This window comes from Takifugu flavidus, chromosome 20 (assembly GCF_003711565.1).
Source record: "Takifugu flavidus isolate HTHZ2018 chromosome 20, ASM371156v2, whole genome shotgun sequence".
In the NCBI taxonomy this organism is placed as follows: domain Eukaryota; kingdom Metazoa; phylum Chordata; class Actinopteri; order Tetraodontiformes; family Tetraodontidae; genus Takifugu; species Takifugu flavidus.
Window position 1 is genome coordinate 10987886 of NC_079539.1, and position 65705 is coordinate 11053590.

The 65705-nt window shown below is 45.8% G+C and overlaps 10 protein-coding genes across 24 annotated transcripts in view; 5 read left to right on the top strand and 5 right to left on the bottom strand.

Annotated features, from left to right (window-relative positions):
* Positions 1-836, bottom strand: part of LOC130516847 (stromelysin-3-like) — a 98394-nt gene extending 97558 nt beyond the window's left edge. For both annotated transcript variants that reach the window (XR_008947598.1, XM_057018166.1), the window contains exon 1: positions 669-836. Coding sequence is in view for 1 of the 2 variants with exons in the window: in XM_057018166.1 (XP_056874146.1) it covers positions 669-785 (117 nt within the window). In the remaining variant the exon portion in view is untranslated. The remainder of the gene's footprint in view (positions 1-668) is intronic.
* A 1478-nt stretch (positions 837-2314) lies between these two features.
* On the bottom strand, positions 2315-6618 carry prrc1 (proline-rich coiled-coil 1). Its single transcript, XM_057018167.1, has 9 exons — positions 6483-6618; positions 5807-5928; positions 5187-5558; positions 4691-4836; positions 4508-4610; positions 4265-4428; positions 4063-4166; positions 3777-3879; positions 2315-3572 (listed from the first exon to the last, which is right to left on the bottom strand). Exons 2-9 carry the CDS (start codon positions 5889-5891, stop codon positions 3363-3365), a joined length of 1287 nt encoding a protein of 428 aa, XP_056874147.1. The 5' UTR covers positions 5892-5928; positions 6483-6618; the 3' UTR covers positions 2315-3362.
* A 121-nt stretch (positions 6619-6739) lies between these two features.
* On the bottom strand, positions 6740-11750 carry LOC130516845 (long-chain fatty acid transport protein 6). The gene is made up of 10 exons (XM_057018164.1): positions 11055-11750; positions 10636-10836; positions 9975-10133; positions 9372-9496; positions 8969-9163; positions 8365-8455; positions 7883-8081; positions 7566-7663; positions 7179-7309; positions 6740-7105 (listed from the first exon to the last, which is right to left on the bottom strand). Exons 1-10 carry the CDS (start codon positions 11536-11538, stop codon positions 6929-6931), a joined length of 1860 nt encoding a protein of 619 aa, XP_056874144.1. The 5' UTR covers positions 11539-11750; the 3' UTR covers positions 6740-6928.
* A 664-nt stretch (positions 11751-12414) lies between these two features.
* psmb10 (proteasome 20S subunit beta 10) lies at positions 12415-15322 on the top strand. Its single transcript, XM_057018174.1, has 8 exons — positions 12415-12573; positions 13148-13241; positions 13509-13606; positions 13762-13902; positions 13973-14088; positions 14458-14516; positions 14821-14972; positions 15106-15322. The coding sequence occupies exons 1-8, from the start codon at positions 12509-12511 to the stop codon at positions 15215-15217; spliced, it is 837 nt and encodes a 278-aa protein (XP_056874154.1). The 5' UTR covers positions 12415-12508; the 3' UTR covers positions 15218-15322.
* A 2965-nt stretch (positions 15323-18287) lies between these two features.
* Positions 18288-20700, top strand: LOC130516856 (uncharacterized). Of its 3 annotated transcripts, XM_057018177.1 has the most exons (6): positions 18319-18448; positions 18753-18839; positions 19022-19154; positions 19427-19545; positions 19871-19945; positions 20398-20700. In XM_057018177.1, the coding sequence occupies exons 2-6, from the start codon at positions 18759-18761 to the stop codon at positions 20524-20526; spliced, it is 537 nt and encodes a 178-aa protein (XP_056874157.1). In that variant the 5' UTR covers positions 18319-18448; positions 18753-18758; the 3' UTR covers positions 20527-20700. The 3 variants fall into 3 exon arrangements, with proteins under 3 accessions (XP_056874158.1, XP_056874157.1, XP_056874159.1); XM_057018178.1 differs by lacking the exon at positions 18753-18839 and having other exon boundaries at positions 18288-18448; XM_057018179.1 differs by lacking the exon at positions 18753-18839 and having other exon boundaries at positions 18447-18639.
* A 267-nt stretch (positions 20701-20967) lies between these two features.
* ythdc2 (YTH domain containing 2) lies at positions 20968-36125 on the top strand. 3 transcript variants are annotated; one of them, XM_057018147.1, is made up of 31 exons: positions 20968-21108; positions 22117-22279; positions 22375-22465; positions 23177-23373; positions 23445-23647; positions 23978-24144; positions 24875-24977; positions 25086-25242; positions 25678-25785; positions 25872-26017; positions 27164-27299; positions 27621-27747; positions 27821-27886; positions 28133-28302; positions 28382-28478; positions 28693-28780; positions 28905-28985; positions 29100-29182; positions 29257-29362; positions 29885-30004; positions 30584-30856; positions 31131-31257; positions 31437-31642; positions 32020-32209; positions 32409-32506; positions 32644-32763; positions 32847-33010; positions 34095-34176; positions 34261-34467; positions 34565-34747; positions 35627-36125. In XM_057018147.1, the coding sequence occupies exons 2-31, from the start codon at positions 22123-22125 to the stop codon at positions 35696-35698; spliced, it is 4125 nt and encodes a 1374-aa protein (XP_056874127.1). In that variant the 5' UTR covers positions 20968-21108; positions 22117-22122; the 3' UTR covers positions 35699-36125. The 3 variants fall into 3 exon arrangements, with proteins under 3 accessions (XP_056874127.1, XP_056874129.1, XP_056874128.1); XM_057018149.1 differs by lacking the exon at positions 35627-36125 and adding an exon at positions 34828-35539; XM_057018148.1 differs by lacking the exon at positions 20968-21108 and adding an exon at positions 21151-22038.
* A 173-nt stretch (positions 36126-36298) lies between these two features.
* Positions 36299-39940, top strand: macir (macrophage immunometabolism regulator). Its single transcript, XM_057018175.1, has 4 exons — positions 36299-36449; positions 37036-37096; positions 37309-37379; positions 38117-39940. The coding sequence occupies exon 4, from the start codon at positions 38127-38129 to the stop codon at positions 38733-38735; it is 609 nt and encodes a 202-aa protein (XP_056874155.1). The 5' UTR covers positions 36299-36449; positions 37036-37096; positions 37309-37379; positions 38117-38126; the 3' UTR covers positions 38736-39940.
* Positions 39941-40619: 679 nt separating this feature from the next.
* Positions 40620-45808, bottom strand: pdzph1 (PDZ and pleckstrin homology domains 1). 2 transcript variants are annotated; one of them, XM_057018150.1, is made up of 12 exons: positions 45354-45808; positions 43335-45041; positions 43117-43263; positions 42829-42984; positions 42609-42710; positions 42400-42510; positions 42140-42318; positions 41915-42072; positions 41794-41836; positions 41372-41561; positions 41152-41287; positions 40620-41008 (listed from the first exon to the last, which is right to left on the bottom strand). In XM_057018150.1, exons 1-12 carry the CDS (start codon positions 45406-45408, stop codon positions 40909-40911), a joined length of 3084 nt encoding a protein of 1027 aa, XP_056874130.1. In that variant the 5' UTR covers positions 45409-45808; the 3' UTR covers positions 40620-40908. The 2 variants fall into 2 exon arrangements, with proteins under 2 accessions (XP_056874130.1, XP_056874131.1); XM_057018151.1 differs by having other exon boundaries at positions 41372-41558; positions 45354-45807.
* A 1339-nt stretch (positions 45809-47147) lies between these two features.
* Positions 47148-52645, bottom strand: c20h18orf54 (chromosome 20 C18orf54 homolog). 8 transcript variants are annotated; one of them, XM_057018823.1, is made up of 16 exons: positions 52507-52645; positions 51136-51273; positions 50917-51064; positions 50565-50721; positions 50241-50408; positions 50010-50145; positions 49837-49852; positions 49554-49752; positions 49158-49237; positions 48901-49009; positions 48694-48816; positions 48404-48473; positions 48262-48313; positions 47991-48158; positions 47873-47916; positions 47148-47709 (listed from the first exon to the last, which is right to left on the bottom strand). In XM_057018823.1, exons 3-16 carry the CDS (start codon positions 51049-51051, stop codon positions 47565-47567), a joined length of 1602 nt encoding a protein of 533 aa, XP_056874803.1. In that variant the 5' UTR covers positions 51052-51064; positions 51136-51273; positions 52507-52645; the 3' UTR covers positions 47148-47564. The 8 variants fall into 8 exon arrangements, with proteins under 8 accessions (XP_056874803.1, XP_056874801.1, XP_056874804.1 ...); XM_057018821.1 differs by having other exon boundaries at positions 51136-51277; XM_057018824.1 differs by lacking the exon at positions 52507-52645 and adding an exon at positions 52085-52417 and having other exon boundaries at positions 48404-48470; positions 51136-51277.
* A 60-nt stretch (positions 52646-52705) lies between these two features.
* mbd2 (methyl-CpG binding domain protein 2) lies at positions 52706-59448 on the top strand. 2 transcript variants are annotated; one of them, XR_008947646.1, is made up of 8 exons: positions 52706-52948; positions 54147-54306; positions 54554-54694; positions 55094-55184; positions 55269-55446; positions 55673-55806; positions 57657-58869; positions 58970-59448. XR_008947646.1 is itself a non-coding variant. In XM_057018827.1 (7 exons), the coding sequence occupies exons 1-6, from the start codon at positions 52839-52841 to the stop codon at positions 55788-55790; spliced, it is 798 nt and encodes a 265-aa protein (XP_056874807.1). In that variant the 5' UTR covers positions 52706-52838; the 3' UTR covers positions 55791-55806; positions 58970-59448. The 2 variants fall into 2 exon arrangements, 1 of the variants encoding a protein (XP_056874807.1); XM_057018827.1 differs by lacking the exon at positions 57657-58869.
* Positions 59449-65705: the final 6257 nt, after the last annotated feature.

Below are 65705 nucleotides of genomic sequence, written 5' to 3' on the forward strand. Positions count from 1 at the left end.
TGCAGTCCCACATTCTCAGCGTTGACAGACACTGCAGACCTGCTACTGGACCTGAAGACCTGCAGCTGGACCTGTAGACCTGCTACTGGACCTGAAGACCTGCAGCTGGACCTGTAGACCTGCTACTGGACCTGAAGACCTGCAACTGGACCTGTAGACCTGCAGCTGGACCTGAAGACCTGCAACTGGACCTGTAGACCTGCTGCTGAACCTGAAGACCTGCAACTGGACCTGTAGACCTGCAGCTGGACCTGAAGAACTGCTGCTGGACCTACAACACCACCACACATGTGGCTCCTGACCAACTGGCCTAATCTGACTTTGACATGTTGCATTTTTATTGGTAAACTGATGCCATAATAATAATAATAATAATAATAATAATTAGAATCATGGTCATTATGGGCCATAATGATCAGAATAGTTATAATTATTATAAGAGCTATAAATATTCATATAAATGAATTCTTGGTTGGTCCCACTTTAGATAATGGAACGGACATTCACCTTTAAGGACCATGTTAAATAAGGGCATAAAGAATAATAAGGTAGGTAGGTGACGTGTTCCCTAATGCACAGCCAGGTGAATGTTTATGGGACCATCCTAACAACCGTAACAGCAATAACGAGGACACAACAGCCGTACTGGCAGGAGTAACATGACTGACCTGTAAATAGTTGTTGGCAGAGCTTCTGTGGCTCAGCAGTGAAGCTGCATTAAAGCCATGGAAAAAGTGCAGGATGCTGCAGATAAAGAGCAGCGTCGGCATAATCCTGTCATCCATCGACAGAGCCGAGCTGCCGAGCTGCTGCGAGGATGAGCGGCGTGAATAAATGAGCGCGCACGGTTCTTTGTGCTGCTTAAATGATCAACTCACTGACATGTGACTTAACCCCTCTGACACCAGGGCTTCTCTCCTGCCGGCACTGAAAGCTGTTTTCTGTCCCAAAGAAGGAAACATACAATGTATAATAGTTTCAGGTGAGGAAACTGAGCATGTAGCCAAAAGAGGAGTAGCGTAAGTTTAAAACTGGAAGTTTAAGACTTGAAAAGATCCGGATACAGAAGAGAAAGAAGGTGAAATAAAGGAGTTTCCAGCAGAGCTCAGTGGCTGTCTGGCTCACGTGGATTCAACATGTTCAGAGGTCCTGGACAGATTATTGTGGCTATGATGTGTCTGAAGTAAAGATTTTATACAAGTATGAACACATGAGCTCATAAACAGAGGCTAAACAAATGAACCACAGGATTTCAAGTTTTGTAACATCCACTGGTTTTATAAGCACCAACTGGGGACCTGCTCCTTTAAGAAGAGAGAGTATGTGTGTGTGTGTGTGTGTGTGTGTGTGTGTGTGTGTGTGACTGCAGTGTTCTACACACACACTAACTAATCCACCTTTTGGAAAAAGGATGTTGGCAGCAGTTACAGTCGTGGGATCAGCTCTGAGGGGCTTCACCTCTGCTGCTGATGTGTTTGTCCTCAGACCTGAGGTCAGAGCAGTTGAGGAACCCATAGTGGCTGTCCTCCCTGGAGCAGGGCTGGTTCCGCTTGTGGCGAGGAGGAAAAACCATCTTGTTTGGTGTACACATGACGCGTGAGGTGTGGGGGTCCTTGACCTGAGTGCCCACATAAACTGTCCACTTAAGACCAAATTGGCTGGTGTCCAGTTGTGTGTGGGTGATGCATTTATTTGTGTGTGTGTGTGTGTGAGAGAGAGAGAGAGATGCAGGGTGATGGTGCTGTGTGAGGATGCACGTGTGAGTGTCTTGTGAATGGGTGTGATTATGAGTGTGGCCCAGGCTCTGAGTTGCCTGGTGCTCTCCTAGGGGTCGTGGTCTATGGGTGCTTGGGTCGCTCTGATATATGGCAGTTCCCTGGGTCGGTGGGGTGCGGGCACTTGAGCTTGTGAGGATGGCGGACACCTGGTTTGTCCTGTGTCCGGGGGTGGGGGGTGTTGCCCGTCATCGCCTGGTATTGGTGCCTTTAGCGGCGTGGGCCCTCCCTTCGGCGGCCCCCCTTTGCTGTTCCGCCCTGGGTATGGGATAGTGGTGGTCCACGGACTGGTTGGCCCTCATGTCTGTTGTGCCCGGCAGGGGTTATTGGGGTCTCTGTCTTTGTGTGCTGCTTGAGACCTGTTGCCTGGTTCAGTGTGGGTCAACTTATGGATCTGTGACTTTATATTGCCAGTCTGTTTCTTATTCTATTCTCTGCATCAAGGTAAAACTGAGCTGTGAGTGAGTCTGAACTATCATCTCATTATCTGGTGTGTTTACTGGTCAGGTTGGAGGACCACAATAGAACATTGAGACACATCAAGGTCCAAAAGTTATTCTTATTATTATTCCCTTTACAAAGATGGAAAGTCTGAAGATTCAAATCAACAGGGGCCGAATAAAGAAAAAACATATCAGCTCAGTAAAAGATGACAGACAGAAGCAGACATCTGATACACAGAAAGAACGTCCCCTGGAGCAGGTTTCAGTTCCAATTCCACTGTAATAACTGTGTAATAACTGACAGAGGGACATTAATTTAGAATGAAAGAAACATGGCTGAATTCAGACTAGTGTTAAATTAATAGATTTACAAATGAGCTGGACATCAGTGACCCATCTGTCAATGATTCAGCCAACACACATTTATCTCAGAGACAAACACAGTTGTCATGGCAACTTCTGATAATAAAGACTTTAAAAACACCTGAACAATTTCAGCTCTTTGGCTTCATACAGATCAGGATTCTGCAAGAATCTAGACAGGGAATGTTAGCCCACGTGAGCACAGGCCATACTGGGGGGATGTTGGGTTTACTGGGACACACCCACGCATGTTCCCAGGCCCCTTAGTGTCTCTGAGCAGACGAGTTAGCTGCTGTTCCCTGAAGCCTCCCATAGCTTCATTCATAAGAAGGTTAGAGAAGATCGGGGAAGACACTTTTAATAACGCTGTCCCTCCAGCAGGTTCTGGTCCTGAGCTGAAAGAGGCGAACGGCTGCCTGAGCCCAGCGTTAGACAGCTGCTGCTTTTCATTTTCAAATGTTCCATTCAGAATAGAAATGAAACAATCGGAAATGGAGGGAAGAACTCCAAACATTCACCGAGCAAAAGAAAAGGAAAATATTGACAAAGTTTGTTTTAAGGCTGTAGATATTCAAACACCACCGCGTGTTAAATGGTTCCAACAGCTCAAACGCAAAGTTAATGGCCTTTCTTTAACATCTGGATAATGAATAAATATTGATTTGATAGTTGATGGTCATTCAATAAAAGCAGTAAAACAAAGATTCAGTTGACTTTAGAAAAGAGCTGTGTGGACCCAGGCTGAGCCACCAGTAGGGGACAGAAGAAGAGGCCTTCAGCCTCACAAAGTCCTGGAAGGCATCTTGAGTTTATAGATCCCAGCCAGAGCTTTGGCTGCACTCTGGATCATGTGACGCTGGCTGGTGCCAGTCAGAGCCTGATGCCAGTCCGACCTGCTGATGTTGGGAAGGCTGCGCTCCAGGACTTCCCCCACTGGGACCATCAGACCTGACCAGCGGAGGCTGTAGTTTGGAGGCGTCAGGGCCTGAGCCTGCACAAAAGAGTCTGATGAGCAGCTGCCACTAAATCAGTGATGTTACAGAATTTTAAAAAAAACGTCTGTTGTCATCTGGGCTGGTTTAGTTCAGGCATCACCGACTTCTGCAGCACAACAAACTCATCTCTCTTAGTTACTGAACCCTCGGAGCAACAAGGTATTCAGGGTGCTGAGGAACACCGAAGGCTTTTAAAGTACCTGCTGGATCACATCGAGAGTCAGTGGTGTCGCCTGGGTGAACACCTCGATGTGGATGCTGTGAACCGGGTCCTCCAAGATCAAACAGCCAATGTCAAACCACCTACGAAAACAGAAAAACATTTCCCTGAAGCTTTTCCCTACCCCTCTAACAGCTGAAAAAGAGCTGAATAAGAGCTTAATAACAGCTGAATAGCTACAGACCTTTTTTATTTTATTCAGATGACTAGAACACTCTAAACACTCAAACCAGTGAGAACTATAACATCTCAATAATGAAGCGTACTTATCAGGAAAGAGCTCAGCGATGAAATTCTCCATAGAAACCACTGGCTGGTTCTCGTGGATCGTGCCAACACGGCGTAAACCATCAATGCGCTCCTGAGCCCCCTACACGGACGAGCGTGCACACAAACAGGACGTGTCATCATTACTTGCATCCTAAACATCCTGAAGGAGGAGGAGCGGTTTATATAAACCAGACTGACCTTGAGCCCAGCTGCGTACCCCACGGGCTGGGGAGCTATGTTGGACTGACCCGGCTCTCCGCTCACCATGGCCAGTCCAAAGACCTCCTGAAAGGCATCCCGAACGGCCCCCACAGCCATCTCCTTATCAGAGGTCACCACAATGTCCACATCCCCCCCAGATTCTGGACAAACACAGACGTGGTAAAGGCTTGCAGATGGCTTCTCTTGCCAGAAGGAGGTGAGGAAGCAGCTCAGACTTACTGATGTATGGAGCCATGCCAGGATCCAGAGTGGTGATCATGGACTCCACAGAGTACTTGGTTTTGTCAAGGACCGTCTTCACGACATGGTTACCTGCTACTCCCTGGGAACCCACAAGAGCTTTGACTGTAAGTATCAGCCACTGTTCACAGCCTGACGTGCACGTGACACGTTCTCACTGACCTTGAAAAAGCCCCAGATACCCCCCCCACTGTTGACATCTGCAGACACTCTGGGATCTTCCTGCTCCTCTGGGAAGGTGATGGGAGATCCAGAAACCAGTCCTGCTGACATGACTGGCTGCTGGTTGAGGGGGTTTGATACTACGCCTGAGAGACATAGCAGAGGAGGGGCTGAGGGGTGGGTGGACGCTCAGGCTATGACTTTCTACTGTCGTTACAGATGAATTACATAAAGATGAATGAATAAATTACTCTCAATCTTAATCATCGTTGCAATTTCATCAGAATATTATATTTGAAAATGTCTCCTTCTAGATTTAAAAACATAGGCAGCAAAAATGTGGTCTGACTGTAAGAAACTAACCCTGGAGGGGTGTGGACTTTGGACTCTTGTGAGCTTTATAAAAAATGAAGCCGGTTTAGTAGAACTACTGAAACATCTGGAGCCACATGCAGCAGATCCAGTGACCCAGCAGCAGGAGGGGGTTCAGGCTCACCTGGACCAGGAACAGGGCTGGAAAATGTGGGGATGAGTGGTGTCTGGGGAGTCCGACCAGCATGGCCCTTGGTGATGTCGTGTCCTGCACTCACAGGGAAGGTGGACATGGGGGGGCCGGCAGGAGGGGTGGACATCATAGGAGCTGATGGGGGAGGTGAGACAAAAGTGGGCACAGCAGAGGAGCTGGATGGAGGGAAGGGAGGAAGGCTGGTGAAAGGGGCGAGTGTGGCGGGGGGAGGAAACTGGGAGGGAGTGCCCATCTGGTTGAGGAAACCAGAGGTGGGAGGGAGAGGAGGGAGGCTGGGGGACATGGAGGAGTTATGGACTGGGATGGAATTGGACCCCTGGAGGGACATAGGGCTGGACACACCTGAAAGACACATGTTCTGTTTAGGAGACAGGAATACTGGACCCAGGGAGCACAGCCCATCATCTCAAGCAGGACTACGGGCCAAATGATCCAACCATGAGGCGCATTAAGACAAATATCTGGCTCTAGGTTCCTCCAAACATTCTTTTCATTATCAATTTATGATCACCACAATTAGTAAATTAGGTGCTTGTTATTGTATAATATGTAAACAGTGGTTGACAGTACTGTGAAAGCGTGTGTTTCACCTGTGCTGAGTGCTGGGGAGCAGGCTGTGGAGGCTGGTGTGGGGCTGACTGGGGGGGTGGTCTCAATACCACTTTCTTCCATCATTTTTTCAGATTTAAGGACACTTTAGCCCAGATGAAAGCTGAAGAACATGAAAACATGTTTTACACCTGTACACAGCTGGGCTGTTACGCGTCTCTTCTTCTATGATGCTATAAAGGATCCCCTGCTGAGGTAAGTCAGGCAGGTCCGGAGGACTGGAGGCTAAACTGGCCCACCGAGAATAACAACTAAAAACGGCTTGTTCTTCTCTTTGTTACACTGTTAAAACATTTCAGCGGCATTATTTGATGTTTGTGTTGTCCGAAACTGCAGAAGAACGCAGGAACTGTGAGCTAACCAAGTGTTGCGCTTTAGCAGGGTAAAACACACAGAATTTAAGTAGGCGATATGATATAAAGCTAAATGTGCTAAAGCTAAGAGAGAAAACTGTAAGTTTGTGTGTGGACACATCCTCAGTAACATCGTTAGCTTCCGCTGCTCTAACTTAGCTGACACGTGTACACAAGGAACTGTACAAACACACAAGGAAAGGGTGGTAAAACACACTTATCCTCTTCTCATTGCTCACTAAATTAACACACCAGGCCGTGGACGTCCTCCAGTAATATTACAGAAAAATAATACTTTACCGACCTGCTAGCTGCAAACACTCTGAAGCCACCGGCTCACGTTGATGACGTCACGGAGCGCCACGTCACTCGTCCAGCGGGTTAGCGGGTTTGATATAATATATAATAAATAAATATTAAACAAAGAGACATCTTAGTTGTTCGTATTTAATGATATATTTTTAACTGATTACATTTCAATTTCAATTTCCCCACGGGGATGAATAAAGTACATCTTAATCTTATTAACTAAAGCATCGCGTTATATTGGGATCAGGTGTGAGTGATGTACAATATATAAATGTCTCCTTGAAACAGCAAAAAATTCCTTATTTTACACTTACAGATTATCATAGTTATAACAGTAAATACGTGCACCATTACATTACGTTGTTTTTTTAAATAGAAAAATCAAAGTATTAGTCTTTCTTGCAAAATATTGTGGTTGGTTAATTTATCCTTAATTTGAGATTATAAGAGAATCTCCCCAGACACGATGCTGTGATACAGGGATGCAGTCAGGGGAATAAAATCCTCCTGAGGAGCCTGGAGGAAATAGAGAGGATCCTGGATGACACAAGGGTTAAAAGCCTCCTGCACCAGCTTGGTTTTCTGTTGCTTGAAGGTTTCAGTGACGTCCAGAGAATTCTGGAGACAAAGGAAGAGTTCAGATGCACAGCGAGGCTGTAGGGACACATGTGCCCGTGCATATATGACTGACCTGTATCCTCAGAAACCGCGGCCACGCATACGCAGGAAGAGTTTTAACTAAATGTTTGTGGAGCCGTTTTCCATCAAGATGATGATCCTGTTTTAGAACAACAGCAGCCATTCCTGCACGACCTTCACACCCTGCACAGAGCCAAGAGTCACAGTGAATCCAGCCTTACAAACGTTATATATAGGAGCACATCCTTTATCACAGACTAGCTGCTGCTGGGGGCAGCAAAATCAGAATAGAGCATTATCTACAGCTCGCTCCTGGAATCTATAACCTTCTATTCCACAACTGTATCCTTCAGGGAGATGCCTGCATTTACATAAATGTGACTTGAGATCTTGTTTTGAATATTAATAACAATAATCTGAAATGTCTGAGTGGACAGACCTGGGATGGTGACTCCATAGACGTTAGCCTCCTGGATGAACTCCAGAAGCCCTAAAACCTCTGACACCTCTGTGGTGGAAACATTTTCTCCTTTCCACCTGTTTAACACAAACTTAGAGTTTACTTACTTTATCATTAGATATACTCAAATTAGAGGAAAAAATGATCACATGCTCTAAATATAACATTTCACCTAATTCAGCAAGACCACTGACAAATAGCAAAATGATGTTTGCTTAAATCAGCCTGTTTACTGGTCACATAGGTCACCAGTCTGGCTGGTGCAGCTCAGCAGCCTCGTTTATAACAGAAGGTACCTGAAGGTGTCGCCGACGCGGTCATGGAAGTACAGAAAGCCTCTTTTGTCCAGAAACAACAGGTCTCCTGTGTTGAAATAGATGTCCCCAGCTTTCAGCACGTCCCGCAGCAGCTTCTTCTCAGACTGGGCCTTGTCCCCAGCATAGCCCAGAAACTGGCTGACAGCCACCAGTGGAGCCACCAGTATCCCTGCTTCTCCTATGGACACAACAGACATGATAACTTTGGATTCACGCTGCTGAGGTTCTTGGTTCTTGCACTGATCTGATCGTATCTTAGCGGTGATCTAACTCTGATCCACATCTGGGCTCTCGAAACGCAGAAGGCTGAACCTGACAGGCTGCATCACAACTCCAAATGAAGCTCCTGCTACCAGCCACAACACAAAACTCTCAGGAAAGTCTTCTGACCCGAGCAGACTCTGGCGTGTGGAGCTGACCTATATCACTCCTTCACACTTCAGGGAAGAGGATGGGTTTACCTCTCTGAGCTCGGAGGCATCGTCCAGCGACGGTTCGGACTGGCTCATATGTTTGAGGATCAAACCTGAGGAGCTCAAAGGGCATAAAGAGCTGAAATAAAGAAAAGAAGTGATTGTTAGAGAGACTATTAAACATTTAGGATTTTGCTATCTGATCGTTCCAAACGGGGCAAATCTTCCTAACACCCAGAAACAGCAGCCTTGATTCCTCACAGCTCTTTTCACTTTCAGTTCATCTTATTTTGAAAATCGGCTGCTGTTAACACAGTTTCTTTATCTGACGGTCACAGATGAAGGTGGTCCAACTCCTCTGGACACGTCCTCTATCCACCTTGATTCTAGTTTGCTTTAGATCAGGACTGCGATCACAAAGGTCCCGAGGGGAGATCAGTGCTCCCTGTGAACCTTGATCAACCTGCAGGTCAGTTAGAAATATGGAGCAGCACTCTTCATGGACTCTTCTTGCATTTAGAACATAGAACATTTAACGCCGCTCACTTCAAGGGTTGCTGTATGAGCTGTAAAAGTGTGAGGACGCTTGTCAGAGACTGGACCCAGAGGAGTTCAAATGAACCTCAGTGATATCTGTGTGTGTGTTTCCTGCCTTGTTCAAACAGCTGGCTCTCCCAATGGGTCCCACTTCATCGGTGTAGTTGAGGAAGCCGATGCTGGCCTCGGTCAGTCCGTACCCTTCTCTGATTGTGATCTTTCCAAACCGATGGCGGAACTCCTTCCAAACATCTGACCTCAAACCACTTCCTGCAGCAAGATGAACTTTGTGAGCTTTCTCTTCTGGGACCTAAAGTAAGATAGAAGCTGGTTATAGGAACTCAGAATGGAGAGTTAACCATGTGACCTGAAGCACACAATGAATGAGGAGAAGGTTCCAGACGGACGTGTGTTTCAGTCAGGGATGACCCCCCCCCCCCCAGAGCTTCCTCACCAGGAGTGTTGTCAGTGTCAGCGCACCTGTAGGGGAGAGTACGAGGGCGTGTATCTGTGCTTACTGAGGGATGGTTGACCAGGTATCGACAGAGCTCTCCGATGTACAGAATGACCGTCACGTTATATTTCACGCAGTCTTTCCAGAACTGACTGGCAGAGAACTTCCTCTTCAGCACACACGTGGCACCTGAGACCATCGCACAAAGAAAACAAACACATGTGTTCATGCGCATGTGTGGAAAACCAATCAGTTTAGTGAGAAAGTTGTTGTTTTAATGCTTGTAAAGGAGGTCGGATCCGATAAAAGGGCCGTCTGAGCTGGGATGGACAGGAAAGGCTGGGAAACCGTCCGGGCTCGACCCCCTTCTGATTTTGATGCCGCTTAACATGTTTTGAGTGTTACTTATTGGGTTGGACTGAGTCTCCAGCTAGCCTTGTGAGGTCCTGCTACAACCATTGGACAGTGACATCAAAAAGCTTCTTTATTGTTACAGTCAAGACCAAACGCAGCATCTGACCCCTGTCGTGTGAACACAACTGAGCCAACAGCTGTTTACCTCATTCAGTCAGGACAACAACAGGAGAAACCAGAAGAAGACAGGACATGCAACCTCTGCTGACTTTTGGTGAGGCCTGAGGTCAGGCAGAGGTCAAGCTGATCTTACCCAGCTGGATGCATCCTCCAATCCCCAGCAGAGAAGCAGACATGTGGTAAAGTGGAAGGGTGATGTAGATGATGTCCTGAGATGTGGCTCCACACATCTGGAAGAAGATCATACTGCTGATGGCTTTTAAGTGTGCCACACGAACCGCCTTGGACAAACCTGCAACACAGGACAGATGTCTCAATGTGGGACCAGTCCACGATTCCAGCACTGCTGTTGGCGGAAGCAAACGTGCCTCAAACACGACCTGCTCAGAGCAGGCTCTACTTGGACTGGTTCTACAGGTTCCTTCATTAAATGAGAGGCTGAAGATAAACCCCAGATGAATTCATTCACTCATTTATCATCTCTTTTATCACCCTCTTCTTCCAGCCATGATGCAGCTACACTTGTTACTGGTTACCAACATGTCAGAGCTCAGAGGATTCAGCTTTATTGGAAATCGTCTTCAGATATCTGTCTTGATGCGAGCGTCAGTGTACGAGTGCTCCCTGTATAACTGGCTTTAACTGTGACTGCTCTGCCTGTTCATGGACCAGAACTTCCTCCACCAGCGTTTCTACCTGAAATAGAACAATAATGTCTGGAAGGGGTTGTGTTCTTGGTCCACATTGGCTGATGTTAGCAGAAGATGTGCGAAGCAGCCGTGCTGCTGCCGTACCTGTGGTGCCTGAAGTGAAAATAATGAGGAAGTCTGTGTGGAGGTCAACTCTGGGGGGTGGTTCCAAGGCTGCTTCGGAAACTTGCTCCAGTTTATCTGACAAAGTGACGAATCCACCCGCGGCCGACGTGTGATCCACCACACAGACCGACACGCCGTCCCCCAGGTCAGGCAGGGCTTCCTCCACCAAGTGGAGCAACTCTGAAACACACACAATCAGGGTCAAAGGTCAAAGGAAGGGAGGTGACTAGGACAGCAGTAGGCTAATGAGGGAAGAGGAGACTAGGACAGAAGGAAGCTAGTGAGGGAGGAAGTGACTAGGTAAATAGGAGACTTGGGAAATAGCAGGCTGGTGGGAGGCTAAGAATGCAGAAGACTAGGAAAGTTGGAGACTAGCGAGGGAGGAAACTAGAAGTTACCTGCGCAGACCAGCAGCAGCTGGGCTCCGCAGCTGTGCATGCAGTGAGCCAAAGTCTTGGGTTTGATGTTGGTGTTGAGGAAAGCAGCCTGGCAGCCCAGCTTGCAGAGTCCCAGCCACACACATATGAAATCCGGATGGTTGAACATCCAAAGAGCCACCAAGGCGCCTGGTGTGACTTGGGTCTCCCTCCTGAGCACGTTAGCGAACCTGTTGCTTCTCCTGTCCACGTCCTGGTAAGTCAGGACCTGGTCCTCGAAGATGATGAACGGCTTGCTGGGCGTCTTCCTCGTCTGCTGGAGGAAACAGTCGAGGTACGTGACAATGCCGAGCTGCAGACGAGCCTGGAGGCGCTTTTTGTGCTGCCGAAGTTTGAAGTAGTAAAGCAGATCCTTCCACCACAGAGTAAAGTAGGCCCTCTGGTAGAGGAGGAGCGCCAGCAGCCCCCCGAACACGCTCGTTAGCACCGTAGCGATCATCTCCATGGACCCCGGGAGAAGAAGTTCTCCTGAAGATCTTTAAGAAACTCAAGCGCGATCGTGCGTGTCCGCACGAAGCTGAAGCCAATCAGCTTCGAGCAGGGACACCAGCCTGCCCAGTCACAAACTGGGAGCACAACAACGACTTCCGTGCCTTCCAATCACAAACAGCACCGGTGTTCGGCTCAGTACTGCTGGTGGTCGCTAGGTGGCGCCGTCTGTTTGAATATATACAGGTTAAAGCGTAAAGCTGCGTCTGTGTGGTTTATAGTTTTATGAAGTATATAAACGCTTCTACACACCTCTGACACATGGAAACATTGAAGCCCCCCTGAAAACTACAGGATAGATTCCTGGTTGCTTGGGTTACCTGCCTGATCATGCGCACTTTGGGTATCCAAGTCATGTCAGGTAACTTTCAAGCTGCACATAGAAGCTTTAAAACATAACATAAGTAGTAACATAAGTAACATAAGTTCAAACAGAATTTCAAAAACACTTTGTGACCAATAAAATGTTGACCTGACCAAATTTTATTCGCAAAAATAAGTCAGTAAAGAACAGAATTATGATTCCGTTGAAGGTTTTAAAGGAATCTCTGGAGTCTTGCATTTGTTGTGGGAGCTTTACTGTAGAAGCGCTTGAGTTTAAGGAAGAAGGAACATGATGAGGCGGCTTCTTCTGACACTGTTAAAACTGCACCTTCATAAATGCTGCCAACTCACTGGTTCAAGTCCCTCATGAGGCAAACTGAGAAAGCTGTTCATGCAACATCAACAGGCAGATTTATTCATTCTGTGACACAAATGCAAGATTTCAGCTTTAGAAAAGAGAAAAGAGGAAGAATTCTGCAATAAAAACCAAGCCACTGCTGTTTTACAGTGCAGAGCTGTGAGGCTTGGCTTCAGTTAAAGTGAAAGTAAAAGGAAAAGGAAAGAAGCTGTTGAGTTTAGAGCTTTTTCTCTTCAACCTGAAGATGTTTCACAGTTTGAAGGCCTGTGAGCTGCAGAACGGCGGCTTTTGCTTTGAGAACAGTCACAGGTAAAGATCATCTTCAACGTGTCCTTGTCTCAAAGTGACAGGTCCTCGACCGTGTCCAGTGTTGCTACAGGGACGCGCGCTTTCGTGACAAATGAAGGGAAACCACGAGGCTACATGTTTGTTACATATCTGATGTGGACCAAGTCAGCCATTACTGGAGGAGCTGGTTGTGTCAGAGGGAACAACGTGGCTAAATTCATGATTAAGCTAGATAAATATGAATGTGGTGATGTGAAAGCAGCTGCTGCAGCAGAACTATTCAGAAGACAAACTACTGAAGGTACTATTAGGTCAAACTCCGCACATCTGGACAAACTCATTTTAAAACTGCACATGTGCGCGTTCCTTCATGTGCGGCTCCAGGGCTTCTTCACTGTATTTCTCTGATTTACACCTTTTCTTTGAGGTGCTGCCGGCTGTTAATGATATCGTTCTTCGGGTTCTGGTTCAACCTTCTAGACACTTGGAAATGTTCATCATGAGTCCAGTTTTGAAATGAAAAAAAGATTTAAGAACTGGGTGATATATAAACATAGAAGACCATTTATCAAGCAATAACACAGTCATTTTTTAGGAATGCCGTGTTGGAGTCCAATTTCTCAGAATATGGCTACAAAGCCCCCAATGCCAGGAAGACAGGAACCACCATCGCCGGGATGGTTTACAAGGTTAGTACCACAACGCTGTCTGGTCAAAACAGCAAGCAGTGGCAGAAACTATGTCCTGCTGGTGTTCCTTTAACTACCCAGCCAACTCCAGCCCTACGCTTCTGGTTCAGATGTGCAGTTGGTAAGCTCCAGGCCCCGGTCTGGCCTGAGAATGTTGAAAAGGTTGAGTCCAGGAGGGCTGCAGAGGCCTTGTGAGAGCCGTCACATTAGAGGTTGTAACCGGAGTGTCGACTCTTGATCCCCACTCTGGCTGTGCTTGTTGCTCAGGATGGGGTGATCCTTGGTTCAGACACACGGGCCACAGACGACATGGTGGTGGCTGACAAGAACTGCATTAAGATTCACTACATCGCTCCAAAGATCTAGTGAGTAAACCGGTGCAGGACTAGCCTCGGCTCATCTCTGCTAGTGTTTCAGTCTGTTTGAATAGACCAGGTTAAATCCTATCAATGATTAGACTAAAAAAATTTAGGGTTCCTGCTTGGAAGGAAGGAAGCTCTGACCTTTGGGTGTTTTGTAGCTGCTGTGGCGCTGGCGTGGCTGCAGATGCAGAGGTAACCACCCAAATCATGGCCTCTAACGTAGAACTGCACATGCTCAACACTGGCCGGCCCCCACTTGTTGCCACGGTAACCAGGCAGCTGAAACAGATGCTGTTCAGGTAAGCTGGAGACACAAAAGATGCCAAATCCGAACCATCTGAGCTTGAATTGACAGGGGCTGTGTTTTAGGTACCAGGGTCACGTGGGCTCGTCTCTGATCATTGGGGGGACCGATGTGACAGGGGCTCACCTCTACAGCGTTTACCCACATGGCTCCTACGACAAGCTGCCCTACCTCACAATGGGTACCTGTTCCTGTTTGAAAATAGCCTTAATGTAATGCTGGAGAGTCGGGCATGAGCACACGGACAACCTGGCAAGGCTAGGTCATGTGATCAGAGATGGTCGGGCCCTTTAGAAGTGGATTTCTTAATGTTGGAACGTTTGACCCACTGACTGTAAACATCAGTTAAATGCAACAGAGAGCGTTAGCATGCAGGGAAGCAGCTGTTTGAGTCAAAGTCAGGTCTCTAGAGCACAGCTGCCTTTATCAATGGCACCCAGGCGGTAGATACAGGACATTACTGAACTGGAAGACAGAGAAAGTGTCCTCATGCTCAAACAGATGTTGTCCTGGGATGGTCCAGCGGCAGTAATAACCTCTGTATATTCAGGTTCCGGGGCTGCAGCAGCCATTTCCGTGCTGGAGGACAGATACAAACCAAACATGGAGGTAAGAACCTCCAATTTACTCACACAGATGTTACAGTTGCAGTGGGGCTACGGTTGGCGTTGGCCCCATCCATCAATGGCTACCTGATGTTGGACTGCAGCAGATTTCAATGGCTTGTTTGTTCATGTAACAATGATATGAGCTCATCCAAAGCTACGAATCTACATTTCTTTAAAATAAAGTCATGAAAATGACTCTAACATTCACAGAAGAGTGCGGATCCTGACGTCAGGCTGAGGCTGAATGGGCTCACCTGTCTCTGGTAGCTGTTACTAACGTTCTCCTGGTGTGTCCCTCTTCTCAGCTGGAGGAAGCCAAGAACCTGATGCGTGACACCATTGCTGCAGGGATCTTTACTGACCTGGGATCAGGCAGCAACGTGGACCTGTGCATTATCACACAAGCTGGGGCGGAGTTTCTGCGAGGCTTCGACCAGCCCACAGCCAAAGCAAAGAGGTGACTTTCTATAGCTTTTAATGTCAGCTGAGAGAGATGAAGGTCAATACTCTCTGGGCTACACATCTGCCCAGATGATTCTTGTTTGAGGAGCATTTCATCATTTCTCTGTGTGCTCTCGGATTTGTTGCAGAATGGGTCAGTACAGGTACAAGCCCGGCACCACGGCTGTCCTCACCAAAACTGTAACCCCCCTGTCTGTGGACACGGTCAGCGAGTCTGTCCAGGTCATGGACACCGAATAAAACACACCGTGTTCCTGATGTCCAAGAAACTGGAGCATAAAGGCACTTGTGTAAAGACAAGTTTTCACTGTTGAAGAATCATTGTTATTAAAGTTCCTGAAACTATTGTGCTTCTTTGCCTGCCTGCCTGCCTGTCTGCAGCACTGGTTCTGGACCAGTCAAAGGCTCCACTCTAACTGGACAACAGGTAGACACATTCAGCGTCTGGCTTTACTATTCCCCCATCTTACAGCTCTGTGAATTCAAAGAATCCATCCATCCATCCATTCTCTGCCGCTTATCCGGGGTCGGGTCGCGGGGGCAGCAGCCTAAGGAGAGAAGCCCAGACTTCCCTCTCCCCAGCTACCTCCTCCAGCTCATCCGGAGGGATCCCCAGGCGTTCCCAGGCCAGTCGAGAGACATAGTCTCTCCAACGTGTCCTGGGTCTCCCCGGGGGTCTCCTACCGAATTCAAAGAAGCATTTGTAAACTCAGTTCAACATGCAGTTATGTTCCTACCCTGAAAGGACAGCATCATGTTCTCCCCGTGTTTCCCCATGTCTGCCAGTGTCTCTCTGCATCCTCCAGTGTCCTGCCACAGTCCAAACAAATGAAACTGGAGCCAACTGGTGACTCTGAATTAGCATATGTTGGTCCTGCTGGAGCTGCAGACCCAGGTTTTCTCTCAAGGCAGCTGGTGAAGGCCCTTAGCAGCAGCAACAAAACAACAAATTGAAAATAAAAAGCATCTGTCTGGTGGTCTTGCTGGTGGTGCAACTGATTCAGACACAACAGTTGGTGGTTCAACGGCCTTCACAAAGACACCTGTAGGGGTATCATATGCTGCCCAAACATGTTTCCCTTATAGCACCACGTTGAAGAGTTGTGTCTGAGCATGGTCACATGCATACAAGCACGCAAATCACACACTCAATAAATGTGGACATTTGTGAGTGTTTTAAAATAAACTTTTTATGACAGAAAACAAGCAGACACTTGCTCTTTACAGAATCCAAGACACTAACTAAGTTTATAATAAGAAGTTGCTATCACAGCAAGAGATTGATGAGGTACAGCATTGTACTTCATCCACAGTACAAATATGCTACTGCAAGGGGGAGCCAGGACATCAGGCCAGCTCGGTGGTGGTTTCATTATAACCCTCAAATATCAAGATTGGGTACAAAGCCCCAATGACAGACGGATTCAACACAAGGGCAGCTGACCCGAGAGAGAGAATCATGAAGTCCTGGAGAACTTAGCTACCTCCCTGCCAAGGATAACAAACAAAGTACCAGACGAATCTCTACTGGAGGACATGAACACGGCACTGCCAACGATCCCTACCACCACCATCACTGAGACCAATCAGCTGATGTATGCAGTGGCAACAGTAATCCTACAGAGGCTTGGCTACCAGATGAACAGCATGAACAGCCAGAAGGAGCAAACTGCCCCATGGAGGAGAAGGCTAGAGGCCTTTATGGTGGCATGGAGAGAAGTCAGCCTTCTAACAGAGCTGAGTAGTGGTGTGAATCTAAGGACAGAGCTGCCCAAGAAATATAACAAACTGTTGACAACTGAGGCACTGGAGACTGCCTAGCAAAGGCTCACAGCCCTGGCTCCCCGAGAGAAGTAGAGGCAAGGAAAATAAACAGTCCAGCTAAATCCAGGTGAGACTGAACAATACTCGAAGAGTATCTGGTAGAAAGAGGCGATGCACAATACTAATGCCCAATGGCTGTAAGACCTACAGACAGAGCCCAGTCAACTTCCAGAACAAGACCCAGTAGTCATCACCTTAGCCGACATCTAAAGAAGAGTGTCCAAAATGAAGAGCTGGACAGCACCAGGGCCTGATAAGATCCATGCCTACTGGCTTAATAAGCTGACTACACTCCATGAACGCCTGGCACCACAAATGAACCAGCTGCTAACATCAGGGGACCACCCAGAGTGGCTAACCCAGGGCCAGACAGCCCTCATAATGAAGGACCCCCAGAAGGGCACAATACCGTCCAACTACCGGCCCATAACCTGCCTCAGCACCACATGGAAGCTCCTATCAGGCATCATAAGATCAGCAGGCACATGGATCAATACATGAGCAGAGCACAGAAAGGCATAGGCAACAACACCAGAGGTGCCAAGCACCAGCTACTGGTCGACAGGGCAATCGCCCAGGACTGTAACATGACACACCAACCTGTGCACTGCCTGAATTGATTACAAGAAAGCCTATGACTCGATGCCGCATAGATAGAAACTATTTTGATTGTAAAAGACGCTATATAAATAAAAATTATGAATTGATGAACTGACATGGATGCCGGAGTCCAGATGCTCTGTCCCCCTGCTGTTTTGCATATGCCTAAACCCCCTCTGCCAGATCATCACAAAGAGTGGTACAAGTTCCAAAGTGGAACAGACATCAGCCACCTCCTCTACATGGATGCTAAAAATGAGTGTGACATTGACTCCCTAATTCACCTCAATAGGATCTACTGCAAAGACATCAGGATGTTATTTGGACTAGATAAATGTGGGCGAATGATATCTAGAAGAGGAAAAGTGATCGCAACTGATGGGGATGAACTACCTTAAGGGAACATCACAGATGTGCAAGACAGTTACAAATACCTGGGGATCCCCCAAGCAAATGGTAACCATGAGGAGGCAGCTAGAAGGTCATCCACAGCTAGATACCTACAGAAGTTAAGACAGGTCCTGAAAAGTCAGCATGGTCAACATAAGATTCAGGCCATAAACACCCACGCTCTGTCAGTAATCAGTAACCCCCGAGCTAAGTAGATGGCTCCAACAGTTACCAGGAACCACATCAGAGATCTCTGTCTCAGTCCTAGGAACAGCTAAGATCCTGCACAGAGGACCCGAGTCTGAAGGAGCCACCGCCCAGCAGGACGAGGAAGAGATTTTTTACACACACACACACACACACCACACACACACACACACACACACACACACACACACACACACACACACACACACACACACACACACAGCACCACTAGTTCAGTCTCCACCCGCTCGGCGAACCTCGGTAAGTATCACCAAGCGCCTCCAAACACTTTCCCCGTTCACATGGTCGCCGTTCATTGGCTGAGCGGGTGGAGACGAATCTTTTGAATATTCGTCGTTTGTACACTTCGGGATTTTGTGCTTTGCAAACTTTAATATTGCAAAGTATTAAATCATGCTCTGAGTTTTTGCGTGTTTATCAGCTCTGCAGGTGGGTTTTTACAGCTTTAGAGTGTGTTTCTAATGATGCTCGCTGAACGTTGCTGTTAGCCACGTCGATCTATCATGTTGTAATGTTTAGCATGGTAAACAGGCCCGGGATCTTATAACAACAGTTGTGGATGGAATACTTGTATTTCACAATACTTTCTCCAAACCCTTGGTAAAATTATCTTGCATACGGTGTGTATAAAAGCTCGAGTTCATTTTTTTGGTTGTTATTGTGGTTTGCTGCACACTATTCGATTGTCGATCCTTGTTTTCTTTTCAAAAATATGTGACGTTGTTGTTGACAGGAAACCATGATGCACTCTTCTTTCTCCATCTGCTGTTTGATGTCTTTACATTCTGAATGCAGAGAGCTTTTTAAACAGGGGTTTAAGGTAGTTCTGTTGCTAAACCAGGCCATCCAGTCCGACGAGGGTGGCAGTCCAGTGGGGTTTTCTGTCCCACCGGTCTCAATGGCAACAGCGGTGCCTGTCCGCTAGCAAAGAACCCCCTGGACTTTAGAAATGAGGAAGGGTTGGGTGAATTTAATCTTATTCTTGTCCCGGATCACTTCCAGAGGTCGACTTGCAGTTTGTGGGACACGATGCGCCCCGGTCCATCTTCCAGCCGACGGAAGGACAAAACCCCAACACGTCGCCCCCCGGTGCTAAGCAAGTCTCCCCAGACCCCGAAAAAAAGTCAAGTCTCAAGTGAGAATGGCTTATTTAGTGGCCTTCCATCATTTAAAAAAGTCATTATTTAACAGTGTATCAAGATTAGCTTTGTTGGTGATCATTTACAAGATTCAAACATTTATGCTGTAAATAAAAACCAAAAACTCTTTTTTTGTCTCCTGAAAAGCAGAAAGAAACTATGTCAGGTTCCCCCTTCCATGCTCGATGGAGACCTTTCAGGTCTCCTCCCGTTTCTTCAGTTTGGAAAACAGTTGTTGTTTAAAAGCAACTCATTTATCTGTTTGCAGAGCCTGCTGCGTCTCCCCGGAAGAGGAGGTTTCGACCAGGAACTAGGGCCCTAATGGAGATTCGCAAGTACCAGAAGAACACCAACTTGTTACTCAGGAAAAGACCCTTCTCACGCCTTGTAAGTTTAGCAGTGCCCTCTGCATCTGGCTTAGTCCAGATCTGATCTGTGGTCTAATCTAATCTATTGATGCGTTACCTTCAGATTTTAGTCATGGTTAGAAATCTTCTAGTCCAAATAATAATAAAAGTGTGTCTAGGAAAAAAGAAAAACATACAAACATTTTGAAATTGTAATGATTAAAATAATCACAATCAGTAAAACCTATTTTACACTGTTCAGTTGACAACTGTGCAAAATCAAGAAATCAAAGCTTAAACCTTCCAAATAGCCTCATTCTTCAGCTCTGGCCGATTTTAACACACCACTTGTCGTCTTGTTCCAGGTCCGGGAGGTGTGCCAGAAGTTCTCTGTGCTTCAACTGAGGTGGCAGGTCTATGCCCTTATGGCCATCCAGGAGGTAAAACGTGCTGTTTGATGACTACACATGAGTGACTCGGTCTGTTTACATGACACTCCAATAAACAGCCTTTTGCGCATAGCTGGATTAATCTGCAGTCCTAGTCGTCCTGAGGGGGCTCAGACACAATCGTTACATCTCACCCATCCTGGTGGCACCGTCACAAACCCTCAGCGACTATGACTGTAGGAGTCAGGGATTAAAACCGTTCGTTTATTCATTTATTCTACACGGAATCTTACAAATCACACCAGTCCTGACAAGTTTTGCTCATCTGTTGCGACACCTCTGGAGAGTAGGTCCACTTTTCCCTAGTCCTCTAGATCCAGACATGTCTTTGTTGATGTGTTGCACATTTTAATGCAAGACAACAAGATGGAGATGTCTGTTTGTTTGTTATTTTGAATGTTTAACAAAAGCCAAGTGCTAATGTTCTTTTTCTACCCCACCAGGCTGCAGAAGCATTCCTTGTGATGTTGTTTTCAGATGCAAACCTCTGTGCCATCCATGCTAAGAGGGTCACCCTGTTTCCCCGCGACTTGCAGTTGGCCAGAAGGATCCGCGGGGTCGATGACATGTAATCCTGCCACTGTTCAAAGCTACTTGCTCATGCCAATTTTGCAGGAAATGTTGAATTTGCTAATACTGGCATTTGAAATGTTGAAATCTAAAAGTCTGTTGTAAACTTGTTTTTTTTATTTTAATTTTAGTCGATTTGCTTCCTAAATTTCTTATATAAATATATTTTAAACGTGTTTTGTTTGGCCTTTATCTACCCTCATCTTGTTCATTAGTGTCTTGTCTGTGTTCCAGTGGCTCATATACAGTGTATTTAAAGACCTGAAAATGTTCACCTTTGTCTCCAACTATGTAAAGCAAAATAGCTTTACCAGAGCTGACTCAGAAGGGTTGTGCTGTAATGTGGCTGCTTTTGGCTACACAGCGTTATTAATATTAGTAGAATAGGTAGTAGTGGTTGAGATGTGTCTTATTCTGCCTGTCGGGTGTTTTATTGTGAAAGTATCTTCCCGGATGTAGTTTCGCGTGAGCGGCGACATCGGCGACAGAACCAAGAAACAACCACATGACGTTGTTTGAAAGCACAGCCCACTAAATAGTCCCAGATAGAAATTGTCTCAGAAAATAGCTCCAGTTAAGACACAGTAAGGATCTATTTATCTACCCGTGTTCCAGACGACATTTTAAATTGTCTGCTAATGTCACAGCTAATCATTTACGTCATTTAATTTGTCCAGCTAACAAATTATTATGTGGACTTGTTTGCTGGTGAAAACAAATTATATCTACTCTGTACAGTTTTTAACAGTAATGTGATAGGGATGTGTAAATAGAATGTGATGATAGTTCAGTTTCCTTGATAGTCGTTTGTTGAAGAAAGCCTCTTTTGGATACCAGAAGTAAAGTTTTAGCGGTAATAATATTGTGTACAGTACGGTAACAGCCGCAAAAGGTTCTGATGCTTCATGTTATATGGGTATATAACCTAGTTTTTTTTATTCGTAGAAGCTAAGTCCCAACATTATGTAGTGGAATTATGTGTCCTGTCTTTCTGAGTGTGTGACCACGGCCAATTGAGCCGTTGTTAGCAAGACCACGTCCACGCTAGCCGTCAACACAATTTCTAATGCTCGTCTATTTCTGGTATAACGGTACAGCGCTACGGAAGGCTAACGCGGTCAAAACATAAAAAACCCTCACATTTTCAACCGCGGTTTTGTTTAAATTCGACCCTAATAGGTTAGGTGATTTCTAACGTTCAGAAAATTTCTGACTATACCCTTCAAAGAATCACAATATTCAAGTTGAGTTAATGACATGACATATTTAAAGGGAAGAAGGAACAGGTCTTTCAAATCAAATTTAGAATGGAAAGAGCACCAGAAAGGTTGCGGTGCTCCGAGTCATATCAATCCCTTAACATCTGAAGTCTCGTCTCACACCAAGAGAGTCAGAGGGAAGAAATTGGTCTTGTAACTGGAGGGTTGCTGGTTCAAATCCTGGGATGGGTCATGAGCTGGGGGCCCCTTGAGCAAGGCAACCAAACCCCTGCTGCTCACTGCTCATCTTGAGTTGTATGTGCTCACTACTGGTGTGATTTCTTCTGCCGATTATCCCCGTGACTATTGAGCCAACCTATTGTGTTGTTACAGCTCATCATGCTGCGTGCTGTTGCATCTGCAAAAAAGCCAGGCAAGAGCCAGAAGGGACGGCTCCGTTCCATCCCAAATGCCCTCAGGAAAATTCACATCGATGAAGAGGTCAAGATAGCACTGAACCTCTCTTTAGAAAGGTTTTATTACAGTGACCAGAAAGGTCTGTTTTCAGATTGTTTTGCATCCTTTAACATTTTATAAAACACATTTTTGTTCTGATTTTAACCCACATGCTCCACTTCAATTCCTCAACAGTGATGGAATTTCCCTCCTCGTTGTCCAGTAATGAGAGGGCTTTCCTTCATCGAGCGGCACAGTCTCTGGGTTACAGTTCTAAGAGCAAAGGGTAAATTCTGCCCACACCTACACGTTTTATCTGCATGTCTTTCTTCATTCATTCTGCCAATTTGAATGGTGTCAGTCTGAATTATATTTCCAGTCAGGCCTCGATATTGTTAAAACCTGCAATGTGTGTTAGTGGATCCGAGCGTCTGTCTGCCTCCTGAGCCACAGCTGCCCTGGACAGATACTATGGTTGTTCTGGTGTTATAAGATGCTTGGTTTCTTCCAGCACATGTCCTAGTGTTCTTCAACAAGTCACAGATCCTCTAAGTCTGTCCTTAAGTTGCCGAGTACGTAGTTATTCCTGATAAGCATGTGAGGACTTTACCAGCCAACATGTAAAGGAGCCATGTAAACTAATTGATTTAATTCTTAATTAGAAAATATTGTTATAAAAAAGATAGTGCTATTAACAGTCAATATTTATAAAAAAGTGTCATTGCTCAGGTTCTACAGGTTCACCACCTGTGTCCTTAATTGAGCTCAGTGCTGCAAAGCTCCTACACATCAACCAGAAATCTGAGAGTCAATCACCTCCATTTCTTCTAAACCTCTCAGGCTTGTCTCAGGCTGCGAATCCTCACCCTTGTTTTATGGATTATAGATTTCACAGTTCTGCAGAAAAAATGAGGACTTGAACACCCAGTCAGTTTCTGAGGAGTTCAGACAGACTGTTCGTTGGGTCAATAAAACTAGACATATTTCTGCCTTTCAGGAAGGGACCAAATCGCTTCCTCACTGTCACAAAGAAGGATGGTCCAGACAAACCTCAGCACAGCATGCTCCTCAATCCATCCCATAATACATTATTTGTCATCCACAACCTGCTGGAACGGTTTCCCATCAGTAATAAGGAACGTGTGGACATGCAGCTTAGCACCAGAAGTGCGGCTTCTTTGGTGTCAGAGGCTGGTGAGTTTCCGTCGTAACGCCTGCCGAACTCTAGCTTGTGTTTTCTTTGTTAAGTAATGTTCTTCTTTCAGAAAATGCCTTGGACAAAAACAAGGCCAGCGGGCGGCTAAACAAAGGCATACCTGTGGTGCCTCCACAGAGGGGTTCCTCCGAACATGACGCTTTTCGATGCTCCCTGCCTGTACAGGAACACAAGCAGGAAATCATCAAACTCATCAGAGAAAACAGGGTGGTGCTGGTGGTTGGAGCAACTGGCTCTGGGAAGACTACCCAGGTGGGTCACTTTGGTGAACCAGTGGTTTGACCTCAGGCACACAGTGAACGTGCAGACAGGAATCTGCAAACTATGACTCTCTCACCCCCTTCAGAGTAGATCGCAAATGTATGCAGACCAGTTAAATGAGAGTTATTCCCAGTTAGTTCTGTTCTGGGAGATAGTTTGATTTTGATGACTGGATATGCGTGCGACAGTGTGGTGAAGTTACTGCTGGTGTGCACATGTTTTGCTGCCATGAAAGGTTCTGAGGAGTTTTACTAACATGCAGAACAGACCTGAGGACATTCCTGTTCCAACAATAAAGGTGTGTCACCCTGTATTGTGCAGATCCCACAGTTCCTGCTGGATGAATGTCACAAGAACCATGAGCCCTGTAGGATTTTCTGCACTCAGCCCAGGCGCCTGGCTACCATCACAGTTGCTGACAGGGTAGCAGCAGAAAGAGGAGAGAATGTTGGCAAAACTGTAGGTTATCACATCAGACTTGAGAGCAGGTAAATATTGTGATCTGAAGTCTTGTGTTTTGGCTGTTGTTACTTCTGCTCCATGTCTGTTCAGTTTTGTGGTGGGAAGCACAGCTGGAAGCAAGAAGATGTGGCTGATTCTCATGGAGGAGTTATTATACATCCTGTTTAGGGCGCATGGTAGTGTCTGAGCTGGGGGGTGGGGGTCCTGAGGCAGTAAGTGGTCTGCTGCTGGTCTCTGTGTTCATTCAAAACCAGGACCAACAGGCATCTTTTTAACTGCTCCTCTTGCTCTTCTTTCTGAAGCCATTCACAAAGAAGAGATATAAAAGGAATCATCAATTTACCATAGAGCCCAAAATCACAACCATTGTTTACCTCGGAGGCTGCACAGTTGTGACATGCTCTTGTTTATGTTGGAACATTCCTGTTATATTGATGGTGTCTTCGTAAAGGCTTGTTTATACATAGGAATGCCCTAAGAAAGTTGCCAGAGTTAAAACCCATCAGTAAAGTAACAGTTCTGGAACACTCATTTCTACAAATGTGTTCATGTTTAGAAATATACAAAACCCAACATGCACGCAGGGCCAGTTATATATTTAATTATAATAAACAATTTCTCATTCAGTAAAGCTGCACTGAAAAACAACCCCATAAATATGTGTGAACTATCTTCACCCACTTGTTATATGTATTTGTGGGGACTTGGCCTTTAACCAAAGACAACTGCTAACTGCTAACTTACCTGTAACCGCAGGGTCTCTCCCAAGACGGTGCTGACCTTCTGCACCAGCGGAGTGTTCCTCAGAACGCTGATGGCTGGAGATGCTAGCCTGACAACTGTCACACATGTGATTGTGGTACGCAGATATTTCACATTCTGGATAGTGGGGAACTGTGGAGATCAAGCCAAGAGTACCACTTCTTTCTTCCATCTGTAAGAAAATGGACTTGCTGTGTGTAAACAGGATGAGGTGCATGAACGTGATGGCTTGACTGACTTCTTGCTCACAAAACTGCGAGATGTGCTTCCGAAGTTTCCCTCACTGAAACTGATCCTCTGCAGTGCAGCTCTAGACACAGAACTTTTCCGTCAGTACTTTGGCTCCTGTCCTGTCATCAATCGTAAGTCCCCCATCTTTACTTAATTACTCCAATGATCAGACCAGATATGAACTCCAGGAGGTGTTGCTGGTTAGATTATTGGTCTTATTTGTTTCTCTGAAGTTGTTAGACGTCGTTTCGTGAGCAACATTTTTACATTCAGGTTTTATCTTCAGTCATGCTCCTCTTCAAAGGCATATTGTGCATAAACAAAGTAATGATTGATTGTATCGTATTATAATTTCAACATACTTTTTTCCATTATCAGCACATAGATTGTCCATAATCTGCTGTTTAATCCGTGCAACAGCTGACACATTTACAAATACGTTAATAAGATACAATAAACCATACAATAAGATGGATGGTATGTTAATGTGTCCGTATGTACAATCTGTTGATGTTGAGAAGCACATATTAGCAGTAAATGTCTTTTCTTCTACTTTCTTTTTACAGTCAAAGGAAGACTGTTTGATGTGAAGGAATTCTTTTTGGAGGACATTCTGAAGCTGACTGGCTTTAAAAAGAAGGAGATGATGAATCACAATGCCGAGGCACATGAACGTATGAGCTTTTGTCAGTGGGTCCCTAAATGTTCCCTCCAGTTTTCATTGATTTCGTCTGTGCTCATTCCATAATCTGACTCTCAGCCAAGAATAAGCAGAAAAGTTTGACAGAGTGGTGTGAGACACTGAAGAACACTTCTGTTGAAGAGGAAGAAGGGACATCGGTGCTGAGTTGTGTCCCTGAGGACAGCAGTGTCTTGGATGGAGAGGACGGTGCCCTCAACAGTCTGGTAGAGTAACACACGACACACTGTTGAGCACATCTGAACACGTGTCATGAAATCAAAGTTTCATATATCTTTAGTAAGGTGATCTACGTCTGTTATCAAGTATTGAGAATATAGTTTCATTACACTAGAGCACAGTACACTGCACCACAGTACATTACACTACAGCACAGTACACTACAGCACAGTACAATACAGCACAGTACACTACACTACAGCACAGTACACTACAGCACAGTACACCACACCACAGTACATTACACTACAGCACAGTACACTACAGCACAGTACACTACAGCACAGTACATTACACTACAGCACAGTACACTACAGCACAGTACCCTACACCACACTTCACCACAGTACAGTACACTACATCACACTACACTGCACTACAGAACAGTACACTACACTACAGAACAGTACACTACACTACATCACACTACACTACACTACACTACACTACACCACAGTAGATTACACTACAGTACACTACATCACATTACACTACACTACATCACACTACACTACAGAACAGTACACTACACCACACTTCACCACAGTACACTACACTACATCACACTACATTACAGAACAGTACACTACACCACACTTCACCACAGTACGGTACACTACATCACACTACACTGCTCTACAGAACAGTACACTACACTACAGAACAGTACACTACACTACAGAACAGTACACTACACTACACCACACTAGATTACACTACAGTACACTACATCACATTACACTACACTACATCACACTACACTACAGAACAGTACACTACATCACAGTACACTACACTACACACACTTCACCACAGTACACTACACTACACCACAGTACACTAGACTACACCACACTACACTACACTACATCACACTACACTACACTACAAAGCAGTACACTACACCACACTACATTACACTACAGAGCAGTACACTACACCACACTACACTACACTACACCACATTGGGACAAACCTTTGTTCTGTTTTACTCTCATCGCAGCTACACAAATGACCACATTCTTGTGAGATGCATTACATTTTTTGCCAGTTCTTTACATTCTATTTTTCAAGCTCACTATATAATTGTAAATGCAGCCTATTAATTGATTGATCGATCTGTGTGTTTCCAGCCTGAGAACAATCCGGAACAGTTGGAACCATGGCTGGTGAGAGAAATGGATTCCTGCATTTCCAACATTTTCCTGAATGAAGACCAGGATGCTTTTATTCAGCTTTTCAACCTCATCCTCTATGAAAACATGAATGGTATGACCCTGGCCATTGGTCTCATTGTTTTTATTACCTTAATTACCTGCTATTCAGTTGATATGATATCACTAAAGATTTCCTTTGTAGTTTGTTAATCATGAAAATTCCCATCATGTTTGAAGAGTTTATAGTTTTGCATCAGATCAGAGTTACGCTTGTGCTTCCTGATTGGTTGAGTTCAATGATTTTTCAGGCAGACTGATCATTTATTCTCATCAATGTATAGCTAGCCATTATACAGCCTGCATTCATACTTTGTACAGATGTGTTTAGGGGCATCACTGAACATCTGTACCTACACGTATCTCCTTTATTTAGTGAACTACAGGCACAGTGAAACAGGGACCACAGCTCTGATGGTGACAGCAGGTCAAGGCTTTCTCACTCAGATGGAGCAGCTGCTTCACATGGGTGCTGATGTCAACATAAAGGCTTCTAATGGATGGTGAGGTCTCCACAGCCTTCATGATCACAGAACTTTGAAAACTCCAAACTGTCTGGTTTTCACCTTCTTTCAGGACGGCCGCAGACTTTGCTAAACACTTCCATCAGAGTGAATCCCTGGAGCTGCTCAAATCTTTTCTGTGAGTGCACACACACGTGCTTCCCTACGCTGTTGCACTTTTTGCCAATTTTTTAATAGTATTTCAACTTCGCTATCAGCATTTTTTCAGGAGGAAAAATCTTCTCCTTTTAAAACATATTCAGCATCGTGCTGAATCCAAGTTGACCAAAGAAATGGCTTACTTCTGTTTTCAGCAGTGCATAGTTGCTGCTATAACCAAGCTGAGGTGCTAAATCTCTGTTTCTGTCTCTGTGGTGGCTTTGAGAGAGGTATGCAGTCCTGATGGGTCCCCAGTGGAGCAGCAGGTCACTGTAGAGAGCAGCAATAAAGAGGAGGAACTGCTGAAACTCTACCACCAGAGCTTTGATGATGAACTGGTTGACCTGGACCTTATCATGGACCTTCTCCATTACATCTGCTCCACCAGCAGTGATGGTGAATGATCTGGATACTATCATCAGATGTGTTTCCCTGTGTAGAACACTATACAGGTGTTTTATCTGTCTCTTCTTAGGTGCCATCTTAATTTTTCTTCCTGGATATGATGAAATAGTGGCGATGAGGGATCGAATCCTTTATAATGACAGCAGATTCTCTGTTCAGGCTGAGAGGTTATCTATCTATCTATCTATCTATCTATCTATCTATCTATCTATCTATCTATCTATCTGTCTATCTGTCTGTCTGTCTGTCTGTCTGTCTGTCTGTCTGTCTGTCTGTCTGTCTGTCTGTCTGTCTGTCTGTCTGACTGACTGTCTGACTGACTGACTGACTGACTGACTGACAGCTAGACAGCCTCATCTTACTGTATAACGTGTCCTGTAGGTACCAGCTGTTCATCCTGCATTCTGAAATGCAGACTCTGGACCAGAAGAAGGCCTTGAAGACCCCCCCAAGTGGTGTTAGAAAAATAGTGAGTTCCTGTTTACAGATGGGAGACCTGTTACAAATGATAGATATACTGTAAACTCTATCTTCATGTAAATACAGCTTTTCTCTGTCAAGCCAGTTCATAAATATTCACCTTTATCTTTCAGATTCTTTCTACCAACATCGCTGAGACCAGTATCACAATCAGTGATGTGGTCTTTGTCATTGATTCAGGGAAGGTCAAAGAGGTGCAGTCAATTCTGTTTAGTTAAACAATCACAATCACATCAAATCCAACAATAATTCATCATTCAGACGTATTGATCACTCAAACACTAAATAAATGTCCTTTTTCACTGAAGAAATCCTACGACACTCTCAGTCGTGTTTCCATGTTAAAGACAATTTGGATTTCTAAAGCTAGCGTCCTGCAGAGGAAGGGAAGGTGACTCTAAAGTTCTCGCTGTATTCTTCTCTGTGCTGAACCTGGTGTAGAGCTAATAACCCTCTGGTGTGCAGGGCTGGGCGTTGTAAACCAGGGTACTGCTTCCACCTCTTCAGTCGCCTCAGGTTTGACAACATGCTGGAATTCCAGGTTCCACAGCTTCTGCGTATGCCTCTGCAGGTAGTGAGCACACACACAAACACACACACACACACACACCACACACACACACACAACACACACACACACACACACACACAAATATCTTCACATTTATGGGACAAAAATGAAAATAAACCTACATGTCCAGGATTGACAAACGTGTTTAGGGGTTTTAACAAGGACCTGTTAAATTAATTATAACAGCAATTTAAAAATCTGTTGAAAAATATGCCAGAAAAGTAAAATAGTTATGACAAAAGGAGCCACAGAACATTTTCACTGTAGCTTAAAAACTAAATGAGGATCTTTAGTTTTTGAAGATATTTCACCTCTTATCCAACAGACTTATTCAGTTCTGAAGGATTAAAATTTCTGTACCAAAAGAAGTCCAGTTGAGCTTTTAAGCAATAGATTTTTCTTGGATATGGAAGGCTGAGAGGGTTCACCAACATTTTATAGCAAGCTTCCTGACACCTCTGGTCAGCCTTGTTTATCAGATATTCCAGCACACTTCATGAATAATGTTGTCATGTGTCTCAGGAACTGTGTCTGCAGACCAAACTACTGGCCCCAGCTTCCTGTCAGGTAGCTGAGTTCTTGGCTAAAGCTCCTCAGCCTCCTCCAGCACACGCAATCAAGAACGCTCTACAGATACTGAAGGTAGCATTTGTCCAGTCTGCTGCTATGTTGTTGTTCAGAAAACTGAATTTAAATAAACTTTCTATGTATTGTGTGTAGCCCCTGGAACTAGAATCCATCTGTCCTCTACTACTTTGTTCCCTGATGGGAGGTAAACTAAAACAGGCTTTAGTGTGATTAAATTCCCAAGATGCCTTGTGTTCCACCTGAAAAGAGTTGGACTCTCTTTTGTCTACATTGTGCATGAGGCAAAAAAGAACTGAGGCATTAATTTTTGGAGTTACAGAAGCTGAAGCTAAAGAACTTGATGAATAGAGCATTCAGTTGTTATAAACATACTTCTGGGGATCATAGACATGATGAGGAGGTCCTGGACTGTTGTGGAACGTTCCGCATTACTGCCCCCCTGTCAAGTGTTTCCTTTAGTCTTAGAACGTCATGTGGGAGGGTTCAAATATTGTGTCTGGAGATTTGACGGACAGCCTGTCTGGCAATCCGTCTGTCTGACAACCTGTCTGACCGTATGTTTGACCATTTGTCTGACTGTCTGTCTGATCACCTGTGTGCCTGCCTGTCTCTCTCACTAACCGTCTGCTTCAGTCAATAGATGCTATGGAGCAACATGAAGACCTGACTGATCTTGGCTTCCACCTGGCTGACCTTCCTGTGGAGCCCCACCTGGGCAAGATGGTGTTGTGTGCTGTGGTTCTTAAGTGTCTGGACCCAATTCTAACCATTGCCTGCACCCTGGCCTATCGTGACCCCTTCATCCTTCCTGCTGAGGGCTCTAAAAAAAAGGCAGCTCTGCACTGTCGCAAACATTTTGCGTCTAGTAGTTTTAGTGACCACATGGCTCTGCTGAGAGCGTTTCAGGTGAGCAATAGCGTGTTTTTCTGCCTGAACTGTTGATGCTGCTGTCGGGACAATCACAGAATGACAAGAGGTTTTAGTCTTTTAGTGTTCTGAATAATTTGGCTTCTGAGATTTGCAGTTCTTGAGTTTGGGTTACCATGCAGTCGCTAACAAATGACAACAGCGGCCTGTATTTTTCCACCCGTCCTGCTGTATAAGTTATTGTTGTGATGACATTAGCTGCTATTTCCAACTAGTTGAGGCCGCTTCTTCTGGGTGTCCTGCTTGTTTTCAGGCATGGCAGAAAGCTCGCAGCGATGGCTGGGAAAGAGCATTTTGTGAGAAATACTTCCTGTCCCAGGCCACCATGAATATGATCCTTGGCATGAGGACTCAGCTGTTGGGCCAGCTCCGGGCGATTGGTCAGTCCCAGCATTACGTATTCCTAAGGCAGCTAGAACACCTTCTGCCTCTGTTCTTTGTTTAATGAACATCTGTGGTCTATGCTGGATAAAATGTGAGAGGAAGCTGTTGATGCTGGCAGAAAGTAGCTAACAGAACAAAAAGATTGATCTTTTTACTCTTCGATCCATCCCTTCAGGTTTCGTGCGGGCTCACGGGGGCAGTGATATCCGTGACGTCAATCAGAATTCCGAGAACTGGGCTGTAGTGAAAGCAGCACTGGTGGCTGGGATGTATCCAAACTTGGCCCACGTGGATCAAGAAACTGCCCTGCTTTCCAGCAGCAGGAAGAAGAAGTTGCATTTTCACCCCACATCCGTTCTGAACCAGTCCCAGCTCAAAGAGGTAGGACAGCCATTTCCTCCATATGTAGCTGTCAGCACTGCTCTTCACCCCAGAGAGCTCAGAATCATCCATGTATGTAGGGGGTTAGGGCTTTTAAGTCAGTCAGGGAATAAAGAGCTTTATGAGCACCAAGACTCAGGCAACATTTGTGCCGTCATCACAGTGGCGATGGGACAGTCCTTAACTTTGTTAGTGATATTCAGCAGGTATATTTTATTGTGTCATAGCCATATTTACCCTTACCCTAACGTTGAACCAGTGCACTAGTATGAGTCTTAACAAGGGATTCTGAGTTTCTCTGTCTCAGGAGGACAGGTATGGCCACAGCTGCTGGTGGACAGCTTATTTACACCCTTCCTTTACCTGTGAATATACAGGGCAACCCTGCCAAGACACCCCAGAAGTATCCCACAGAGTGGCTGGTGTACGATGAGATGAGTAGAGGCCACCGAATGGTCATCATCCGCTGTTGCTCGATGGTCACTCCCATCACTGCCGCCATATTTGCCGGTTGTGCAAAACTGCCCTTTCCTGCCCTCCAAGAAGCAGCTGAGCCAAGATCTGCTGGTAAATCTGTCACAGTGATCTAGGATTCCCCAGCACCCTCCAAGATCTGCGATTAGCCATAACAAGTGTACATTTAAATGTATAGTAAATAATAAATAATTCTAAAGCCGTATTCCTACACGTTCCTGTTTCCACGGTAACTCTGACTTGCTGTCCTGTTGATGGAGATAAATGCTGCTGTGTGTGTGTGTGTGTGCAGGGACGCAGCTGGACGGCACCAGTGACAGTGACAGTGACACAGAGGACCAGATTGATTTTAAGATCAACGATTGGCTCATTTTCCAGATGGACAGAAATGTGAGTGAACAACAACTCTTTCATTCAACCGGAGTTAGAACCACTGTCTTAGTTTAGTTTAGTCTGGACACTGTTCTATATTAATGCTTTTAACCCTTTTTTTGTACTCATATTTCATGTGTTTATTTTGTCGCCAGGCTGCTCGGCTGGTCTATGAAATGAGACATAAGTGGCAAAACCTGTTCATCAAGAAGATGCGTTTTCCATCCAAGCCATGGTCCCAACAAGATGAGGCCATCATCCACGCTGTGGTTTCTGTGGGTTTCAGTGCAGCATGATCACACCTGTTGCTAACATGTTAGCACCTCTAAACACCTTCCTCCTCTTCTGCCTGTGGCAGGTCCTCGCAGCAGAAGAGCATGCTGCAGGTCTGCAGCAGCCTACAGGCATTGGCCAGAGACCCCGGCCCATGGCAATGGAAGAAGACCACTCGTCTGCAAAGAGCTCAAAGAGCACCCCCCACCTACCGGCTGCTGCTCCGAGCTACTCACCACTACGGGACAGGTGTCCATATCCTCAAACACACTCATGTCTGGATGTAACATAATATTACATATTTACATACAAACAGAATATTATGAAATATAATAGTACTGACAGTTGTCTTTGGGACAAGAGGATAAATGATCCTGATAGCAGCTGTAGGACAGTGGTGAGGTGTCCTGGAGGTGTGAGAGTGGAGGTCAAGGTGGACGAAGGACCACATCAGCTCAGATCTACAGAGGTGGAGGTGTGCATGGAGAGGAGAGGAGTGAAGGGTAGTTGAAGTAAGACAGAACATGTGTAGATGAGAGGAACCCAGGTGGAGGTGAAGGTACAGGGAGGCGACGTGAAGAAGGTGGAGGACTTAGAGTCCTTGGAGTCAATGGTCCACAACAATGGAGACTGTGGAAAAGAGGTGAAGAAATGTGAAGTTTGGAACAGGAGGAGAAAAGAGTCAGGAGTGAAAGAATCTGGGGAATGAAGGTAATGAAGGTGTAGAAGCTGGTCTCAGACATATCAGAGTCAAATATTGTTTATTTATAATTGTAATCTCTGGGCAGAATTAATTTGGGAGTTTTTGTTCATTAAATATGATGTTGAAGAATCACTTATGTTATTTAATTATAGTATTATTGAAATATTTACTTCCCCTGCTGTCCTTTTGTTCCATATGCAACTTTATGCTGAACAAAACCTAGAGGACAATTCCAAATCAATACTAACTATTAATGTTTGGAGTCAGGCCTGAGGGACAGACATAAGAACAGGAACCTTAATCATGAGAACACCACTACCATAACTATATAACTCTACAGTGACCAGTTAATAAAATAATGTGCTGAGTGTATTTCTACAGCACCTTTTCTGTTCATCTGTAACACTTAAAGTGCTTTAAAAAACAAGCCAGCATTCACGCTCAGGTTCAGCCATTATCTGACAGCAGACTGGAGCTCTTCACCACGTGGGCAACAGGAGCGCCTGCTGCCCCAGCTGAGCTCAAGCTGGGCTACTCTGCCGCCTGTGGCACTAATAGTGATGAGTGATACTCAGACACTGTTGCAATCAGTCAGGTTATTCACCCTTTCATCTCTCTACTCGTTCTCAGTTCTGGGAAGATGCCAGCAGCTTCAGGCCAGGTTCAGTGGAAGCCTGGGAACCGAGAAGAGCCTCCCCAGCCCTTAGACCAGGTTTGTGAAGGCTCTCAAATCTCCAGGAGTTCTTCTCTTGACTGTTTGCTCTATTAAAGGCTCCACTAAATTTGTTTTTGACAGTTTGTCCCAAAGCCAGTTTGTCCACCAAGCTTTTCATCAGCGCACTACTTCATCATGAAAAGTAGCAACATTGGGAGTATTAAAATATCCCAGCAGAGGGGCATCTGGTCCACAACACCAAGTAATGAGACCAAGCTCTCCAAGGCCTTCACGGATGACCACCTCATCATCCTTATCTTCTCTGTCCAGGGTTCAGGTCACTTCCAGGTAACAAACCCCACAATGATCTGACCTTCATCTTTATGTCAAACATGTGTAAATGTGCAACATAAACCCGCCCATAGCTGAAAGATGGATTTTACAGGGTTACGCTCGCATGACGTCTGTCATCAGCCAGGAGAGCTGCCAGGACTGGGATTTCCTGGGTTTAGGAGGAGTCTTCAGCGTTGAGTGGATCCAGAAGGAGAGTCTTCCTTTTCACTGCACCCAGCATATCCTGAACCCGTGGAATGACAACAAGAAGGTCCAGATCAGCAGGGACGGACAGGTGAGAGCCTGCTTCCTGTTTTCATGAGATTTCATGACATTTGTCCCTTTTCCTGTTGCCTGTTGATCACCCACTCAAAGAGCATCTAACTCCTTTCCCGGGCTGTGCTTCTCTGCCTCGGCCTCACTGCTGGTCCGGAGGCTGCTGCATGTGCTCCTGAAGCCCAGATTTGGAGGACCTGCTCTCTCATGGACCCCAGGATGTATCTGTACCCCCGTGGGCATTCTGGACTAACCTGGGTGGGTGGGTAAACATTCATTAGTTCACAATATCCCGCAGAGCAGAGACGTGTGTCGCCCTCATCAAGAACATCATCCTCACCCTGAAGTCCAAACCTCCACAGCTTGTTTCTCTGTGGGCTTCGAGTGGACATCCTGGATTTGCGATGTCCGCACACTGGATTTGGTTCAGCCAAAGCTGCGATGATGCTGTTGGACAGTTCCCTGATTTAGTTCCAGTGTCTGACCTGCAACCATTCTGCATCAATGGGGAGGGTGAGCAGGGGGAGGCCAGCTTCAGGTTCCTGGGTGTGTCCATGGACCTCCAGGGGAGCTCTGACAATCCTCAGGAGAATTGTCTGATCGTCTTCTGCCACTGATCCAACGAGAGTCTAAACATCTGTGGAACAAAGGAAGGATCTAGAGTCTCTAACACACCTAAAACCTCTAACCCCCCCCACCCCAGCTGTCCCCTGGCAGGGAGGTTCAGGGTGCTGAGGACAGACAACCCTCATCAATGCACACAAGATCAGTTTACAGGACTGTCTCTGCTGCTGATCAGAGCTGTGGCGTTAACAGTGTTTCCTCAACCTCCTGCTTTAGTTGTTTATTTGTTGGTGTTGTATTTACTCCTTTTTTCTAAATGTTGTGTCTGGTTCAGGAATTGGAGCCTCAGGCAGCTGCTCAGCTCTTGTCTCTGTGGGACAGAAACTCTGTGAAGCAGGTGGAATAAGACAGCGCATCGGTTCCTGTTCTACGTGTTCTGAGGGACTAAACAGAGACGCTTCCAGATGAAATCGTTGCTGCAATGTTGTGTTTTGTTTACTTGTGTTCCTGATGTCAGAGAATTGCTGTCCTATAAACATTTCCATTGGAATGTGGCCTTTCCTGGTTTGAAAATGTTGAATGTTGGTTTTCTTCTATGGTGCATGTCAGCAGAGAGTCACCATATTCTAAAGCATAGGTCCCAGTTCTTAAAGGACGGGGACTGTTTTTGCCGTAACACAAGGTGTAACCGTCTCGTTCTTGGCTCATCTAATCATTCATCCATCAGTCTGGATGAACATGTGCAAACATGTTCATTCAGACATTATTACATGTGTCACACAGTTTAGGGATCTTACTTGATCATCAATATTAATAAAAATCCTTATAAGTTGTATTGATTTGGTCTTTTTAGCACCACCATCACCAACACTGCTGTTGATTAATTGTTGTAACTACAACTTTATAGGAATTTCCCAGATATTTGCTGTCAACCTGGAACTGTTTGTTAGAAAACAGAAGAAATCCAAACTAAAGAGGCACCGACAGGTCAGGCCAAGTGGTTTCCAGGAAACGGAGGACCGATAATTATTGGTGCCTTTGCTCTGAAAGGAAAGCAGGAAGTGTCGTCCTCACTTCCGGTGAGCATCGTTGCGTCGGAGACCGGTTATCATCCAGCCTGGGTGGTGGAACATCGGGGATTTCATGCTGCCGATCAAGTTTGTACATTATTCCTTTAATTCTGTCCACTGTAATACTGATGTAGAACAGCGCATTAAATAAGCGGAAATGTTTTCATGGCTACTGTCGGCCATCACACCAACCTTTGTTGATGAGCAATGTGAGATGACGGTATCTGGGCCGTGGATGGTGGCCTACACACACATGAAGGCTGAGCAGCTTTCTGCTGCTGTCCTCGGCTTCTCGGCTGCCCCGTCCGCGTCCTCTTCAGCTAAAACTACCGCCAGCAACTAGCTTACAAGCCTTACATCACTGACAGGCTGGCATCGGGCCACACACACACACACACACACACACTCTGTCCAGCTCTGGCTGGTTGGTGTGTTTGAGAGGAATCTGATGATGGTCCTGCTGTAGAAGCTGAACGTCTGCTGTCAGACAGGGTTGGACATGTCCACACCCTCGGGTGTCCTCCTCAGACTTCCAGGCAAAATTCACTCCAGTGTTTTTCCTCTATATGAAGGGATTTAACCGAGTGAAATATTTCATTTTTATTCGTTCTTTCTGTTGCCCAGGTTGCTGTTGAATCATTTTGAAAGATGTTTTGTCATTTTCTTGTTTCAGTGCATCAGGATTCAGGATTTGAAGATCCGCCGAGTAGATTTGAGTCCTTGAATGATTCCAGGTAAATAATATAAACCTCAGCTCCTGGTGCCACCAGACCTGATCTGTGGGCGTGAGGCTGAAGCTTAAGAACATCTGCTGGGTCATCCAGCTGTCCTCCTCCATCAGTGTAACCCAGCTCTTTGGGGTCTGTCCATCACAGAGGTGTGGAGCTGAACAGGGAGACTTCCCAGCACATCTGGACCTCATCTGGATCTGCTTTTGTCTTTGCAGGTTTCCTCTGATTCATGCGGCTCTTCCTGCAGAAGCTCTCTCGGGACCAACATCATCGTTCTGCATCTGAGGTGTGTTTTCACTTGGTTCACTACCCTGTTTTTTCAGGTGCCTTGCTCAATACATGCGGCAGAGGGCTGCTCCAACAGCAGCACCTTCACCAAGCCAAATGTCCAGGGTTGGGCATTCAAGCTCCTCCCCTCCCCCTGACCCTATTATCTGCACAAAGCAAGTACAGAAACTTAAAGTCAGGTTCCCCCAGAAATTCTGTCCTGATGAGAAAGTCATAAGAGTCCTGTTTAGAGGTCAGAGGTCGCTGTGGCCTAGTCTCCCAAGCACCTGTGAAGCCTTTAAACCAGAACAAAACAAGTCAGCTGGTTTTTAACAGCACTAAAGATTAAGTTAATCCAACACTACCTCTGTAAGGTTCATTTATTTCATAAAAATGAAACCTTAGTGAAGAAGTTATAAGTTAGAAACCCGGCTGTGGTTTCTGGGAAGCAGCAGCAACTCCACTACGCTCAGCAACCAGTGACCTTCAGCTCAGCCTGGACAGGTCTGAGGTTGTGGTTAAGTCATCAGTGAGACCCAGGACACACTGGGAGGACGCCATCAGGCATCTTAGCTCTGGAGTCTTTAATGTTCTTCAGGAGCAGGAGCTGGGAGGGTATTATCTGAAAGTGCTGCTTCTCCAGCAGTGACCCGGGTCAGCAGAAGACAGGCTGGAGGTGTGTCCTCCCGAACCATGATGAAACTGTACTTCACCTTTACTTGTAAGGCTCTCAGAGGACCTTTTCTTTCATTTTAGGGTTCACACTATGGATGTCCGTGGAGGTCCTGGAACACACCTGTCCATTCTGCCTGCAGCTGAGATCATGGCTACATTAAAACCTGAAGCAGAGAAACCTCGCTGTTCCAGCACCCCGTGTTCCCCCATCAGAGGCCTGGTTGCAGGATACCAGATTCTCCACATGGATGCCAACTACCTGGTAGGCTTCACCACTGGTGAGGAGCTGCTAAAGTTGGCCCAGAAGTGGTCAGAAGGCCCCTCGGAGAAGAGTCCCGGCACCAGCCCCGTGGTTCCGAAGGCTGTGAACGTGGGTGCTCACAGGTCTTCACGCACCTTCAAAGGCAAACATCGCTATTACCAACCGTATGACATTCCAGTGGCTGGTGGGCGCAGACGCAGGCGCATGCCCAGCTCCAGCGACACCCTCAGGTCCCCGGCCCCAGGTCAATCCGAACCGGGTCTGCATTCGTCGCTGCCGCTGTGTCTGCTCAAAGGCACCAGGGCCCAGTCCAAGTCTCTGGACTACCTGAATCTGGACAAAATCCGAATCAAAGAGTCTCCAGACACAGAGGTGCTACAGCACCAGCTGCAGCACCTGACCCTGCGGAATGAGTGTGTGTGCAGCAACCAGACATAAACGGACCTGCTCTGACTGGCACCTGCTTCTAGCTCCTCTTCTTAGGTAGGAACCGCTTCTTTGTGGAGACGGTCCTGATCGAGTTTTTAAATAGATTTTTAAATTCCTACATATGAGCTGATGCCTTTTAAAAGTTAGTTCAGAACTAACTACCTACTACAGACTGGTCAGAACCAACTACAGACTGGTCAGAACCAACTATAGACTGGTCAGAACAAACTGCAGACTGGTCAGAATCAACTATAGACTAGTAAGAATTAAATATAGACAAATCAGAACCAACTACAGACTAGTTAGAACCAACTACAGACTGGTCAGAATTAAATCCAGACTGGTCAGAACTAAGTGAGGACCAACTACAGACTGGTCAGAATTAAATCCAGACTGGTCAGAACTAAGTGAGGACCACTACAGACTGGTCAGAATTAAATCCAGACTGGTCAGAACTAAGTGAGGACCAACTACAGACTGGTCAGAATTAAATCCAGACTGGTCAGAACTAAGTGAGGACCAACTACAGACTGGTCAGAATTAAATCCAGACTGGTCAGAACTAAGTGAGGACCAACTACAGACTGGTCAGAATTAAATCCAGACTGGTCAGAACTAAGTGAGGACCAACTACAGACTGGTCAGCTGTGTTTCAGGCCAGACTTCATGTGCATATGTTCTGCTGCACACCAGAGTCGGATCAGGACCCGTCCTGCCTCGTACGTGGACGAGCGTCGTGCGTCCTTCCGTCTTCAGAGATGTCTCAGTGGTGGACATCAGCAGGTTTCACCAGTGGTGACTGGTGGAAATGGTTTTCACCTGTAGAAATGGCGTGTGCGCTGTGGCAAATGAACTCACCAAACACAACCTCTTAAACACTCTAAAACTCTGCACTTCCTGGACACACACATGAATCCAGGCACTACTACTCTCACTAAATAATCCCAGTTGGAAGTGGGTAAACCAGTAAACCCTGATGGTTCAGGTTACATCAGACCTTTAATAGACGTCTTTGTGTCCCTTTTGATTCCATTTAGTTGTTTGATACTGCGAGATGAGATAAAAGCTAATTTGTAAAATGATCTTTTATTATTCTGTTGTTAATCTCACATTTCAGCTGTCATTTATTTCTGCAAAGACGACACCGAGTCACTGTCTTGTTTTTATTGTTATTTATTCAAACTGTATTTAAAATAAAATGTCAATTACAGCACAGCAGCTCTCAGGAATCCTCTCATTCTGGAACTGGTTTATAAAAAGACATCAAATCTCTTTAGGTAGAAATGGGTAGAACCTTTCTGTGATGCAGAACTCAACCCTGGCCGGGACCACGTGACCAGTGACCCACTGGGATGATCCAGGAGTCCAAACTGGGAGATTTACAAAGTCCAACCTCTTCATGTGAAAGAACAGCAGACCCCTGCGTACCATTGTCTCTCGCTCTCTCCCCTCTCTCCCCTCTCTCCCTTCTCTTGCTCTCTCACTCACACACACACACACACGCACACACACACACACACACACACAGGCAGTCCTGCATCACTGATCTCGTTTCAAAACTTGGGGTGAACTATTTAGATGCCTGAAGGTGATTTGGAGGGTAAATGATCACTATGAGCAAGGCAGCTTTATTGAAGCGGTTTGTCCCACCTCTTGGCTGCTCGACAGCCTGCTTTTGGATCTTTAGAATCTCCCATGATTATCAACATTAACTGTCATCCTCTGACAACAAATCCTTTATTGAGGTTGTTAATTTGGGTTAATGAGATACATAAAGGGGTAGAAGACCAAAGAAGGTTCCTTCAGATCAAAGGTTCCTGCTCTGTGCTGCGTACGTTAGAACTGTCTCTGATCCCAGTGAATCCCAACATCTGAGATCCAAACAAAATGGCTGATTAAGGGATCTGAAGATGACTTTAAGTTTAAAAAGTGCTGAAACCTAAATGGAAGCAAATAAAGTCTTACAAACCACCAACCACAAGATTAGTGACCGATGGTGCTCGACCACAGGTGTAAGGTGCCGTTCTGGTGAACGTCGTTGGTTTATCTGGGGCCCACGTGGTTTAAATGTCCTTCAGAACGCACCAAAACCCAAAGGGCACTTGAAGCGGGGTCTTCAGGTTATGCCCGCATATGTGCGAGCATCTGCCACCATCTCTGTGGTCCAAAGGACAGGATGGGTGTCACATTCGTGTCTCTTCAGGGGGTTGATCCATGTAGTCCTGCAGGGCCTGATGAAGAGGCAGCCACTTCTTCACAGAGGCTTGGAGCGCGAGAATCCACCTGCGATGAAGAGCAGACATCTGAGAACCACACAGCCGTTGGCCAGAGCTCAGGCGGACTCTGGACATCAGGACAGTCTGTCTCTCTGACCACTTTTGGTCTTGTTCTCCAGCTGCACACTCTGACGCTCAAAGATTCCTCACCGTTTATTCTCGGTTGCGTTCTCGGCACAGAAGTAAAAGGTCTTGAATTCGTCAGAGGGAGGTTTCAGCTCGATGCTGGACTTCTTGGAGCCATAAGGTTGCTCTCTCACCATGTATCCCTGCAGGTAGATCCCACCTGAACACAGACGACGATGGTATTTTATTAATCTGTCATTCATCATTTTAAGCATCCGCCAGACGATTGTAGACACATTCTTACCTTGGGCATGAGTTGCACGGATCCCGCTGTAGAAGGAGAGGCAGCCGTCCTTCAGGATGCAATAGTGTTGAACCCATGTGTCCTTGCTTCTGTCCAGTTTGTGCAGCAGTCCCAGACACTCAGGGCTTTTGACGGCCAGTGGAGGGAGGCTGCAGTTGTGTCTGGTCACGTCCTCCCACACGTGAGTCTGCTGGGCCGTCGGACAAATGTAAAATTTCAAATACGTGCGAGAGTCGTGAAGTGAATCAGGCATCAATACTTGAGCACTGCCCAGTAAAGATGTTCCTCCTCTGATCCAGACAAGATATGACGGAGTATAAAGACAGCATCAGCAGAGAGAGGATTTCATTTGGAGGAGAACTAAATGCCAAAAGTAGAGAGACCCTAGAAATCTACAAGGTAGGAGCAGGTCAAGGTGTTACCTGTGTTACAGGACGGATGGCTTTCTCCATCGCTTCCAGCCACCTAGAAGGAAATGAGTGGAGTGAATCTTGCAGGTGTTTGATGTGCATGTTGTCCACACGCTGTTCTGAGGGGTCTCACCTCTTCATCTCCTGGCTGGAGGTGGCACAGAAGAAGAACACTCGAGAACCAGCCTGAGGGCAGCACTTGAAGACAAAGGGTCTTCCCAGGGATGTATGTGGCCTCACCTCAGCCCCCTCTAGCCTGACTGCATGCAGAGGCCTCTGCCTGCCTTCGTCCTGTAAGCATCAACAGTCTTTTTGCATCGGGCTCTCTAGGTAAAGTGGTGCTGGTGCTGCTACTCACCCGTCGATGTCTGTAGTAACACAGGCAGCACTCGTGTGTGAGCACAAACCACCTCTTTCTCCAGCCTTTAATCAAGCCGGACTGCGTCCTCTTGTAGAGGTAGCCACGGCACGCTGGTCTGGGGCTGCTGGGATACCGAGCTATATCTGACCCAATGGTCAATGTCAGAAGATCTGGACCTGCAACATCAATAAAATGATATTTTAGCAGCCCTCCGTCTGTTGACGTCCCTCTAATAACATCAGACTGGTAAACTCTACCTTGTCTAGCTAGGTTAGCCGCCTCAGAATGGGGAATACTTGTGACATCAGTTCCGTTGACAGCTAATACAGAGTCTCCGACAATCAGGCCAGCCTCCTCAGCTGCTCCATCTGAAACCCAGAACCTCGGTGGATGATGGCAGCCTCAGCAAGGCCTCCGCAGGCCTTCCACCATTACACATGCAGGCATGAGGCTGCGTTTCACTCACTTGTGTCAACCTCTGTCACCACAATGGGTTTGGAAAACTGGATTCTAAAGCCCCACGGATACTCTCCGGTTCCTTTGCTGATCTTCACAGTCCTCTCACGAACTACAGAGAAGGAGAACATTTGTAGTTCAGTAGTGAGTAAAGAGCAGATCCAGGAACCCTCGGCCCAAACACAAGCTCCCCGCATGCGTCTTCCTGACGAAATCAGAAGTGGACTGACTTGAGACGGCTCTTGTTCTGCTGTTGAGGCTGGGAGGAACTGTCCCTGGACTATCATCTCCCTGGTAAACCCACGCTGAAGAGTAGAAGGTTTCAGCATAGAAGCCCCTGTCTTCATCTTGAGCTGCCATGTCCACAGGAGGACAATCCTCACATGCTACGCAGAAAGACAGGGGGGACATTCTTCTCAGCATGGTAGAACCTTTTTTTCTACTTGTGTTATTTTCGGCTGCCCTTGTGTGACCGTTCTAATCATAACTCAACATAAGTGTGGTTGGTTGGACCGAACCTTGTTCCTCTGTCATGTCACTGGCGATGGAGCTTCCTCCAGCAGAGCTCCACTGCTTGTTCTCCTTGAAGAGTTTGCGTTTGGCGGCCCAGTGGTCGGAGACGCTGCTGTCCACAGGCCTCAGGTGGTGGCTGTTGTCTAAGGAAACTGCACAAAGGCTCCACGTCAGTCAGCCGGATCGTTCCTGTAAATTCTACCACAGCACAAGTGTAACTTACATCTGGGCGTCTCGTCCACCTTGGGGAGCTTCTGGTCGAGCTTGTCTGTAGAGTCCTGAGCAGAACTTATGTCAGCTTTGTGTTTCTCCTCCTCTTCCCTTTTCTCTGTGTCCAGCAGCAGGTCATTTGTTTCCTCACTCCATTGGTTGGACAGAGCTGATGTTGCTGAAGGGAACGTGTGTGGAGGTTCTACGGTGATTGGAATAAGGTGCTGTCCACAGGTGCTGTCCACCGGTCCTGAAGTCAGATCACTGGCAGCGGTGATGTGAGGAATCAAGGAGGCTCCGTCCTGCTCCCCTCCAGCCTCTACGGGCTGACACAACATCGGTGTGTGTGAGTGACGCTGGGGTGGGTGAAGCTCCTCTGGGAGCTGCTCTGGGCTGAGATGTTCTCCCTCTAGTTCTGGACAGAACCCGCTGTCTGCTTCTTCACTGATCTTGCCTTCAGGATCATCTCGGTCCAGTTCGACATTTTCATGAGGGCATCTACTGACAGTTTGTCGTCCGCATGGTTGAAGGCGGCCGATCTTCATATCCTGGGGGTATTTTGGGATTTCTGGGACGGAGGTAGAACTCCGCCTGCTCTGTGGACATTGACATTTTCTGTTCCCAAATGAAGAAAGATGGATCTTCTGCTGATGAAGATTTCCCAGCCTCACTGTGTTGAAAGGGAGTGAGTTCATGATCAAAGACCAAACACATCCATGATAGGGGGACACCAGCACCTCTCGGGTCATCCCAAGAGCCTCTGACATCCCGGGAAATGTGTTGCATCTCTTGATGGGGAAAAAGCAACCTCGCTTCTCTGCATCCTTGTTCTGGATCCAGGACTTTCTCTTTGGACAGCTGTGATCTTCCACTAGGCTGATGTCCCCTGGGTGCTGCTCACTCCCTGAGAATAAAGGTGCACCAGAAAAGGTGGTTCCACCGTCAGTTTTGGGGGTGATGTTTGGTGCTGGATGGAACAGTCTTTGAGTTATCCTGGAGAAGGCCAGCTCACCCAGCATGGCTGATCTGAGGGGGCTCACAGGGGCGGAACGTTGTTCGGTGGGTGCAACATTCTGACATTTCTCAGGATCAACATTTCTCTGAATGTGTTTCCTCATTGTGAGAGGGCTGATGTTCACCACCGGATGATGTCTGTGGTGTTGACTGTAGTACTGAGAAACATTGGGACTCTCCCACATGGTTGATGTTTGTTCCTGAGTCTGATTGGTGCTGTGAGATTCCCTGGAAGTCCAGGGGTGCTGTGAAGGCCCCTCAGGTGATTCAACATCTGGAGGAGGGTACTTGCAGTCCTCTCCATATATGAAATGAAAGTTGCTCTTCAATGCCGGATTATTCAGCTCTGCCCCTTCCTTCATTTCAAGTTTCAGATTCAACCCGAAGCTCTTCCTTTTCTTCATCTCAGAAAGTGACGGATTTTCTGCTAAGAGTTCATGTGACAGCTGAAAGGTAATCTTTGGAAATGAATGCTTCATGTCACTGACTGACACAGATGTGGTTATCTTCATTCCCTTCTCTTTGTCCTCTGTTGTTTTCATGTAAACAACATTTGGGTTGGGCGATAGGTTGGTATGACCTTCCTCTTGCTCACTTTTGCATTTCCTCTCGTTCTCCGAAGCTGATAAAACATTTTGGTCCTTCTTCATTTCATCTTTATAACTGCAGCTTTGATTTTCCTGCTGGTTGTACGGTGAGGTGCTCTCTAAACAAAGATACAAGATCTTTCTTAATTTTTAGTACAAATACACTCAAAATCACACAACATTCGTTCATTCATTCATTCATTCATGAACCTTGTGAGTATTGGATAAAGCCTGACATCTAGTGGCGGACTGACGGTAAAACAGCTCACGTCACTTCTAAACAAGACACACACACACACACACACACACCCACACACCCACACACCCACACACACACACACACACACACACACACACACACACACACGGTCATGTTTCTAATGTAAATCGTTTTAGACCAACATTTAAGGCGCAGCTGTGGGAAAACTTACTGGAGCCGGAGCTCTTCCTCCTCTTGCTGCTTCTCCTCCTTCCTCTCTTACTCATCCTCACGTCTCTCACAAAAACTGTCAGACAACGAAATGCAACTAAAAGCACTCTTTTCTTCTTTAAAGATACGAGAGGCAGAACTGAGCGCCTTGCCTTCAGTCCAGTGTTCCCATAAATAAATCAATAACTGAATAGCTGAAGCTATGAAGATGAGCAGCGAACAGCCTGGGAGATGTTGGTGTTCCACATACTCTCCTTGTCAGGGCAGCTCTGCTTCTTATTGTTTCTATTCTCAAAGTTAAGCAGCTTATTTCCTCTAATCTCTTGAGCCACGTGAAGCGAGTGTGAAACAAGTGTGAAGCCTGTGTGAAGTGAGCTGAGGGCCAAAGGCCTGAGGTTCACAGGTGCACCAGCTAAAGTGTGTGTGGACGTGCCCGCCATTCCCGCTCAATCAAAAGGTTTTTCCTCCGATTCTTTGGAAGCCCAATAGATCAAACTCTTCTCTGTATAACTCAGTTACAACAGTTCAGAGACACGTTGGTCTCCCATTCAGTTTCCTTCACGGAATTCTCAAATATTGTGATAATTGTTGAACAGAGAAACAAACCTTTTAATCCAGCATCATCAACCTGAACATCTCCTAACAATGGGGTAACTGGTCGCTCCTAACCCCGGTCCCCCTAATGTGTCCCTGTCCTCTCCCCTCCTCTTCCCTCATTCCCTCCTCTCCTTCTCCGCTACTAAAACCGGCATCTGACTCCGTTTGTCTTCTTCAGTTGGGTTTTAATGGTTTGAATTGCTGATGGGATTATTATTGCTGGACATGAACTGCCCACCAATCCTAATCCAGTCTTGGCGGAACAGTTTAACCACATGGACTCTGCTGGGATAGGCAGCACTGGAGGAGGTGGCCAAACGTGTCCTTCAAAGGAAGAAAGATTGTTGCAGTCTGGGGGAAGTTTAGGAGGGGGTGGGCTGGTCTCCATGTCCAGCTGGGTTCATGCCTATGGAGCGAAGGCTGTGGTGAGGAGCTGGTTGAGGAAGACAATCCAAATTTAGATTAGGGCCGGTATTGAATTCCCCGGCACAGTCACTCCTGATGCATGCTGCTACTGTGCTGGGGGCTGGGACATGTCTTCTGTCTAACAGAACTGTCTGGACACGTCTGGTCTACCCAGGCTACTTTCTCCATCAAAGTGTGGGACCTTAAACAATGTCTCCTCATGCTGCCTTAGCCAGTGGAGTCCTGGTCTCCTTGGCAGCCAAAGGACTCGCTAAATGAGGTAGCCCCAGCACGCTGGTGGATGCTGGTGCTGTGGAATCATCCAGCAGTGGGAGATCCAGAGACATCTGTTGCTTTTGGCTACAAGTCACGGGCCAGTGGGGGTGTCCACCAGGGTTGAGGGTCCCTGTGGGCAGGCCTGGTCAGGGCAGCAGAGGTGGGTGTGATGTGGTGTCATTGAGAAGGTGTCATTTCAGCAATATTAGCAACATTTATGTTGTAATTTTATTTCTATTTTATTCTATATTTATGCATATATGCTTATGTGTATATATTATGTATATATATTATATATATATGCTTATAATATATGCTGTATATATGCTTATAACGTTCTAATCTTATCTGTATTTATTTATTCTGTTTCTATACTTTGTATAGGTTGCTACTACAATTCAATTTCCTCACGGGGATGAATAAAGTACATCTTAATCTTAATATCTGGCAATGAAAGGGACATTTAATCTCAATATCAGTGTATCCATGTGAAATTAGACATATGAGGATGCAAAAATGGTATTTTATAAAACCGACGGCTTCTGTTACTCTTTATTCTCTGTTAAATACAACAATATGAGTAGAATATAATATAATAATAAAAATATTTAAGCAAGTTAGTTGACTGCAGCAATCAGAAAGATTCTACTGTAGCTCTGCGTCAGAGTGAAATAAACTTAGACAGAAACTGGAACAGGCAAAGATGTAAAAACTGGCTTTCTTTCAAGGAATATATTTAAAATACTGTTAAACTGAGAAACTCGCTGAAGATGCAGATGTAGAGTGGACTGATGGTCCTGGACAAGGAGCTGGACTCAGGCTAGAGACACTGAGACAGAGTCTTTAGCTCCTCAGATGCCCGTTGTAATAATAAGAGAATAAGTGAGACTAAAGGCAAACTGTGAATGTGGTAGAATGATCACAAATATTCCTGCTAAATACATCTGAAGCCATCAGTGGATAAAGAGGAGTAGCGACCCTCATCTTCATCCTTCTCCACTTCCTCCTTGTCATTCTTCCCAGGTTCCTTTCTGGGTTCCTCCACCAGAGCTTTCAAGTGGGTCAAATGATGCAGAGCTCTGAGGATGGAAGGTTTGGTGAGAAAACCCTCATTAAATAATACAGGAGACCAAAATCAGGAGAAACTTCTAATAATTTGGAGTCATTTCTAGAGCTAATGGAGAGTTAATTGTATCTGAGTCCCAGTGTGGATGGAACGACGACTGACTGCGGTGTAGTTACCTCTGCAGCGACAGTCCATCAGGTCTGGGCTCTGGTTCAGCCTCCTGCAAGATCAAAACAGCCACATTTAAAGGTTGAGGCTGTTGTTGCTGATGCTGCTGTTACTCTTGATCCCCACCTGCTGCAGCGGACCGTCAACAGACGGAGACAAGGATGCCTTTGGCTGCTGGTGATGCTGGAGCTCTGCTTCCACAGCCTGCAGCCTGAAGAGGACCTGCTTTAAGGCCTCTGCTGGACCCGGCTGCTTCAGAAGATTGTTTCCATGGTGACTGTAGTGTGGTTGGGCCTGGGTAGGACAGGAGAGAGCACCAAGTATAAACATATGTTTTATTTACTGGTCATTGCTAGATCAGTGCTGAGTATTAAAGGGCTCAGGATGCAGTAAGTACCTGAAGTTCTCTGACCTTCAGAGGTGTCGTGGTGCCCCCTGCTGCCACCTCCCTGTAAGTTGACCATGCTTAACCTGATATAAACGGTGTGTAGACACTGATCGCAGGCAATCAAAGAGAAGGGAGATTTGAAATGGCTTACGAAGAATCTTGTTGGCAATGTGATGAAGAAAAGCACAGCGGCGGGTGTGTGTCTGGTGGAGGAACGTCTGCTGCAACACAACATCAAAGAAAACCACCAAATCTTACTGGGGACATTATTTAATGATTGTCCTATTAATCCATTAGTAGATGTTGTATTTTTGAAGCCAGGTGTCACCCCTGTGTAGTCAGGACTAAACTCTCCCAACAATCTATCTTTGTACTTCCTATCTTTTTATCGTTGGATGTTGACGTTTTGCAAAATATTTCAACACTCTAAAGTATGTAAACCTTGTGTGAAGGGCTGAGTGCTCGTGTCAGCTGGATCAGGAGGATGTTCTGCTGCTCCACAACCCCGAGACAGAGAGTTCAACACCTGATCAGCCTTCTGAATGAGAAGCTCCATCCTGTTGTCTGACAGAAGAGACGCGGCTCAAACAGGAGTCCTCAACGACCGCCTCGGCTGACCTCATAACACGCTCGCAGATGCTTCACAACCTCGCAAAAGTGTCTCCTTCATGCTGGAGCTGCTTCTCTCCGCAGCAAGTAGAGAAATCTGTTCAGCAAACTGGAGCCTCAGATTTCTGAGGGTCTGCTGACCATTGACCTAAAAACACAGACGCCCAAACGAATGGAACTTGGCAAGAACAAACGGGTGAGCAGCAACTGTGAATCTGATGATGACGCATCGGTGGTGGATGCTCAGCCCTCACAGCCCGGACGAACATCTCAGGAGTCTCAATGAAAGCCGTTACCTGTGAGATTGTGCCGTCAGGATCCTCTTCATCCTCCAGCTCTGCCACCCAGGAGGGAGCTTGAAGTCTTGAAGCTGCAGCTGAACATCAACACTCCTTCTTGTCAAACACTAAGAGCTCAGCAGAGCAAAGCTCAAACCTCTGAACAACCGTGGAGGCGTCTGCCCCCTTCAGACAGCATGAACGCTTCTGCTAAATAACCAGTTAGCCAGTGCCAAGCTGACATGTCCCTCAGTGGTTTTTGTGATCTCAGACAAGAAAAAGATGAGCAGCCCTCCACTGCAGATCTGGATGGTTTAATAACTCACAATAAAAGCTGATTCTAAAAACATGTTCACCATTAAAACGCTTCTATTGTTGGATGCAGCATAACACAGTAGTATGGGATGGCTGTACCGTGGCGGTCCCAGAGCTCCGTCTCTGAGGCTCCGGCCGGCTCGCTGACATCGCAGCACTGGATCCAGGGTGGATATTTCAGCCTCGGCACACTGACTTCAGAAGAGTCCATGTCAGAGTTATTGCTGGTGAGCCAGTGAGGAAGATGAAGAGACGAAGATGGCTCCATCCTGTCTGACCTCGCCACCACGTGGGGAGACTGAGAAAGAAAACCAGTAGGGCAGATGCAGCTTAGAGTGTCCATAGAGAAGCTACTGGAGGGAGAACCCCCACTGAAGCTCACCTGTGGTCTTCTACTCCTGGGGAGACAAACAATGCTCTTAGTTTTTCTTTTTCAAAATAACCATTAATGTGTTCAGACATGGGACATTCGACACCACCCGTCATTTTAATAGAGCTGCAGGACACCGTGAAGAACTCTATTAAGATCGTGCTGTTTTCTCTACGGTTGCTGACCTGAAGCTTCTGGTTGGAGACGCGTGTTGTTGGCTCAGCTCTGGAACGGTGGGCATGCTGTGGGATCTGTTCCAGCTTCTGTTTGCTGGTCTGGAGGAGGCGCTTGGCTGGCTGTCCAGCAACTGGGAGAAGAGGCCTGGATTACACAACAGGTCAGAGGGGAACGGTCACAAGACTCTTCTCAGGTTACTCCTCATTGAAACACAGACTCCGAACGATGCGTTCAAAGACCTTGAATGAAGGCAGACGTGTGGGTCACAGGCATAGAGCCATCGTATGGTATAGAAAGCAGCTCATCTGTTGTCATGGAGACTCTGTCTTGGTTGACACTTTGAAGATGGGAGTTGTCAGGCAGGCGCAGGAAGTCCAGCTCTCTGTCCGTCAAATGTTCCCTGAGAACTATGGAGAGGGAACAGACACAAATCTCATATTATATATACAGTACACACACATGCACGCACACACGCACAGAGTGTTAGCGGTAGAAAAGTAAATATAGCAGTAATTCATTAAAGGGGATTTTGACAGGTTTTGAGTGGCTGTGTTGGGACTAACCATCATGGTTCTTGAGCCTGGCCACCCTGGGTCTGCTGGGCGTGGAGGGAAAATGATGCGACGCATTGAGGTTTCCTGTTAGCAGCTTCTCTTTCAGATGACTGTTGTTAAAGTCTGCAATGTAAGCGTTCAACGCTGCAGAAGCTGAGTCATAGAGCTGCAACCATCAGACACAAACCACAGAAAACACTGATAGTTAGCACCTTGTCTGTACGAAGAATGTATGTGAAGAGCATGTACAGTGCTTTGCTTCTGATAAATGTAATTTGGTTTCCTTAAAGCTTTGAGGAATCCAGAAAGAAGTAAACATTTTGACATTTATGGTTGCTGTGTCTAAAGATGAGAGCTTGACCTTATATTTGTATCTGAAGGTGGTGTTGTGTTCAGGAACCTCCAGACAGCTTCTGAGGTGACCTGAGCTTGAAAGCAGGGAGGTTACTGTTGACTCTGGAGACAAAAAGGCACCATCCAAGCTGCTGGATTCCATGCTGTTGTTAAAGCTGCAGAAAGAAAGACGGGTTGCAACAAACGACTGTGGGCCAATACATGTTCACGAGCCTCTCCTACTTACACTGTGGTAAGAGGCTGTTGGGTGCAGAACCGGTCCCCAGTAACCTCAAGTTTTCACCTTCGGACCACACATCCGGCGTCTTTGGGAGCAGAGCTGCTGCGTATCTCTGGGTCTTGTCACGCCAGGCGGCTCTTCATGCTGCCTAGTAGAGGAACTATTATTGAAATGATCAAATTCATGAGGATCAAAGCTGCATTTGCAATTATTAACTGATGCCATGAACACTTTGATGAAAGCCAAGACACTTTGATGAGATAAAAGGGAGGGGGCGAGGCTAAATCCTTTGATGTCCTTTATGACTTGATGAAGGCAGTCTTTTATGAATAACTAAGCCTCCCCCCGAAATTGAATCTTGATGCGATATTCATTTATATTTTGCCTTTCTATCTAGCTTCTAGCTATTTGTTCTTGTCGTATTCTTCTTTGACTCCAGGAAGGAACCAAGCCGTATAAAATCTGCGCATGCGCAAAGGTTAGAAGCGTTAATAGAGCGGTTTCCGCGTTCAGATCGGGCACAGACGCCAACAACCCTACAAACTCTCGAGTTGTTATGGTTTCTAACCCATTCTGAGTTGATCGCTCCGTATTTTAATAGAATTATTCATCACCGATCAACTTGTTTTAATATCGAGAGGCCTACGAACCCCATGTTGAACGTCTGGCTTTAGCTAACTGCTAAGTAGCTAAACTACCAAGCCTAAGCAAACCAGAGCACTTTAGAATAGTCTTCTACGGTTATATTCAAATATCAGATGTTTACAGCTATCCATACACCATCTTTAAACCGCTAGATTCTCGTCAATAACAATTACGTTTAGCTATAGTAGTTAAAGTTAACTATTCGGTGTCCACGTTATACACAGCGTTAAGTCCAACTTTACAACAGTAAATTTCTACAGAAAGTTGAGTCGTTTCGTGCACACATGCAATAAAGTAAAACTATATTCACGATTTGTGTTGAAATCCACACAAAATCACATCTTTGGTGAGACGCGTCTGCTGGAAGTCCCTTCCAAAACTCCAGCCAGGGTCGAGCTAAAATCACGGAACTGGATTCGACCCGATTCGTGACGTCACGGTTGAGCGGATCCAGTGAAACATTCGCACAGAACCTGTTGATCAGGACGTTAATGCACTTTTCTAATCAATCTGGCCCGAACCAAAGGGGGCCACTCGTGGTCACGTGTTTTAGTAATGCGCCCCTATTTCGTTCGAGTCTAGTCGTAATCACATTTATACAGGACAAACAGCATGTGTAATAGACTGTTTATTACTAAAGTGACAAGTTTAGTCATTAACCAAAACAAACTAGGCAGCTCTCGGCTTCCGTAAGCGTGCGTGCGTGTGTGTTGACGCGCGCGGGTGTTGTACCGTAGACGTCACACCCTGACGTCGGTCCAGTTAAGATCAGTTAGTTTCTTTTCTCTCTCCAGCACCGAAGCGGGTTAGTTTGGGACCTTAACCCTGGACGTCCTGATCACATTCTGAGCCGGGCCAGACTATCGCAGACACCGGAAGCAGCCTGGACCCAGGCGGGAGCTGCTGAAAGGCGACGTCCGTGTCGTCGGTCGGTCGGTCGGTCGGTCCTCCCAGACCGCCCCGCCACTCTGATCCACCGGGCTCTGCTGGCTGTGCGCCGCGGTTACCAGTCAGCCTTAGAACGGATCCGCGCCCCCTGACCCGGTCTCGATACGTGTAAAGTGATGGAGAGAAAGAAGTCGGACTGTCCCGCTCTGCCGCCCGGTTGGAAGAAAGAAGAAGTGATCAGGAAGTCCGGACTCAGTGCTGGAAAGAGCGACGTCTACTACTACAGGTAGAACACTTGTTGGCCCACTATGACCTGTACACCAGCACCAACACTGACTGGGAACAGAGGGGAACGGTTTCTGCAGCCCATCGGTCTCAAACCAGTAAAGATGCCTCAGGGACACGGTTGATTGAACTTGGGTGGTACGAATGGGAACTGGACGCAAATAACCTTATTTTAATGTGTCTTTGGAGAAGAAAGTGATATTACTACAGAGCAACAGCAGAGTTCAGCTTGTCTGACTCTTTAAATAAAGATCCCGAGGGACCCGGGGGGTCACACTGTCCTCTGGGACACAGTCCCCTTTGGCTGAAATGACTCCTTTGAAAGGGTTCTTGGGTCCGTCAATCATCAGTCAGCAGAACAGCTCTGAGCCTGTAGATACTGCAGATGCATCAGTCTGCAGCCGGTTGTGTAGCAGCAACAGTTGGTTCTCTGGGGGTTCTGCCCACAACAAGAGGACAGTAAAGCCTGGTTGCTTAGCTGCCTTCTTTCCTCTTCCTAAGATACTTTCACATTCCTTTTAGCTTGTGATTAGCTTGCACTTTTGTAGATCTTTGCCTCTGTTGGACCGGGTAGAGGAAATGTCGTGCTATAGGTGCACGTCTGTGGTGAGGCTGATGCTGCAGAGCGGCCGTCTGTATTCAAAGGCTGATCTCACTTCCTGTTGCTCAGTGTCTCAATCAGATTAACAGCTCAGAGTCAGAAGCATTTGAGCCTTGTCACATCCTGAACGCGGAAGAGCCCGAGAGATCAGCGCAGGGTTTTACTGTCTGAGTCATCGTTTCTAGGAAGAAGAGCACGTTTACCGTACTCACTGCAACAGTGCTAATGCTCTCTAGCGGCTGCCATCTTTGCACCTTCCAAATACTCAGGAGCTTTGCTTAGATGTTCCACAGACATGTTGAGCCATGATCTGCTCCCAGCTGAGAGGGGGCAGATTGCAGTAATCTACCAGGACCACCCATTAAAAAGCTGCAAGTTAGAGTTTTCATTTTGCTGAATTTAAATTGACCCTAGGTGTGAATGTGAGTGTGTTAGCCCTGCGAGGAGCTGCTTGTGTCCTTGGTGTCCGGGGAGTCCGGGACCTGGAGGCCACCATGACCCTGTTGAGGGAGAAGCAGTGGAAGAAGGATGGATGGCTGGATAAATATTTTAAATTTCTTAAACTCTAGATAAAGACTGACTGGTATGATTTGTTCAGCCCTTCAGGAAAGAAGTTCAGGAGTAAACCTCAGCTTTCCCGTTACCTTGGAAACACAGTGGATTTGGGATGTTTCGACTTCCGCACAGGGAAAATGATGCCAGGGAAATTACAGAAGAACAAACAGCGGTTCAGACATGATCCCCTCAGCCTGGCCAAGGTGACGCTGGTCTGTGTGTGTGTGTGTGTGTGTGTGTGTGTGTGTGTGTGAGAGAGACAATGAACAGACAAGAAGACACAAGCTGTGCGTACATGGACATATAATCTGCATAAAATAGGCATAAACGCCTGAATCTGAGTAAAACATCACGTAAATGCAGCGATCAGAACATCTTAATCCACACAGGCTCGTTTAACCCAGCAGAGTAAGGAAAGACCGTCACACATCTTCTTTCTGTCCCGCTCAGGGAGGTAAACCGGACCTTAACACAGCTCTGCCAATTAGACAGACCGCCTCCATCTTTAAACAGCCTGTTACCAAGGTTACGAGTCACCCGGGCAACAAGGTGAAGATGGACTCCCAAAGAGCCTTTGACCAGCCCAAACAGGTGAGAAAGTCACACATGTCAAGGGGGGGAGGGGTGAAGCTGGACCACGTGATCAGGCCGGTTACGAACCACTATGTAGTCATGATGGAATCGGCCGGCAGGTGGCGCTGATGCACCATGTAAACACATTGGATGTGTAGGGAACAGCAGGACGCCTAGATTAGCTGCACAACATCTGCTGACAGCTCTACTTGCTGTGGCTAACATCTTGATCTCGTCTGAGCTTCATGTGAGCCGATGGGCTGCACCTCTGCTCCCAGAAGCTCCTTTTGTCTCCTCTTCAGTCAACTCAGACAACTCCAGGGTCCAATTTGAAGCACAAAACCCAAACAAATCAGTTTATTGCTAAAAAGTCAGTGTGTATGTGTTTGAACTAATCTCTGCTCTGTGTGCTCACAGCTGTTTTGGGAGAGGCGCTTAAAAGGTCTGCACTCCTTGGATGTCACAGAGCAAGTCCTGCGGACCATGGACTTACCGAAAGGACTTCAGAGTGAGTCTCCATCCTGACACTTCCAGAAGCTCCAGAGGCCTGCTGCTGCAGGTCTGACTCGGCTCCTTCTTGTGTCTCCTGCAGGCGTTGGTCCAGACATCAGCAATGAGACTTTGCTCTCGTCCATCGCCAGCGCTCTGCACATGACGTCTGCACCCGTCACAGGACAGACTTCAGTTGCTGCTGAGAAGAACCCAGTCATCTGGCTAAACACATGCCAGCCACTGTGCAAGGCCTTCACGGTGACTGAGGAGCACATTCGGTGAGACACACACATCCTCTGTGTGTGGATGGATGGATGGGTGGATGTTGGATGGGTGGATGGATGGTCTCCTTCTTTTCTAAAGAGCTATCCTTTCTTTATTGAAGTGGTCCAGTCAGATCAGCTAAGCAAATATGTCATGTTATTGGTGGAGTTGTTGTTATTAATGTGTAATACCATTACTGTTAATGCCATGTGTGTGACTCCTCTCTGCTGATGTGTGCAGGGAACAGGAACTGAAAGTGTACCAGGCCAGGAGGAGTTTGGAGGAGGCCCTGACAGCTGACAGCATGGCGAGGATGGCTGAAAACACTCAGGCACTGCTTGAGGGTCAGATGGCCTGATGAACACACGAACCAGGTTAGGAGGGCTCTTCATGAAGAGCAGGGCTCTTCTGGGTAGTCAAGAATGTCATTGGTGCATCTCAAAATACTGTAAAACTGAGGCTGATGAGGGCGGATCACGACCCCTGGTGGCTGAAGGCGGCAGTGCAGAAAGCTCATTAGCCTGATGGTCGACATCAAACCTATAGTTCTGCTTCGATCAATCAAATGACGGCATTAAAATGAGATCAAATCATTGTGATATGCCTTGTTGTAAGTGTTCAGACAACATGACTGCATGGCCGTCACTGCCCTGCTCTAGTTTATGCTGAAATAATTCAAAAGAAATGAGTGTTTGCAGATAGTTGAAAACAAATAATGATTAGCTTCAGAACACAGGTCCAAAGCTTCAGGCTTCAGAAGCATTAAGGCGAAGGGGCAGCGCTGCAGACTTTGATTCCTCATGAGTTTTAACAGTAGCTGTTTAGCTGTGTGTTTGAAGGCCGTTTGTTCGGCACGCACATGTACGTTTACGAATCACTTTTTTACGTAACCCTAACCCGTTTAATTGGTTTAATCGGTATTTTTTTTATCTTTATCGCACAGGATGATTTAAGAAAAAGCAAAATAATTGCTAACAGTAACAGTATAAAAGTCCATAAGTGTGAACGTGTGATGCTGTCAATGACAACTACAGCTGTAAGTGTTTCTAAATGACCAAACAATGAGCAGCACTGCTGTGTCAGCAGACAGCAATGTGCCACAAAGACAGAACCTTTAAGAATAAAAGCTAGGAGAGGAAGTCAGAGTTGCTTCCCCTGGACTAGAGTCCCATGATGGGTGTGTAAGCAGGTGAAAAGGTCTTTAATGTTCCTGCAGCACCAGACAGGCTGAGGAGCAGAGCCTCGGGCAGTGGTGTCTCATCACCCTCTGGTGGCAGCTTGACGGATGTATCGTGTAAAAGCTGAAATCTGAAAGCTGCAGCTCCAAACGTCATCAGTGCTTGTTGTTCCCGTCCTGCCTTAAAGTGGCCCTCCTCAGTAGTGTGGTTGTCTCTTCCTCTGAGACGCAAGACGAGAGGATCTTGTAAGAACACATTTGATGTCCTTTGAGGCTAAATCAGCCATTAATGTAGATTTATGCAGATTGGCTGAATGAGAGTGATTTGGATGAAAAGAGTCAAGGATGTTTACAGCTGGACGGAGGGAAATGAGCGTGCACGCACACGCAGGCTCTTTACAGCTGCTCTTTACAACTATTTATTGCATTTTAAATACTTTAGCCAGGATGCCAGATCTGTGATGGGCAGCCTAATAAAGACACAAAATAATGTTTCTAGGAGGAATCACCAGGATGAATGCTGGTGTAAAATAAACCACACCGGGGGAAACAAGGAAGTTTTCGTCTAAGATGTGATGGTTGTACCTGGAATCATGCTGATTTGAAGAGCACATCACAGGGGCAGAATTCTCCTTTGGTTTTGTGCAGCTTTGTTCAAAGTGACGTGTGAGACACTCGTTAGCTTGATGAAGGAGCCCCACTGCACCGTCTTCTAGAAGCTGGAATCTATTTAGCCCTGGATTTAGACCAGCACTGCCCTTTTATTCCAGTAGGATGAAGCTTCCGTGGATGCTTTGGCTCTTTAAATATTCAGACTGCAAGTTTTATCTGATCCAGACAAAAGTGTGTGTGTTTGTCTAGGTGTGTTGGTGGGTGGTGTGTGTGTGATTATTTCCTCCATATATTGAAATTTCCAAAGGGGCTGTTTCAGACTCATTTTCCGCTGCTGTTAATTAATGTTCAGGCACAGATAATTGTCTTCTGCCAAGTTATTCATATAGCTGATAAGTGTCTGTGTGTGTGTGTGTGTGTGTGTGTGTGTTCCAGATTGAACAGCAGATTATCTGGGGTTTGTAATTATGAAGCACTAATGGAGGATTAGGAGAATAAAACAGGAAGATGTGGAACTGAAAAGGAGCATTCAGACCCTCAGAGACATTAAAACACTGACAACAACATGATGAAACAGCCTTTTTGGACTGATGGATTCATCACCGCAACAATTCCCAACCACATCGTTGGAGTGCATACGCTTAAAAGACTTCTCATATCCAGCACATTATCCGCACTATTTTATTAATGTAGAACCTCTTCTTCATGGTGGTGGTGGTGGGGGGCTAGACAAGGAAGAGGAGGAAGGAGGAGGAGGGGGAGGAATAGGAGGGGGAGATGCTATTGTCCTTCATTGCGTCTCGTGCATAAATGAAATGTTTAGTGTTCCACCCAGGAGCTGCTCCTCCCTCATTAATGCTGGGGGGAGGATGAGGAGTCCAGGGATTAATGGAGGTGCTAACTATTAGGCTGAAGGCTTCTGTAGTAATTACAAATGTTAATGTTCCCTCCTGCCACGGAGCAAAGAAGCTGTTTGATGAAGATTCTGTTAATATTCTAATGTTCTACTCTGCTCTGGCTCAGGGTTTGTTGTTTTAAAATAAACATATCTCAAATTCTCAAAAAAAAAAGTTATTTTGGCATCTCAGTAATTGATAAAATGTTCATTTTGGTTTTACATCATTTTTGTATCACCAGAGAAGGAAGGCGTTGACATTTTTTCTCCTTTTCAGATGTTAAAGCGGAAATTTGTTGCTCAGTTTCTTTCATTTCACAAGTGGTTTTGAGTCTGTTTGTTCTCTCCCAACACCTCCCCTGGCTCCTCCTCACATCCCTCCTGTTCCTGGAGCTTCTCCGCTTCCTTCCATGTTACCGTCTTGGGATGGATTTTTGGGGTCTGCCCTTCTACCAAGATCTCACTCTCATCCTTTGCTGCATCCCCTCATCTGAAGGCCTCTCTTGGATCTTCTGTTTGTTAATCTTGGATAATGGTTCTGAAAGCCTTGGAGCTTGGCCTCCATCCCTTCTCTTAGTGTCTCAGGGTACCGGACTGCTGCTATCTTCCTTCTGGTAGTTGAATGCCTTCTAGTGAGAACTTTTTCCTGGTTTCACTGCGGTAGATCCTGGTGATGTGGACCAGTGGGTTCCTGGATCACTGCATGCTAATATCCTTGTACAGGAGCTGCTGATGGCCAGCTTTGCTATAAAGGTTTTGCCTCTTGTCCAGTATTTGCTAGCTTTGTAGCATGAGCAGTAAATATGTGAAGCGAGTTGTAATGTTCAAATGTGCCTCTGTCCCTCTGTCCAAGGTCCATCTGTCCATCCGTGTCCGTTTTCCCTTCCTCATCCGCCAGAACGTGAACAGACCATGCTCAGCCTTCTAAAAGCTCTTCTCAGGATTTCGTCACCACGTGGACAGTGAAGCATCAACAGGAGCTCCGACAGCAGCAATACTCAGCAACGTCTAACAATGCAATGACCAGTGCAACCAAAGCCTTCCTCTCTCCTCGCTCCTGTTTCACTTTTACACATGATTGGGAGAGTTTTAACGACAATATTAAAGTAAAAATTGCAAACTGCTGGGCGGCTTTTGCTAACTTTAACTCTAATGAGCTCTTTGATGTTGGTGGTTTTTGTCATCAGATTCCATGAAGGTTCTTCAGGGGTTTTCAATAATAATTTAAATAATTATGAAATGTAACAATTGCTTATATAAGGCAAAATTTTATACCTTGAAAGAATGTGTACATTTTCTGAACTTCAATAAATGAAATATTATATTTACACATACTGGTTGTTTTTATTTGATGATGAAAGGCTGATCTCTCTGATATTGTCTTTCTGCAGCAATATAAACAAAAATATCGATAAAAAGTCAAATCTTTCTGCGAAACATCTTGATGAGATGCCATTGTTTTACTGTTGAACATGTTACACGTGACAGTCATTAGACAAACCCAAGACAGTCAGAAACTCTTGTCTGATTGATTGATTGATCTTGGGATGAAATCAGCATGAATAAATTCAGATGTAGCAGTTGTAGAGAGCAAAGCCTGAAAACTGAGACAGCTGTTGGCAGCACGGTGGCGGAGGGGTTACAACCGCTGGCTCACAGCAAGAAGGTTGTGGGTTTGAGGATTAGGGTTGTGGAGAGCAACAGTGGCGTTCTTCTGTTACTCAGGCCTGCAGAAAGCTTTGATCTGGATCAGATCCACACAAACTGACTTGTTTTCAGCTAAAAAATGAGTTCTGGGGTCAAAGAGGAGCAAAACGATGCCTTCAAGTATGGTTTGTCACAGCTCATCTGGACAAAATAAACAGATAAAAGTCAAATGATGCCTTCCCAAAAAACTACCAAAAATTATGAGGAAAAGAAGAGGAGGGTTCAAAAATATAGGTAAATAATAGATTCAAATTTACAAATGCTCCACCAAAAAAGTAAATGCGAAACCATGATTTCTCGTAATGAACCCAGCCTGTTTCAACCTGTGCAGACACGAACATCTTTGAAACGCTCGAACTGCGACGTTTTAACCAAAGACTCCAGAGTCTCACACGTGTCAGGACTCAGATGAGACAAAAGGAGAGGAACGTGTTGATGATCAGTATCTGGGGCCGTCCTCAGTAACAGGTGAGAGGACTCTGCTCACTGTGGCCCTCTACTGTCCGTGTAGACTCTGGGAAACAAACAGACGGGCATGAACCTACCTGCTCCGAAAACCACTACAAGGTGTTTCAGCCAATCAGAGGGCAGGATTGGGTTTGGAGGCGAGGGGCCAAACGGCTCTTTGATGTAACATCTCTGGTACAAGCTTTAGTTATCAGACTACACAAAACTCTTGTCTTCTCTATGCTGAGGCCTCAGCTGTGTCTGGCAGAAGCATAATCACTACTATATTCACAAGTGCTGTCACTAATATATTCACAAGTGTTGTCACTAATATATTCCCTGACCTCCGACCCCGCTGACCCACCCAACCCGACTCTACCGGCAGCTTATTTTAATTATTATAATGTATTTCTGTGTTCTACCTATTCTCCTTATCCTGTTAAAGAGGAGTTTTTCCTTGCCACTGTTGCTTGTCTGGGGTCAGGCCCTGGGATTTTGGAAAGCGCCTTGAAACAATTCTGATTGTAACAGACCTATATAAATAAAGATTGATTGACTGATTAATTGATTGATTGATTGACAAGTGCTATCACTAATATAATCACAAGTGTATAATCACTAATATATATAATATAATATAATATATTCACAAGGCTTAAAACCTACCTCTTTGAAAAAGCTTATTGTTACTAATTCTGTAGTTCCAGTTATTATCATAGACAGACAAATTATCATACTTAGGGGGTCGTCTAATCATTAGGTTCACAAGTGTTATCACTCGTGTATCACAACAATCACTTTGTCTTTTCATGTCCATGATGGTTGCTTATTTTGGTCATGATGTGTGGTGATTAAAGATACAGATAATATCCTGGACTTCACATTGAAGTATCCAATGTTTTTCACTCTACCACTGCTTCACCAAACAAGCACTAGAGAACTAATTTGTGAACTTATTTGCTATGAGTGGGTGGTGGCCGCTCAGCCCAGTTCCCAACAGGCTGAGCTGTGGAGGGTTCTTGGTTTGAGCCCCAGTGCAGACAAAACATGGAAGGTGTTCTGGTAGTAGGGGAGGTTCACATAGGGCCCTGCGATGAACTGGTGGACCTGCATTTGCCCATACGTGCCCCCTCCCCATGACCCTGAAAGAGATAACGCGGTTAAAAAGACGAGAGGAGAGGAGATCATCGTCAATACAGATAAGATGGACAGCTTGTCCGAACTTTCACATCAGTTATTGATTCTGCAGGAGATGAACCTCATAAGTGACCTCATAACTTCTATATTACTTTCATTTATATCTTGACTGCTCTGACAATTCCAAGAATATCTAAGTCTTCTCTTTTAAGCCGGATATTTGGCACAAACCAGCTCTGGGCTCAGATGTTGGACGTGTCAGTTGTGTGACTTTGTGAGCACTTGGAGACCCTGCATCCTGCCAGCTCTGCTCTAATTTGCATTAGCTAATGGCTGCATGAAGCCAGCTTTCTGATGCCCCTCCAAACACTCGTCCAGAGATTCACACTTCCAGTCCATCATAGCTGCACTAATCATGTCATGTGTCGCATCACAAAGGAGCAGTTGAGGTTAAGCTCGTGGCCTGAAGCTGCTGCTGGCCATGAGTTAATTGTTATGACAGATCTCTGACCGATGCCAGTCCTGGTAATCAGACTTCAAACTGCTGCTTTCAAAGAATTTTGAATCACTTTGCATAATTTAAAGCGAGCATGGGAATACCAAATAACTGTTAAGAGCTTAGTGTTTTTTTAATTTAAAATATCACTTTTAGTTTGTTTGTTTGTTTGAACACTATGAAGTGGAATGATTAAAAAATATAAGCGGTAGTTAAAACACTTATTCTTGAGAGGAAATTATGTCCTACATAAAAAACTCAAGAAACTGATGCTACTTTTCCCACACAATTATAATTTTTTGTCAAAATATATTTACATGAATGATCTGTGGTTAGAAGGTCCAACTTATTGGATTTATCCTCAGCCAATGCCACAGTATCAGCTCAAAAAGTAAAAGAAAATGGGGATACTTGAAATAAAAAGGAGCATTATCGATATGCAGATGAAATGAATGAATGTCAAACACTAATCTCACTAAAACTCTTCCTGTCATACTTGTGAACTCGGTTTCTGCTAACTCCCTCAGAACCCCAAATTAAATCAGGCAACAACATGGCCAGATACATCCCTGAGGACCCCGTTTATCCCGCTGAGAAGAACATTTTAGTGGATTATCACGTATGTTGCTTTATTTTCATCTATGTGTCCAGTTAGCTGAGACCCACACAAGCTAAGTTGTGGAGACGAAGGACGTGGTGGAGAAGAAGACGACAGGACGACCTTTTCCCTGCATGGTTAAAAGGTGGCCTGGGAACGGGGGCCTCATCCTCCAGAGCAGGGAAGGTACCTGTGGAGGTACTGGACAAGCAATCCAATGTAGCTGTGAACTCCAGGGTGATGGATGATGGAACCAACAGAGCAAAGAGCTGCCCCCAGGTCTAGCTTGGCTCCTTCCATTTGACTGGTTGCCTGTGGATGGTAACCACAGGCTCACTGTGGCTCACTGGGACGTCAGACATCTCTCATGCTGTGAGCAGAGCAACACAACGTACAGACTTAGAGAAGCTATCCACGACCTTAACCTTGTGTTGGGGGAAGACCAGCAACAAAGTCCACGGTGATGAGAGACCCAAGGAATTTGTGAGACTGTATTTAATGATTCTGGCAGCTGGTGCTGATGTAACACATGTTGTATCAGCTGACCTGCACCTCATTTAAATAGTAGATGTTGAGATGTTAATATGTTCCTAAAACAAAGCTGAATCTGTACACAACATTTATTTAATATTTCTGAGTCAAAAGATCCATGTGACAATCTAAAAACTGAACACTAAGAATGAAGACACCATCAGTTAATAGAGTTTATTGACACGTTACAATACAGGCTGGGAGATGTTTCCGGTCTACCGCTGGGGGTGCTGTCCCGTGGACGGCTCTGTGCCTTGGTGTGGAGCCTCCGGTCTGTCAGGGTCTCTGTATAAACATACAAGTGAAAAGAGTGGCTGTTGTTTCTTACCTGTCTGTTTGTCTCTTGTCAGTGACTCGTCTCTTACGGTAATAAAAACATATACCGGTACTGAATGTTTTTGATCTAATTTTTCATATTACTATGTGGGATACCTGCGGCTTAAAATCCGGTGCGGCTTGTATAAGCACAAAATTGATTTTCTTTCTAAAATTAGATTATGCGGCTTTTAATCAGGTGTGCTCTGTAGTCCGGAAATCACAGTATGTCTCTCGGCTGGTCTGGGAACGCCTGGGGATCCCCCCGCGACCCGACCCCGGATAAGCGGCGGAAGAGGATGATGATGATGATGATGATGATGATGTTGATGAAAACACCACTGATAATTTAAGAAATGTAAAGGCTAATTTAGATTAACTAGGTTAGATTTGAGGCCTTTTTTAAGAAGCCTCGACTCTCTGTGGGCCTCAGACTCTCTGGCAGGCAACTGTGGGTTTTTGTCCAAATGTGTAATAATTAATAGGCAGGAAGCAAAGGACCTCAGGGTGGATGGGGGTTTGTACTATAAATATAGGTCAGAGCACTAAGACCCAAGACTTTTAAGACACTTAAAAATTGGTAAAAGAACCTTAAACTCCATCCTTATATGCAGAAGGAACAACAAAGAGTTTAAAATGGGTGTGATGGGCTGCTGCCTTCTGGTCGTCATCAAGGCACGTGCTGCTGCAACACACCTGGGTGTTGGTACACCTGAGTCTACCAGCATTGTGCTCAGCTTTATTGTCTTGATTGTGTTGAAGATGGAGCTGTAATCCCAAAGTAGAAGCCAAGCATCAGGACTGTGAGAGCCACAGGTCTGAAATCATTCACTGTGGGTACAGGTCTCAAGGCCTGTGGGACTGTAAGAGAGAGGAGCTGAAGATGTCGGTGTACCCCTCTGCCAGCTGTTCTGAACAGGCCTGAACAGCAATCAATGCATTTTCTGACTACTGTTTTAACAGCATTACATCATTTTCAGCTACTAAGAAAGATGTTAATAATTCAGGATGTTTATTTCAGGATTACGTGAATGCAGGAGCAGTGCTTTGTTAAATACATCTGTCATCTTCCTTGTGTTCAGTCATGACAGCTGAGCTGGAAAGTCTTCTTCCAGCACTGAGCTCTGCTGCTGACCAGACCTAAAGGATGTCCAAAGTGCCGGACACCAGGGCAGGACAGTGGCGGACGCCAGCCTGTCAGTGGCCAGGGACATCCTGAAAGGCCCTGAGCCATGATGTGTTCTTCTCCATTATAGTTTCCCTCATGTTCTGGTGGTTGGTTGAGTTCATTTGAAAAAATAAAACTCATCAGTGAGGTAAGTTCACGGGCTGAAATAAATGTAAAATGAAAAACTCCAAAACTCCAGGATCAAGAGAAGAAATCCAAATAGCTATGACAGTGGTTCTCATGGAGGGAAGAGAGAGAAAACAGGAGATGAACGCATTGACCCTCAATAGAGAAAACACACAGAGACCTAACAGGAGATGCTGCTCTGGGGCTGGCTCACACTAATGTGGAATTATCTTGCCCTGAGGGGGCAGCTTGGGGGTAGTCCTTTAAGGAGAGCTGACTGTTGCAGCTGGTTCAGGTGTTCCACCAGTCACCTGCCCAGGTGAGCCTAATGGGGACAAAAGGAGAGGGACAACACCGGAACCACAGGAGACCCAGGACCACAACATGAACTTCAGTGGTCTGAGGGCTGTAGTCTGGAACCTGCTGTCAGTCTTTACCTCAACGCAGCAGACTCCAGGTCCCACTAGACAGTGACTGAATTATTGCTCTAATTTCTAAGCATCTTTTTGCCCATTGTAACAGATTTCACATGCTTTACCTCTACTAAGAAAGGTTTCTTTCTCTTCCTGCCACTGTAGCTTGTTGGAGGGGGTGTGTGTGGGTTTCTTCAAAGCTCCTAAGACAGATTTGGTTGTATCAGACACTAGATCATTGCTCTGATTGCGAAACTCGCCGAGAATCCTTCTCAGTTGTGCTACTATAGCTAAAATATCACCATAGCCAAAATATTATTATCATTTATGAGTGATGTTGATGATTTTGTGGTGCATTTTCATTTATTTTGCTTCAAAACGTACATCTTTTATTGTGAAGGCTGGTTCCAGTTCTTGACTTCCTTATTTAGTTTTCATTGCACAATATGCAGATGGTTTGATGCCATAACACAGTGAAATAGGAAATACACCAAAAAGGGGATTATTCATTACATAACGTGAACGAGGCTCTTTTAAACGCTACACAGTCCTTATTTTCAGTCAGAACTCTTGTTTCATTTCCCTGTTATTCCCTGTTTCATGCTTTAGTGTTGTCCTTTTTAAATATATTATTTATGGAATAAATATAAT

What these genes read in the sequence shown, in the direction of transcription:
- c20h18orf54 (XM_057018823.1), bottom strand. Translation starts at nt 51,051, where the DNA reads ATGGAATCCAGCAGCTTGGATGGTGCCTTTTTGTCTCCAGAGTCAACA. An exon ending in GGAGCTCTGGGACCGCCACG is followed by an intron (nt 49,238 to 49,553) that starts GTACAGCCATCC and finishes GTTGATGTTCAG; the next exon opens with CTGCAGCTTCAAGACTTCAA. An exon ending in GAAGGAGACACTTTTGCGAG is followed by an intron (nt 48,817 to 48,900) that starts GTTGTGAAGCAT and finishes CTCTTCTGTCAG; the next exon opens with ACAACAGGATGGAGCTTCTC.
- prrc1 (XM_057018167.1), bottom strand. Translation starts at nt 5,891, where the DNA reads ATGATGGAAGAAAGTGGTATTGAGACCACCCCCCCAGTCAGCCCCACA. An exon ending in CTCCCCAGCACTCAGCACAG is followed by an intron (nt 5,559 to 5,806) that starts GTGAAACACACG and finishes TGTGTCTTTCAG; the next exon opens with GTGTGTCCAGCCCTATGTCC. An exon ending in GTATCTGGGGCTTTTTCAAG is followed by an intron (nt 4,611 to 4,690) that starts GTCAGTGAGAAC and finishes GTGGGTTCCCAG; the next exon opens with GGAGTAGCAGGTAACCATGT.
- macir (XM_057018175.1), top strand. Translation starts at nt 38,127, where the DNA reads ATGGATGTCCGTGGAGGTCCTGGAACACACCTGTCCATTCTGCCTGCA.
- ythdc2 (XM_057018147.1), top strand. Translation starts at nt 22,123, where the DNA reads ATGCTGCGTGCTGTTGCATCTGCAAAAAAGCCAGGCAAGAGCCAGAAG. An exon ending in CACATCAGACTTGAGAGCAG is followed by an intron (nt 24,145 to 24,874) that starts GTAAATATTGTG and finishes CTGTAACCGCAG; the next exon opens with GGTCTCTCCCAAGACGGTGC. An exon ending in CAATGCCGAGGCACATGAAC is followed by an intron (nt 25,786 to 25,871) that starts GTATGAGCTTTT and finishes TCTGACTCTCAG; the next exon opens with CCAAGAATAAGCAGAAAAGT.
- mbd2 (XM_057018827.1), top strand. Translation starts at nt 52,839, where the DNA reads ATGGAGAGAAAGAAGTCGGACTGTCCCGCTCTGCCGCCCGGTTGGAAG. An exon ending in CCTTTGACCAGCCCAAACAG is followed by an intron (nt 54,695 to 55,093) that starts GTGAGAAAGTCA and finishes GTGTGCTCACAG; the next exon opens with CTGTTTTGGGAGAGGCGCTT. An exon ending in CTTACCGAAAGGACTTCAGA is followed by an intron (nt 55,185 to 55,268) that starts GTGAGTCTCCAT and finishes TGTCTCCTGCAG; the next exon opens with GCGTTGGTCCAGACATCAGC.
- psmb10 (XM_057018174.1), top strand. Translation starts at nt 12,509, where the DNA reads ATGTTTCACAGTTTGAAGGCCTGTGAGCTGCAGAACGGCGGCTTTTGC. An exon ending in TGCTTTGAGAACAGTCACAG is followed by an intron (nt 12,574 to 13,147) that starts GTAAAGATCATC and finishes GTCATTTTTTAG; the next exon opens with GAATGCCGTGTTGGAGTCCA. An exon ending in TACATCGCTCCAAAGATCTA is followed by an intron (nt 13,607 to 13,761) that starts GTGAGTAAACCG and finishes GGTGTTTTGTAG; the next exon opens with CTGCTGTGGCGCTGGCGTGG.
- LOC130516856 (XM_057018177.1), top strand. Translation starts at nt 18,759, where the DNA reads ATGATGCACTCTTCTTTCTCCATCTGCTGTTTGATGTCTTTACATTCT. An exon ending in TTTTTAAACAGGGGTTTAAG is followed by an intron (nt 18,840 to 19,021) that starts GTAGTTCTGTTG and finishes GATCACTTCCAG; the next exon opens with AGGTCGACTTGCAGTTTGTG. An exon ending in AAAGACCCTTCTCACGCCTT is followed by an intron (nt 19,546 to 19,870) that starts GTAAGTTTAGCA and finishes GTCTTGTTCCAG; the next exon opens with GTCCGGGAGGTGTGCCAGAA.
- LOC130516845 (XM_057018164.1), bottom strand. Translation starts at nt 11,538, where the DNA reads ATGGAGATGATCGCTACGGTGCTAACGAGCGTGTTCGGGGGGCTGCTG. An exon ending in ACCTGGTCAACCATCCCTCA is followed by an intron (nt 9,164 to 9,371) that starts GTAAGCACAGAT and finishes ATCTTACTTTAG; the next exon opens with GTCCCAGAAGAGAAAGCTCA. An exon ending in CGCGTCGGCGACACCTTCAG is followed by an intron (nt 7,664 to 7,882) that starts GTACCTTCTGTT and finishes TGTGTTAAACAG; the next exon opens with GTGGAAAGGAGAAAATGTTT.
- pdzph1 (XM_057018150.1), bottom strand. Translation starts at nt 45,408, where the DNA reads ATGAGTAAGAGAGGAAGGAGGAGAAGCAGCAAGAGGAGGAAGAGCTCC. An exon ending in GGTGGACGAGACGCCCAGAT is followed by an intron (nt 43,264 to 43,334) that starts GTAAGTTACACT and finishes GCCTTTGTGCAG; the next exon opens with TTTCCTTAGACAACAGCCAC. An exon ending in CCATCCGTCCTGTAACACAG is followed by an intron (nt 41,562 to 41,793) that starts GTAACACCTTGA and finishes CCGACGGCCCAG; the next exon opens with CAGACTCACGTGTGGGAGGA.